Source organism: Notamacropus eugenii, chromosome 3 (assembly GCF_028372415.1).
Source record: "Notamacropus eugenii isolate mMacEug1 chromosome 3, mMacEug1.pri_v2, whole genome shotgun sequence".
NCBI classification, from domain to species: domain Eukaryota; kingdom Metazoa; phylum Chordata; class Mammalia; order Diprotodontia; family Macropodidae; genus Notamacropus; species Notamacropus eugenii.
The window spans coordinates 297,774,871-297,844,908 of record NC_092874.1 but is presented as its reverse complement, the minus strand read 5'-3'; the positions used below and the strand labels follow the sequence as shown (position 1 = coordinate 297,844,908).

Below are 70,038 nucleotides of genomic sequence, written 5' to 3'. Positions count from 1 at the left end.
CTGGGATGTGGTTAGGTTTGTATCCACAACAGTCTGACTACTAGCTGTACTGCTTTGTTTGAGGCCTCGGGCAAAGACTCCACCCAAGCATGGGGGAGGGAGGGTGAGAGCTGATGCTGATGCCCGAGTGGGTGGGCATTCAAAGACTCCAGTGGGGCAGACTTGATTACCATGTGGGGGTGGAAGCTAGCAAGGGACATCAGGCCAGCTGTCTGCCTTGGCTGCTGCCGATTTCCCTCTTCCTGTCCTTGCCAAGTGGGCACCCCATCTTCAGAGAAGCTCACGGGTCGACCAAATGGGCTTCCTTAGCCAGGGAGACATGTGGTTTCTTGCTTTTTAGGACAAGTCTAGTAGGAACTCTCCCTGCTAGCCAAACCAGGCCTTCTTGTTCTCCCAACTGGCAGAGACATCCATTGGGGTCTCTGTCCCACGACCCAAGCAAGCATCTTGGAAATGAAAGCAGTAACCCCCAGAATACAGCTTCTGGCAAAGGTCACAGGCCCTCCAAAATCAAGGTTGGGTATATTAGAGATGGTTTTATAGCATGGATAGACTAGGAAACCAAGCTGAGATCCCCTACAACCTGGTCTCGTCTGTAATCTGAGTTAGGGGTGGTCTAATTCATGTTCATGACATCCATGTCTCCTAAGGCTGGGACAGCCTCCCTTTTGTATCAGCCCTCTGTCACTGAAACTTTGCTTGTGCAATCCTTGACAATTCAGAAATCCCTGAGGAGGCAGTGAGGTTGGAGCTGAGGGAGCTGGGGGACAGGAAGGCCCAGGGCCTGCTTTGGAGGCTCTTCCTCCAAAGAGGTATGGGGACCCCTGGAGAATTTACCACTTGTCTGTTTACTCATTTGTAAAATGAGTTCAATAATCCAGTTGTCCATTGAGGGCTCTTACTAAAGAAACACATGACCTAAGGGGTGGGGTTAGTATCTGATGGTTAGCTTGGACCCCATCCACCCTCCAGAATGATCACAGAACTGGGTGCTGTTGGGGATGAGGGGAAACAAAGACATGGAAGGGAAAGCAGGCCTTTCCCTCAGAGTTAACAACTATGGCGAGAAGGAAATTGTGTGTGTGTGAAGGGACCTGAGAACAATCCCAAGGCAAGTGTCAAAACCCCAGATTCAGTAAAGACACCAAGGGAGACATTCCAAATGGAGGCTGGAGAGAGAGTGGGGGCAGCGCTTCACCAGGGAAGCCACCTGCAAGAAGATGTCACGGCCAGCTCAGGCACAAAGCTGGCAGGCTTGGCCCTGGTGAGCAGCCACCCTCAGCGTCTGGGAGACACTTCAGAAACTCTTTAGGAAAGCGCCTCTCTGTCCCAGTGCAGCCAGCTTTCCTTTTGGAGGAATCCATCCCTCCCCTTCAACGTCTCCCCCATCAGGCTCTTCTCAGGGGGTCCCAGAAAATCACACCTAGTCAGTCAGTAAGCACAGCTTCTCATTACTTTTTGCTTCTTCCAGGAATTTCTAGCACTTCTAGAGTGAGATTTTGATGATGTCTCGACGCAGTCAGCGCCTGAGCCATCGTTACCATGTTGATGATGATGGAGGCAGCAGCAGCAGCAGCAGTGGAGGAAGTTCCCTGGTGGCTGGTCAGCACACTGCCTTCAAGGACAGTCCCTTAAGGTAAGCCACTCCACAGCGGCCCTAGGTCATCTTCCAGATCACAACCACTCAGGGCAGCCAAGGGCCTGGCCAGCTTCCATGTGCACCTTTCTTTCCTGCCCCCATCTTTGGTGGAAACATCACTCTAGTGCTTTCTTTCCCCACAAATGCGAGAATTTCCTGTCCCCAGCACCGTCTCTTCCCCTTCTACCCCAACCTGGGCTGCTGCTGCCTTCACTCTCTGAGAACAGGAACTAGGGAGGGGTGACTTTGAGCATTGAGAGGGCCAGAAACTGAGGCTTAAAGCTGGGCAGGGAACAACCACCCTGTGGCCCAGTACCCACGGTTTCTGGGGTGAGCTGCAGGGCCTAGCAAGAGCATAGGAAGCCATGGGGGTGATGGACCTGTGGGGGAGGAGACAGGTTCAGGTGGCTTTAGCTCCTCTTGTACCTCATCATGGTGGTTCCATTTGGAAAGAGGCCCTGCCTGGCCCATGGGAGCTGGGGATTTGTTCCAGTGTTTTAAAGGATTCATCTGTTGAAGGAATAAGAACAGAAGAGGGCTTTAGGGATCATTTCTTTTCATCCTAGAAGCTCCTTGAAAGTCTCTTCCTCCTCCAGGCCTTTCTCCCCCTGTTTTTCTCCTGCTTCATCTCCTTCACCCTCTTTCCTTTGCTCCATGCTTGGCGCCCCCCAGGACTCTGAAGAGGAAATCTGGCAGTGTGAAACGCCTCACACCAGCCCCTCACCTGGGCCCTGCTTCCAATCCTCACACTACCTACTACAGTGAATCAGTGGTCAGCGAGTCCTACGTCAGGGGCCCCCGGGTCACCTCGGTGGACAAAAGCTCCATCCTACAAGATCAGCTGGACAGCGATGTCTACTGGAGTGAATGTGGTGAGCTCTGGCCAGAGCTTGACAAACCCGAGGGCTTGGGCTGGGGAGAAGGAAGGAAGCTCCTCCCTGTCTTCTAAAGATTCCTAAGGAGGCTAGTGTCTGTTGGGAGTTACCTTACTCCTCCAGGTTGGCTCATCTCCCTGGATCCTCCCAGGTGGGAGATCCTTCCATTCTCCTGAAGCCCCTCAGTCCCACAGATGGCACTTTTCCAGATCTGGGTGACAATAACCATGCCTCCTAAGGCAGAAGGCCACCTGGTTTTGTGCAGCCAATGAGCTAAAAATCATCTTTACATGTTTCAGTAAAGTTCCATTACACTTAAAAACATAAAAAGTGTTCTTACCTCATACAGAAATAGGAAGGGGGCCAGATTTTGCCCTTGTGCAGAACTCCATTCCTGCCCTAAACCACATGGTGGGGGGGCTTATGAGTTCAGACCCCCAAAGGGGTGGGAAGTCTGAATTCTGAAAAGTTCTGCCAGGTGTTCCACCTCTGGCAGCTGCTGTTGCTGGAAGCCTGAAGCTCCCTGCTTATCAGGCACCTCCATGCTCTGTGCAGGTGGGGACTTGGTGAGGAGGAGGAGAGGCCTGGGAGGTGCTGAGAAGAGTAAGATCAATGGACTGAATGAGGGCAAAGTCACCTATGATATCTATGGATCTTCCTCAGGATACTCCTCGGAGGATGACTCTGCAGGTAGGCAGCACTTCCTGCCTACTGGAACTCCATCCCCTGGACGCTGCCCCGTGTACTTTGAAGGGTGCCCCATCCAGGGGGGATGGGGAGAACATAGATTTCAGATAAAAGGAGAGAGAACTCTGCAGTCTGGCTCCAGGTGGGGGTTTGGAGGTTGGGAGGGCCTAAGCCTCAGCATGGTAATGGGGATGCCTGAGGCCCACTTGTGTCTCCTTCTGGGTGGCTCCTCATGTCTTCACTTTCCTGCAGGGCACACACTTATGGACCAGCCTGGCTCAGCATCCTCATTAAGGAATGCTGCCTCCCAAGTTGGCGCTTTCTTGTGGGTGGCCATCACTTTCCCAGGTGGGTTCTGGGAGTGGGTGGGCACACTGCCCAGGGCAGTCCCTGCTGTGGGCCCATAAGAGCTTCCTCATTCCTACGCTGGGGCACACCAGGCCTGGGTGCTAACCCTAGGACAGTGTGTGGAGACAGGCTTTTATGGCAGGATCCCCAGGCACAGCTAGAGAGCCTTGGGAGATTCAAGGAGCAGCTGCAGAGTGAGCAGGCTGGGAGCAAGCTAACTCTGGGATAGGAGGGCGAAGCCTTTGAACCCCTCTGCTGGGACTTTTACAGGTTGGCTCTTTGGCCTGTTCTACTGGTGGCTGGGCACTACCTGGTACCGCCTGACCACAGCTGCCTCCCTGCTGGACATCTTTGTCTTAACCAGGTCAGTGAGGCTTCCCTGGGCTCTGCCAGAACCAAAGAACCCATGCTTGAAAAAGCTTCACCACGCTTGAGCTCAGTTCAGCTTTTGAGACTTTTGTGCCATGAATCTTATGACAGAAGGTCAGGTCAGGGTCAGGGGTGTGCTGGAATCAGCTGGAACCAGCTTGAACCTGCTCCTGAGTGTCAGCTACCAGTCAGGGCTCCTCTGGGTATCTAGACTGAAGAAGAAGATGGGACAAGTTGTGTGTGCCTTCACCTCCTTCAGAACTGCTTGTTAACCCTTCCCCAGCACATGCCAATCCCCATGAGCACAGGTGCTGCTCTATTCCTGAGTATCTTGGAGGAGCTGTCCCCTCAGTAGTTCCTGCCTCTCATCTCCACTGACTCTGGTGGCTTCACCTTGGCCAGTTGGAAAGTCCTGAGCTCCCAGGGGTTGTAGTCTCTTCCCAGTCCTTCGGGTAGCCAGGCCATCCTTACAGTTTCTCTGTGGGGGGTCATGTCCAGGTTTCCAGGCAGCCTCCAGGGCTGTGTCCAGGAGCCTTTAGAGCAGGGGTAGGGAACCTGCGCTCTCCAGGCCACATGTAGCCTTCTAGGTCCTGGGGTGCAACCTTTGGACTGAGGCCAAGTTTTACAGAACAAATCCTTTTCTTAAGGAGATTTGTTCTTGGAAGTCTAGATTCAGTCAAAGGGCCACCCTTGAGGACCTCAAGTGCCACATGTGATCTCCAGGCTGCAGGTTCCCTATCTAGCTCTGGATTCTTGGGGCCACAGGCTAGGCCCAGGGAGACTAGCCAACCTTGTCAGGGCTTACTCCTTCCAAGTCCCAATTTGACAAGCACTGAAATGATTTAGCCAAAAGAAGCCTGCCCAATTCACTAGCATATAAGCACATTCCTGAGAGCCCTGGGAGGGAGATGCCTTCCACCAGCCCTGTCACCTTTCATAACAACATTCACACATTTGACCAAGGTCAAATTTTCTCCTTCCACTTGACCTCGAGGGCTGTCCATAAAAGCCCAGAGCTCCCCATCGTAGCTGTCCCAGGGTGGGGGCACACCCTTTGTTGGTTTCCTCAGCAGCTCAGGGAGGGTCGCACAGGAATCTGGTGGGGAAGACCAGGCACTAATGTCTCCTCCTTCATCCCCATGAAATCCAGGAGCTTTTCAACTCTGAAGAAGTTGTTTCTGCTTCTCTTGATGCTGTTGCTTCTGGCTTCGCTGGCTTACGGTGAGCCTTGCTGAGTCCCCAGGGCACCCTGCCAGCCCAGACAGACAAGGGCTTGGGGGCAGGGCTGCTGAACGCAAGTCTGGAAGACAGAGCTTTGAAGGGGAGCCTTTAGCCTTTAGGGGAAAAGGGACCCAGGCCTTGTATGGGAAAGTTCTTGTGCCTGAAATGGGATAGACGGCCTGTGTCTCCTCCTCTTGATCCAATCCCACAAGCCTTTCTTGTGCATCTTCTGTATGCAGGCCTCCCAGACTCATGCTGCATGCCTACTATGACAGTGCTGGCTTTACATGGGTGTTTGATCTGCCCCCTCAGTGGTCACTGTCAAGGCACTTGAGGGTGGGGGAACTGGTAGAAGAGCTGAGTCCACAATGAATGGGTTAGCTGGGCAGGACACAGCCAATGCCAGCTCTGGAGGCCTTTGCCCCTTCTCACTGGGGAGAATGGACAGGGTGGTCCTCCCTGGATGGTCCCAAAAGAGCTGTACTCTGTTCAGGAACCATGACATCACTTACCCCCTACTATGAGATGAAGCCCAGCTTGGGAATGGTGACACCACAAGCTGTCAGTTACCAGGACCTCTATTCAGCTGGCATCTCCTGAAAGCACTCTGATCCTCCAGAAGAGACAGGGCTGTATGTGGACCAGGCTTGGGACCAGGAGGCAGGACTTCTCCATGTCCTCTCCCCAGCTGCTTCTTGTCCCTCATTTTTCTCATAATCCAAAAGTGTGTAATGACTCCTGAAAGGATCATGAGAGATGCCTTTCCTGAAGGGTCTTGCCTTCCAGATCATGGGGCCCATAATGCATGCACCTTCCTTGGGCCAGGGTCTGAGCCCATGTGGATGTGACACTGCCAGACACAGTCCAGGTGTAGGTCCTCATCCTGGACATGTTTCCCTTCTGGTGCCTCAGCCTCTGCCTTCATTAGCCTTTCCTCCCATGTGCTAGGTGCTTGGTATTTTTACCCCTATGGACTACAGACATTCCACCCTGCTATGCTGTCCTGGTGGGCAGCAAAGGGCAGCAACAGGAGAGAGGAGGTGTGGGAAGCAGGAGAATCCACCCCATATTTCCAGGTGAGTGCCTGGGTGAGAGCCAGGAACACTTTGTGCAGGACAGGCAGACAGTCTGCTCACAACCAAGTCTGTTCCAATCAACCCCAGAATCACTCAGTCCACTACCATTTCTTAAGTGTGGCCTACTGTGTGTCAGGCACTGTGCTAAGGGATGGGAATTCAAAGAAAGAATTCAAACCCAAACAAACAAGCCCACAGTCCCTGCCCTGAAGGAGTCCCCGAGTCATGAGGAAACAACTAGGTACAATGGAGATCTACCAGGACAGATGGGAGTGAAGCAGTAGAGGGAGTTGGCTATGCTGTTTCTTCTGTGGCAGCCATACAGACTATTACCATACCATCTTTGAAGACAGTTCTGGCCTGGCAGGATCTTCCAGGTGGTGTCCTCTCCTAGCGCTGTCTTTGAAACAGCTCTGCAGCACTATGAGGCATCAGAGGAGGGGGAAGCAGGATTAGCCAGAGGAAGCTGCTTTTGTTTCCATTTTGTAATGAACAAAAGTCTGTTTTATTTCCCTTCTCCCTCTCCCACCCATTCAGAAAAATGAAAAGCAAACCACTTGTAACAAATGTGCAGAGTTAAGCAAACCAGTCCCTTTTTGGCCATGTCTAAAAGATCTATGTCTCCTTCTGCCTCCTGAGGCCATCTCTCCGTCAGAAGTTGGGTCATTTTCCAGAAAAGTACTTGGTCACTGCATCGATCAGAGTTCTAAAGTCTTTCAAAGTTGCTTCTTTGTGGTTCTTCTCACTCTGCTCTGCACCAGTTCATACAAAGTCTTCTCAGGTTTCTCTCAATACCACCTATTTCATTGTTTCTTAGAGCACGGTTGTATTCAATCCTTACACCATAATTTATTCAGCTCTTGCCCAGTTCGGGGGCAAGCCAGTAGTTTCCATTTCTTTGTCTTTGCTGTTTGGGTGCCAAGTGTGTGTCATGCAGAAGATAGGTCATTCATCTCAGTGGTGACAGTCTCTTCTTAATGGTCTGTGCTGTGGGGCAAGAGATGAGAATATAAATCCAGGCTATAATGAAGCCTTCATTTAGTAACCTCGATTTATCCATGGATTTCCATCTCCAAACTCATCAATCTTTGCACCAGGGCCACTCACAAGCAGCATTAGGAGACTCTCTCACCTTGGATATGCAGATCCCTGGGGAGCCAGGGTCAGAAAACCTGGGCTCAAGTTTGAGCTTTGCCACTTGCTAGCTTTGGGACCTGGGGCAGTTCAATGCCAACCTCTCAAGACTCAGCCTCCCGCGTTCCCCCGCTGCCTTCAACTGAAATCATAGTTGCCTCCCCCAAAAGGCCTTCCCTAACACCTTGTCACACAGTGAAGTGATTCTGGAGGGGGGGGGGTCTCCAGAAATTGGTAGCAGAGCCCAGACTATCAGAGTTGATCAAGCTGGGAAGACTTGAAGGCTGTGTGCAGATCCTGGTGTCTGCCCACCAGAAGCTTGGCCACCAGGTGATTGGATTTGGGGAGTCATGATGACTTGGGAAGCAGATAAAAAGACCAAACAACCTTTGCCTTCTGCAGCCACCTTCTGTTTGTGGACAGAGGTCAGGGGACCTCAGAGAAGGACAAAGAGTACTTGGTCTCCCTCAGTCCTCACACAGTCCAACCACAGTCTAAGTGGTTGACATTATTCCAGTGTAATCTGAGGGGTGACATGGAGTGGTGGGATAAAGGACATGGCTCTAGAAACAGCAACAGATGAGGTGCTGGATGTCAGATGCACAATGAGGTCCACGATTTTGGACACAGCCAGTGTCAGAATTTGATTTGTCTGACTTCTCATGTCAGCTGCAAGGAGTTTTTTTTTCAGATGTGGGGGGGAAACAATCAGTGGAATGATCACTCACAGGCAGAAGAATTTGGAGGAGGCAAATCAGCCTCAAGGATTAGATTTCATCACATTTTTAAAGGCAACTAAAAAACCCCATAGTTGCTATTCCAAATGAGCATAAGGCAACAGAGGGCAAAGGAAGTCCAGGAGGAAGCTGAGAAGATCATTTTGTCCTTGTGACCCCAACACTCGGCATAGCCTGTTACACTTAGTGGGAGTGTATGAGTGTTTGTTGGCTGTCATTGTACTAAGTCCACAAAACAACGTGCAAGGGAAGAAGACACAACTATTATTTGTCAGTAAGAAAGTCCCCAGGCACAGGATACATGATCAGCACCAAAAGATGTCACAACGAAACCAAAGGACCATCTTCACGGAATGAGAAATGCTGGTTACACGAATCATTTCAGCATCAAGGACCAGATCAGTGACTGGGCCCCACAAAGGTCAAAATCCAGCAAGTTAGAAGAAAGGGGGACAAAAGGGGAAAAAACATACCGTACAGCTCCAACAGCTCCAGTCCTTCCTCTTCAGATGTGTCAACCACTCAGGCACGGCAAAAGGAACACTGACTCATAGCATCGTTTCCTAAGGATGTTTGACTGCTGCCCCAAAACATCACATTCCAGTGAGAAGGCCAGCAATCCTAGAGGCTGCCTCCATCAGAGACCAGCGGCTCTTGGCAAGCAAAGAAACCAAAGGCAACACTGGATCTGAAAATAGGCCACTGGCGCAAGAGAAGAAGAGGGTGGTGACTAAAGGATACAAACAGTGGCCCCGTGAAACGGCAAACATCAGGAAGGGCCCTCAGCCTCCCTCTTCAGCTCAGTCCTGAGAGTGGAGGCCCCCAAATTCTTGAGTCAGCTCCTTCCCCTTTCAGTGACTCACCTTGTTAGGAAGCTGTTCCTGCCTCTGAAATGTGCCACAACTTCTACCTTGCCAGGACAAGCAAAGCAACTCTAACCCCGTCCATGTCCACAAAGTCTGAAAACCGTTTTCACGTCTCCTCATCGTGTTGTGTGTTTCCAAAAGTTTTCTTGATATCATTGGTTTTTACTTAACCTACCTTTCCCAGTGTGTCTTCTCAGAAAGAGAAGCAGGGAATTTGGAAAAACCCTGCAAAGCTTGTGTGATCTACTAGTGAAAATCATTTTGAATTAGGTACATCTTTACACACACACACACACACACACACACACACACACACACACACACACACACACACAAACGCACACATCCCACTGACTTTGAAGACTTGTCTCTAGCTTTTGCTTTCATGTGACCCACCTTGCTCAGTGTATCCTTCCCATTTTGCCCTCCCACAGAGCCAGCCCTTAAGCAAAAGAATAAACCAAAAAGGGGAAGAAAAGTTCAACAGAACACAGCAGGCGAGCCCAGCATTAGATGCAGGTTCCCTGCCAGTATTTCCCACCCTAGCCAGGACGGGAAGGGAAGAAGATCCTCATGTGTCATCTCTGTTCTTTCCATTTCCATGGTTGTCTGTGGTGCTTGTTTTCTTGTTCTCCTCATTCATTTATTCCACTTTTCCCCAGTTCATGTAAGTCTTCTAATTAAGCAGAGTTGTGGCTTCGTACAGCATAGTCATATTTCCTTGTATCCATAAGCCACTCCTCTGTCAATGAGTTCTTTGCTACCAAAGAACTTTCTTAGTGGTTCAGTTGGTATGGCACTGAATAAGTTAATTTAGGTAGTTTTATCATTTTTATGCTACTGGCTTGACCTACCCACGAGGAGTGAGTACATCTCCAACTGTTGAGATCTCTACGTATGAAGAATGTTTTGTAATTGTGTTCATATAGTTCCTGTGTGTGTCTTGGCAGGCAAACTCTCAGGTTGTATACAGTATACAATTGTATACAGTTATTTTCAATGGAATTTCTCTTTCTATCTCTTCCTGCTGGATTTTCTTGATTAATGTATAGAAATGCTGATGGTTTTGATGGGCTTCCAACTTTCTTTAAGTAATTGTTTGAACTGGTTTTGTTTTAAACTGGTTTTTTAGATGACTCTCTAGGGTTCTCTTGGTAAACCATTGTATCATCTACCAAAAGAGATAGTTTTGGTTCCTCATTGCAGTTTTTTCCCTTCAGTTTCTTTTCTGCCTTATTGCTATATCTAGCAGTTGCTGTAACTGGTACAACACTGAATAGCAATGGTTGGCAATGGACTTTCTTCCTTTACCGTGATCTTACTGGGAAGGCTTATCCCCATTACATATCATGCTTGCTCTTGGTTTTAGTTAGATAATACTTATTTTAAAGAAGACTCCATTTATTCCTGTGCTTTCTAGTGTTTTTCAACAGGGATGAGGCATTTTGTCAAAAGCTTTGTCTGCACCTGTTGAAATCATATAAATTTGTTGTTTATGTTATTGATATAATCAGTTACATTTATAGTTTTCCTAATAATTGACCCAGGCCCAACTTCTTGGTATCAATCCAGCTTGGTCACAGTGTCACAATATATCTTTGTGATATATTCCTGTAATCTCCTTTCTTAGCATTTAATATTTTTCATCAATATTCATTAATGAAATTGATCTATAGTTCCCTCTCTTGGGGAGACGTGACTCTCCTTGGTTTGGGTATCAAGATTATATTTTTGTCATAGAAAGAATTTGATAAGATTCTATCTTTACCTGTTTTTCAAATCGTTTATTTAGTGTTGGAATTGATTACTTTTTAATCATTTGGAAAAATTTGATTTAGTCCTGGGGTTTTTTCTTAGAGAGATCATTTATAGCTTGTTTCGTTCCTTTTTCTAAGATGGGGTTATTTAAGGGCTCTGTTAAACAGGACTATTTATATTTGTAAAATTCATTTCATTTAGATTTTCATTTTTATTATTGGCATGTAGTTGGGCAACAAAGCTCCTAGTAATTACTTTTATTTTCTCTTCATAGATTGTAAATTCACTGTTTTCATTTTCTGATGTAATAATTTGGTTTTCTTTTGTAAAAATTAAATTAGCCAAGGATTTATCTATTTAATTGTTTTTCTCAAAGCTTATAGTTTTATTTATTAGTTCATTGGGGTTTTGTTCTTTCAATTTCGTTCATCTTTCTATCGATTCAAGATTTTAATTTTGGTGTTTAATTGGGAAGGGATTAATCTGTTGGTTTTCTAAATATTTTAGTTGCATGTCTAATTCTTTAATCTGTTTCTTTGTCTCTTTGATTGATGTAAGCATTTGAAAATATACATTTCCCTCTAAGTCCTGCATTGACTGCATCCCCAAAATTTAGTTATGTCATTGTCACCATGAAATTGTTAACCATTTCTATGATTTGTTCTTTGACTCATCCATTCTTTAGGATCCATTCTGTAAGATCCATTCTTTTTCTCCAACTCCTCTATTTGTGTATCTTTCTGTTTCAAGCATATTTCTTGTAAATAACATATTGTTGGATTCTGGTTTCTAATCCATTCAACTGTATTCTTCCATTTTATGAGTGAGTTCATCCCATTCCCATTCACAGTTGTGTTCATTAAATGTATATTTTTTTCCATGCTATTCTTTTACACTCATCCTTTTGTTTTTTACTCTGTCCCTTCTTCAGTAGTCTTTTGTTTCTGACCTTTGCCTCCCTTAATCTATCCCGTCATTCTTCCCTCCCCCTCACCTTTCTCTTAGACGCTTTTCCTCCTACTTCTCCTTGGGTAAAATGAATCTCTCCATCTCATTGTGTGTGTATGTGTATTCTTCCCTCTTTCAACCAGTTCAGATGAGAATAAGGTTCGTGTTGCCTGTTCCCCTCTTCTGTCCCTCCCATTGTATAAACTCTTTCTAGTGCACCCCATTTATGAGATAACTTTCCCCATTCTTTCTCTCCTTCCCCACAACCTTCCAGTGCATTTCTCTTCTCCACCCTTCCATTCTTTTGAGATCCTCACAACATAATACAGTCATTCAGGTCGCTATCTATTTAGACTGCTTCTAGGACCCGTGGTGATCATAAAATTCTGAAGTGGTTACATGTATCATCTTGCCACACAAGGGATCTAAACAATTTGCCCTTTTTTAGTGACTTGTGATTTCTCACTCATGTTCACCTTATTATTCTTCTCCTGAGTTCTGTGTTTGAATGTCAAATTTTCTATTCTGTTCTGGTCTTTTCATCAGGAATGCTTGAAAGTTCTCTATTTCAGGAAGGGTCCTTATTCCCCTGTAGGACGATACACAGTTTTGCTGGGTAGTTTAATCTTATTGTGGGCTCTAATCCTAGATCTTTTCCACTCCAGAATATGATATCCCAAGCCCTGTACTCCTTTAATGTGGAAGCTTCTAAATCTCATGTGTCCTGACAGTACTGGATTATTTCTCTCTGGCTATTTGCAGAATTTTCTCCTTGACCTGGCAGTTCTGGATTTAGAACAGTTGCTGGGAGTTTTCATGTAGGGGTTTCTTTCAGGAAATGATTTGTGGTTTCAAGTTCTACTTTGCCCTCTGATTCTAACACATCTGGGCATTTTCCTTTGTAATATCTTAAAATATTATGTTGAGCTCCTTTTTTGTTCCTGGCTTTTGGATAGACAAATGACTCTCCAATTCTCTCTCCTCAATCCATTTCTAGGTCATTGGAGTTTTGTATGAGATCCTATACATTTTCTCTTGAATTGATTTTATTTTTTGTTGTTGTCTCCTAGAGTTATTAGCTTCTATTTGCTCAGTTCTAATTTTTAAGGAATTCAGTATTTTTGTGCCTCTTTTACTAATTATTCATTCTTTTCTCATATCTTTCTTGTACCGCTTTTTAAAAATTTTTCCTCTTCCACTCTTAAAATCACTTTTTGTTCATTTTTATCTCATTCTTTAACTCTTCTAGGAATTCTTGTTCAACTCTTATCCAATCTACCCTTTTTCTTGGAGGATTTGCTTAAAGATATCTTCAAGTCATTGGCTTCTTCTGTCTTTCTGTCTTGAGCCATAGTAGCCCTTTGTGGTCAGGTTCAGTTTTGTTTACTCATTCTTCCAGCCTATTTCTTGACTATGAACTTGATGTTGGCATTGGGCTCAGCTCACCTCTGGGCTTTCTTAGTTCAGTCCGCAAACTTTCAGTGCTTCCATAGTGGTGATATCTGTTCACTGCTATTCTTGTCTGAGTTGTGCAAGTTCCTGACTCAGGTTTAGGTCTTCTGGCTTGCGGGTGCTGGAGTTTCTGTAGAATGTTATTGGACTCAGTCATTGTTAGCACACTTTGAGGTTCTGCAGGTTCAGAGGGACCGAACTTATTGAGTCTTCTTGCGTCTGGGTCTCCTACCCGAGGTATCCCACTGCAGGACTAAAAGTGAACATTGAGTCCCCAGCTGTGCTCTGGGGCTCAGGTCCAGAACCTCTTTGCAGAACCCCTTTCTTGATCAGTGCTCAGCTAGGGCCTCGCTCACTCATAACTGCTCCTCTCAGCCCTACTTCTGTAGCCTAGAAGAGTCATTTGGCCCCCTTCATGCTCCCAGGATAGCCTGGGATCTGCTCCTGCTCAGGGATTCAGTTCTAGCCCTTTTACCATCCTTGGGCAATGAAATGCTTCCCACTGTCCTGGCTGCCATTATGTTGGGCTCCTGGCCAGCCCCCACCTCAGTGTCCACAGCTCTCTTATTTCTTAAGCTTCCCTGGGCTGGAGAAATGACGCACAGGGATGTTTTCTTGGCTTTCCTCATGAGAATGTGGTCTGGCACATTATCTAGATGGTTAGAGAGGAGGTGGGCTGGGCTCATCAAAAATGCCCATCCTCCCTCTGTTCTCTTGGTTCTGCCCCTGTGCTGTGTGGTTGGTGGGGAGGGGACCTTCTGCATGCTTAGCCTCCTTTGTACCTCTTGGGGAGGTCTCTGACCTGGCTTTTTGCCCTGAGCTCTCTCAGCTTCTTCGACATTTCGACCCTGGTGACCCTGGCCCTCCCTCATCACTCTCCTGGCTCACTGCCGCAGTGTCCTGAGTGGCCTCCCTGCCTCCAGTCTGTTCTGCACTCTGCTCTCAAAGGAACTTTCCTTAAGAACAGAGCAGACCAAGTGACTTCCCTCCTCAGTCAATGGCAGGGCCTCCCCTTTGCCCCCCAGAGGAAAACAGCCCCACCCTGTCTTTCCAGCCTTAGCCTCATTGGTCTTCTGTACTCCTTTCACACTCGGTGACCCTACCCAAATGGCTGCCCCCATGCTGAGAATTCATTCTGGTGCTCTTTCTTCCAGTCAGCCTGTCAACCCACATGTATTTATTAAGCACTTCCTCAGTGCCGGGTCCCGGCCTAGGGGACACAGGTACACAAAATGAAACCATTCCCATTGACCAGGAACTTCCATTCTCAGGCGGAGACCAACAATGCTTACGTTTTTGTAAATAGCGTAAGTGTGAAATGAAGAAATCTGCCGACAGCAGTTAAACGACCTGGTGGCTTTTAATGTCCTTGTCTCCTCCATTCAAATGGAAGTTCTTCGTACACAAGAAAGGTTTCCTTCTTGGTCCTTGTGTTCTCAGCACTCAGCCCCACCTCGGGCACACAGTGGTGCTTAACAAATGCCCAGTGCTCCTTGTTCCTCCTCCTAAGAGACTTTTCATCTTTGTGTGTTTTCCTCCTTGTTCCCAAGGCTGAACAGCATGTCCTGTCCAAGGTTCATGCCCTAGAAAGGCGGCTGGAAACTCTGGCTTCTGAATACTCTGCACGTTGGCAGAAGGAGGCCATCAGGCTGGAGTTGCTGGAGCTGCAGGGGGCCAGTGGGAATGGAGGTGGAAAAAGCCTGAGCCACGAGGATATTTCAACTGTCCTGGAGGGCCTGATGAGCCGATGGGAACCCACCCTGAAGAAGGACTTCCGTAGGGACACCACTGCCCACATCCAGGTGAGGAGAACGCTCTGCTAAGAAGACCAGGTCGGCAAGCCCAGCTAGTGGAAGGCATAGAGGTCTTGAGGTGAGGCAGCACTCTGGGCTTGGCAGGACCTGCCAAGTTCTCTGGGTCTTGTTGAACGCCTGTCTCCTTTTTTGTGGTCTCCAGGAAGCACTCACCACCCTCAGGGCAGAACATCGGCAAGATTTGGATAATGTTCTAAAGAAGATTTCTCAGGCATCCCAGGTAATCCAGAAGCTCTGACGCTTCTGGAGGCAGAGACACAGGGGATGGAGGGCGGGGGGGGGGGGGCGGGCGAAAGGGTGCGGGGAGGGGGGGAGAGGGGGCAGAGACGTCTTGGGGGAGGTCACTTGTAGCTGGAAATGTTGGTGCTGCTGTCAGTAGACCTAACACTTGCTTACAGGTTTCTGGCCAGATTCCATACTTGTATGGGAGCATATTCGATTGACTCATTGTCCCTGAGAGCTCCTGTCTGAGGACTCTGGATCCCCTTGTCCGAAGGATAAGCAGAGAGCTTACTGATCTAAAGCAACCTAAGCCTCCTCCTGTAGCTCCTTTCTGGAACCCCTTTCCTGTACTGAGCACATCCATGCATGAAGACTAGGGAGGGATAAGATTGTCAATGAGAAGACTGTAACTCAACAGCTGAGTTTGAAACTCTTTTCAGGGACTGAGAAGTGACCTCACCACTCTAGGGAAAGTGGTTCATGCCTAATCTCAGCTGAGTTGGGGTCTCTGTCAGATGCCTCCTCTTGGTGGGATGATAAGAGAGGAGTCCAGTCTTTGAAAGGTCTAGCCCAAACTCAAGGTCAAGATTTCTGGAGCCCAACAGTTTGCAGAGACTCAGATCCTCCTTAGCAGACAGAGGGTCCACCCAGAGGAGACAATGAGTCCCCAGAGTGTGGTTTGGTGTTTTCATCAGTCTCATTGTGCCATCATCTTCCTTACAGGAGCTGGAAAGCTGGGTGCTCCAGCTAAAATCTGAATGGCAGAGGTAAGGCCCCAAACTAACTGGCAAAGAGAAGAGGAGGGAAGGAAGGCTAGAAAACTAGACCAGAGAAAGCACCACTGAGATTCTCTGGGGGGGTGTCAGTAGAGCCAGAATACTTGGGTTAGCATGTCCATAGGATTAATCCCAGCTGGTAAGGACCTCAGAGAGCAGATGAGGGTCCTGAGGCCTGGGAGGGAAATGACTTGCCCAGGGTCACACAGGGAGTAAATGTCAGGGAAGACTTGCACCCAGATCTCTGGTTCTGTTCTTTCCCTTTGATAGTGGTTCTGCTTGACTCTATCCTGTGTCACTAGCCAGTGGCTGCCCTTCCCTTTTCCTTTTGTCACTGTCTAGTTTGGCCCAAGAAGCCCTCCAGGAAAACATATTAAAGGCTATGGGTCCACTGGAGGCCCAGCTGGCTGGCCTGAGACAGGAACTGGCAGCCCTGAGCCAGAGACAGGCTGCAGTGGCAGAGGAAGTAGACCTTTGGCCACAGAAGATGGCAGCCCTGCGCAGTGATGTGAGTCCTCCAGTCCACCACTTAGACCACATGTGCCCCTCTCTCCAAGGTGGGCTGCCTGAGCATCTGCCCAGGGAGACCCAACCCTCTAAGGTGTCCACTGGGGTCCAATGAGATCTTTTTTGGTAGACCTGAAAGCAGTGGGAAAATGCCAGTCACTTGGTTCACAACCGTCCCTTCCCTGGCACCAGGAAGACATGCATAGGCTCTGAGCTCTCAGAGTCTTTCTAGACACCCCCTCCCCAGGTCCCCTGTCCCGGCCCTCTTTCTTCCTTACCTCTACTGTTTTGTGGATGGTCTCTGGTGGTTTCTAGGTGGAGTCTCAGTTCCCAGCCTGGATCAGTCAGTACCTTCTTCGAGACAAGGGCGCTAAGGCTGGGCTTCTTCAGCTGGAGGAGGTACAGGCCCAACTTCGGGACCTGGAGCACAGAATCCTCACTCAGGTGGCAGAAGGGCAGGTCAAATCTGCCAGTGAAGCTGCTGCCAGCCTGAGGCTGACCCTTCACAAGGAAGGAGTGACTGGGGTCACAGAGGAGGTGAGGCCTGCCCCATTCCCTGTCTGCCTGTCGGAGGTCATGGGTTTGCCCTGAGAGGAGCCTCCAGGGAAGGAAGGGGAAGCCCTGGCAGAGCAGGTAGCACACGTGGCCCTCTGGTGAAAGGGCTGGGCCAGTTCTGCAGGCAGCTAGGCCCATGAGTCCATCCATGCCTGTCTTTTAGGATGTGCACCAGATTGTGAATGAGGCCCTGAAGAGATACAGTGAAGACCGCATTGGGCTAGTGGATTATGCCCTGGAGTCCTCAGGTAGGTAGCCTGTAGAAAGCCAGAGGGCTGGGGACATGATGGTTGCCCATTAAGGGACAGCAGGAATTAAAAACTCATGATGCCCCTTATGGGACGGGGCAGTTGAAGGGCTGATGCCCTGGCAGTGACCCCTCATCTTCAGGACTACCTCTGTGTCCTGCCAGCCCTCAGCTGCCCCCACCTCACTTCTCTCCCTCTTGTTCTTTCAGGGGCCAGCATCATCAGTAGCCGCTGCTCAGAGACCTATGATACCAAGACGGCCCTTCTCAGTCTGTTTGGCATCCCCTTGTGGTACTATTTCCAGTCCCCAAGAGCCATCCTCCAGGTATGACAGAACAAAGGGCCCCCAGCTTGGCTCTCTGCCATCTCCCACCTTCTGTGGGGGCTGGGCTCTCAAGGTGGGAGGATTACACAATGGAAATCTATTCCATTGGCTGCCCACCTGACTTGTCACCTGACTTGTCTTCTGCCCACAGCCAGATGTTTACCCTGGCAACTGCTGGGCATTCCGGGGCCCCCAGGGCTTTGCTGTGGTTCGATTATCTGCCCGCATCCACCTCAGTGCTGTCACCTTGGAGCATGTACCCAAAGCCCTGTCTCCCATCAGCAACATCCCTAGCGCCCCCAAGGATTTTGTCATCTTGGTGAGTATCTGAGCCTTGCAGCTCTCCATTCCCGTATGCCTGACAGCCATTTCTTAACAGCAGCATTGTGAGGTGAGGAATGGAAGGATGTGCCCATTTTACAGCTGGGATATTGAGGCTGGTCTCTGGACTCCACAACCAGCCCTTTCCCTGCTCCCCCTCTTCTTAGAGAGAAGCCAGAAGAGGACAGCTGACAGCAGTCAAGATTTCAATGCTGTCTCAGGGTCCTTTTATACAACTCCTTTATACATGGGTGCCTCCATGGCCAGGTGTCCCATGGGGGAGCTGAGTGGGGATGATGAGCACCATTCCCTACAGTCACCTCCTTAGGGCAGAGTTGGAATGTCCTCATAAGGAGGATGTGGGTGAAAAAAGTGGAGCCAGAGGAGAAGAAGAAACGTGTAGGGGAACAGGATGCTTCAGGACCTAAATCCTGATAGATGAAGAAACTGAGGCACCTACAATTAAATTGTGTGTCCCAAGCCATTCAGCAGCTTAGGGGAAGAGGCAGAGAAGGAGGCCAGGGGCTTGGAGGGAAAAGGATCTGTCTACTGAGTTAGTGAGAGATGCTGGAAGGTGAGGGGACCAAAGAAGGAAACATCATGGTGGCTTTTCCTTTCTCCCCTTTACTCTCCCCAATGTATCCCCCCCTACACCCCCTTCCTCCTCCTCTTCCACCTCCTCCTCCACAACCTCCCCTTCCTTTGCCTCCCTGGATAGATCTGGATTCATGTCCTAACAGCATGACCTTTCCTCTAACCCCCTCCCATCCATCCATCCATCCATCCATCCCTTCCCTTTGCTTTTCCTTCTCTGTAGGGGCTAAATGAAGATTCACAGTCGGAAGGGGTGGCCCTCGGGCACTTTACCTATGATAATGCTGGGGAGTCCATTCAGACCTTCCACTTTCAGGTATGGAGGGCTGGCCCCACAGTGTCCCAGGGAGGCTGGTGCTCTTGAAGGCTAGATCACCAGCCATGGGGATGCTGTGGCTTTGCTAGGAGCTGCAGTTTGAGCCAGGACCCCATGGTTCTGATAGCAACCTGAGGGATAACATTCAGCCACTGAAGAAGGCCTGCGGGGGACGGGCTCTGGGGTCAGGATGTCCACCAAGGGATCACGAGCCTTCCTGACCCCAGTCTCCTCTTCCCACAGGGCAATGACACAGCCCCATACCAGGTGGTCGAACTTCGGATCTTAAGCAACTGGGGTCACCCTGAGTACACCTGCATTTACCGCTTCCGGGTCCATGGGAAGCCTGCCAATTAGCCTCTCCCCCCCAGGGCCTTTCCCCTCTTTCCCCCTTCAGCCCCTCCCCTCCCCCAGCAAGCACTTCATCCCACTTTCTCGCCCTCTCCCACACTTCATCCCTTATGGCCACTGTGGCTTCTGGGAGAGATACAAGGTGGGAGCCTACCACCATGGAGCAGTTTGGCCCCACCCTGCCCTCTCTGATGGAGAGGAGATCACCAGCTCAGCTATTTGTTTCACTCCCCATCCTCTTGAGGGTCAGGTGGCCCAGCTCCCTACCAGGCCCTGCCTGCCCTCAGGAGGTGTATACACAGCTATGTATGATATCTTGAAGGTGTGAGTCAAGACATCATGAGGGCCTTATTATGCTCAGCAGCACTCAGAACCACAGCTTAGGCCACCTTAGCTTACCTTGCCCAAGAGTCTAGGTCAAAGAACTTGGTTTATTGAGGGCATGACAACTTGGGCAGTTCCAAAGGGCAGACTGGTAGACAGTCTGTCTTGGGCATGCCCCAGCAGGTGGCTAAAGCTCCCGTCCATGGTAGCATGCATAGTTCTCTTTACCATGGGGCATGATGGGGGCAGTCTTTGAAATCTGAAGTATCTGGGACTGGCCACAATTCCCTGGTGTTAAGTTTATTGGGATAGAGTTGGGGTTAGTTTTTTGGAGTTAAGGCTGGGATGGGAGGGGAAGGGCAAATTCTTTGGCCCTGCGGGCCCATTGTATTATGTATATAGATAGATATTTATATTTATACATAGACCTCTTTGTTCTTTGTTATCAGACAGAAAAGCTACGGGCTTCATTTCTGGCTTCCTCCCCCTGGGGCCCAGGGTGATATTCACTCCAGCTCCAGCTTGGGGTGGGGGGCAGGCTGTCAGGCACGGATCCTCACAGTGACATTGCCATCCTTCCTGCCTTTTACTGTAGGAGGGAAGGCAGGCCTTCACACCACAGGGCTGGCCACTGGTCCCTGAAGCAAGCAGGGGCACTCACTCATCTGCAGGCTTTGGGGGTCACCAGCAGACAGTGGCAGGCTGACCCTAGCTGGCCCTCAACCCAGTTTGCTCCCTCTGCTTCTGTTCGCTTACCAGGAAGCTGGCGTCTGAGCAGCCCTGCATAGGAACCTACAGATGGGGTCTTAGTTCTTCCCCATCACAAAGGCTACTGTTTAATTCTTTACTTTGATTTTTTAATCAACAAATTCTAATTTATGCCTATGCAAATATAAATTTTCCCTGGGATCTGTGGCTTCTCCTTGTCCACCTGTTGCTCTTGAGGCCAACTTGGAGTAGTGGGGAAAAGAAGGTGGTATTCTGGTAGAAACTCCCTGGTTAAAGGGCGGCTTCCTTGCTGCTGAGTGAGGCCTGGGAGGGATTGTCCTGGGCATCGAGAGGGAGCTAAGCCCAGGCCTGGGCTGGGAGAAGCAAAGCTGGGTAAGGGAACCAGAGGAGGCTTTCTCATTTCTGCCTGCTCCTTTAAAGCTCACCCAAGGCCTCTCCTGGTCTTAATCCTCCCTCAGTGCGCCCAAATTGATGTTTTATACTTCCTTGTGTGTGTCTGCATATCCATACATAAACACACACCTATCCAGACAGACATTCCTCTGTGTGCCTGCTCCATCTTTCAGGAGCAGGACAGCTTTCTAAGGAAAAGAGCTTTGTGTCTGCCTTGGTCTCCCCCATAGCTAGCACAAGGCCTGCCACCCAGCAGACACTTTATCTGAGCATTGCTATTCACTTCAACTCAGGTGTAAAGAAAGAATATACTCTACAGCCTTCTCAACAAGGGGTCACCAGCATGCCTTTGACAGCCTCCAGCAAGGGTTAAACACGTCACAAACTGCCAGCCGTCCTCTTCCACTTTCAGACAGCTCAAGTTGTTGGGAAATTTGTCCTGAAATCAGGCTGAAATCTATCTTTGGGCATCTTCCACCCACTATTCCTCGTTCTTTCATCCTGGGTCAAGCAGAACACGCTAATCCCCCTTCCACATCACTTTTCAAATAAGTAGCATTAGAGAGTGGCTACTGCGTGCCAGCCACTGTGCCGAGCACTTTACAAATATCTCCTTTGATCCACACAACAACCCTGTGAGGTAGGCACCATTTCTAGACCCATTTTGCAGATGAGGAAATGTAGGCACAGAGGTGAAATGACTTGTCCAGGGTCACACAGCTGGTAAGTATCTGAGGGAGAATTTGAACTTGGATCTTCCTGCTTCCAGGTGCAGAGTTCCATCTCCTGTGCCACCTGAAGACAGTTCTCATGGTCCTCTGACAGCTTCTCAAGGGCCTTACACCATGTTCTTGGAGCCCTTCATCCTTCTGTTCACCCTTCTCTGAATGCACCTCACCTTGGTCATTTCTTTCCCACACTGTGATGCTCAGGCCTGAACACTGCCCTCTGGCTGTGGTCTCCTCAGGACAGACTTGGGCTGACCTATTACTGACCCCCCTTCCTAGATCGTAGGCCTCTCCATGCCCCTCAGGAAGGCACTGGTCATTCCAACCATCAAGTTTAACTAGTGATTCACACAGACACTGCTATCCCCTAAAATCCCCAAATCCTTTAACAGGAGCCATGGCTGCATCACCCTCCCCCACTCATTGGTTTTTCTTTTCTAATTCTTGTTGAGGACTCTGCTTTTACCTCCACTGGATATTTTCATTTGGATAGAATCCTAAATTTTAGCTAGCTGAAACCTCCTCCATCCTATCAGTCATGTGACATCTCCACCCCTCCCTCCCAGCTCTAGCATTGGCACATTTGGACAAGCACACCTTGTGCTATTTCACTGAAGTCGTTGATAAAAATGCTGAACAAGCACGGAGAAAAGGGGAGATCCCTGGGGCAATCAGGACAATTCCCCTGAGACCTCCCAGGGAGCTGGCATCAGCTCATTAGCCAGCACTCGACAGGTAGGGCAATGTAACCCGTTAACCCTTTCCAAATCCACCTGTCATCTGAGATTCAGACTGTGCTAAAATCTGACTGCACTTTGCAGAATTGCTCTGATCCAAGCAAAGACTAGCAGCTCATCAGACACCATTTTACAAGGGATCTGGGATCTTGGCAGCGTAGGCAGGAAATGCACATTTTTATCCTGTGCAGTTCTGCCCTCCTGTCACGAAAACAAACTGCTTCGTGGACCAAAGGAGAGATAGTGCTCAGAGTCTGAAAAAGTTCTTGTTCAACTGAGGTTGGAAATGGCTTTCTTGATGGAGCAGTTCCCACCTGCTTGATGAACTCATGCACCTTATATAAAGCAGTGAACAGGAAGGGAGAGTTCAGGATTCTCTGTCCAGAGTCACTTGCCCATAATGTCTCATTGAGGCACAAAGCACAAATGGGGCAAGAACATAAAATCAGGGTTACCTAAGGGACATTTAGAATAGGCTGGAGCTCACCTTGAGATGGGAGAGAAGGGAGAGTGAGGTTAATAAACCTTTGCCTCTATGCTTCTAACTTAAGGGGGGAGTGGTGGGGGGGAAGAGTTTAAAAAGGAAAGTAAGTTAATCTGGGTCCTACAATTACCTAAAGGTAACCTGTCCAATCCAGTAGGCAGAGATGCAGAGATTTTACAGAGCTCTAGGGAGCCCAGCCTCTTAACAGGCATGACCTGGATGAAGATCCCGACCAGGAGACTGAGAAAGGGCAGTCAAACATGAAGGAAGAAAAACAGGTGAGGTTGGACTCATGAAAACCTGGAGAGAAAAGAGTGGGAAGGAGAAGAAGACCCTGGATTCAATCCTGGGTCCGTTACTCTTCTCTCTTCATTCTACTTCACTCAGTGATCTCATCAGCTGTCATGGATTGAATCACCCTCTCCATGCTCATGATTTCTCAAATCTACCTATTCTGCCTAAAACCCTGTGCTGACCTCCAGTCTTTCATCTCTCGTTGCTTTGTTGATGCCACAAATTGGATGTCGTGTAGATATTTTCAGCTCAACATGTCCAAAACAGAACTCTTCATCTTCCCCCTATTCTTTCCCCTCCTACCTTCCCTATTACTGTAGAGGGCACCACCATCTTCCAGGCTCCTAACCTTGGCATCATCTTCAAATCCTAACTTCTGTCCAAGGGATTGCCAAAGATTGTCCAATTTACCTCTGCAACATCTCTTGTGGATTTCAGCTTTGCAGCACCTCTCATCAGTTTCACCTCTCCAACATCCCTTGCAGATTTCACCCTTCAACATCTCTCAGATTTCATCTTTGCAGCATCTCTGATCAGTTTTACCTCTCCAACATCTCTTGTCCATTTCAGCTTTGCAACATTTGTCATCAATTTCACCTCTCCAACATCTCTTGTCCATTTCAGCTTTGCAGCACCTCTCATCAATTTCACCTCTCCAATATCTCTCACAGATTTCATCTTTACAGCATCTCTCATCGGTTTCACCTCTCCAATATGTCATGCAGATTTCACCCTTCAACGTCTCTTGCAGATTTCACCTTGGCACCATCTCTCCTCAGGCTCACCTCTGCAGCATCTTTCAAAAACAGAACTTTCTTCTCTGATGCTGCCCCTACCCTAGTCCAGGCCTCATCTCCTGTGCACTGTTGTTTTCTTATGACTCACCATTTATTTTATTTGTACAAAGTAGTGAAGAATCATACCATGGCTGGGGGAAAATGATGTTTTAGGATTTAAACAAGTTCTTTCATTTTGAAACATCTCTTTTGAAGGCTTGGGACTAGCAATTTTAGCTCCAGCATCTTTGGGTTTGGACTCAGCAGGCTTCCCAGCCTTGGAATCACTGGGCTCTGTGTCCTTAGAATCAGACTTGGCTGCCGTGGGATCAGACTTGGTGACCTTGATGGCAGACTTGGTGACCTTAAGGTCAGTGCGCTTTGGAGCCTTAGAGTCAGGCTTCATGATCCTGAAGCCTGGACGTTTGGTGGCAACCCTAGGGCCTGGATGCTTAGTGGCCATCTTGTGGCCAGCATGCTGGGCACTCGCCTCAGGGATCTTAGCCCTAAGAAGTTTGACCTCGAAGGCCTTGGTGGCTTCATGGCTTCTGCTTGGACCTTGGGAATTGTTTGGTTTTTTTGGTTTACATCTTCTTCAGCTCCTTCTTGTGTTTCTTGGCAAAGCATGTGTTTCTCAGAAACTTGGAGTTGACCCATCTCAGAGACATGTATCACCGTGACTTAGGTTTCCTGATGCCATTTCTGTGCCATTTTTGTGATTGGTTGTGGCTGGTATGGTTCTTAGACTTAGCCATCTTTACACAACAACCTTCACTAACAGGCATTCCACCCACTAGAAGAAGTCAAAGCTAGAGACAGGAAAGGTCATGCCTGCACTACTGCAGTATTTCCTGGTGGATGTGCCTCCCTCAAGTCTCTCCCTCCTCCTTCCAGTTGTCAAACTGATTTTCCTGAGGTGCAGGTCTATGCCACTCAACTCCTCAATAAACCTGTGACTCTCTATTGCCTCCAGGATCAAATACAGAATCCTCTCTGAACGAGAGTTCAAAACCCTCCCTAACCTAGCCCTCTCCTGCCTTTCCACTCGTCTCGCACTTCACTCCCCACTTCTTCAATCCAGTGACACTGGCCTCCTGACTCTTCCTTGCACATGACCGTCCATCTTCCATGCTGGGAATGTTGTCCCTCCTTTTCTCTGCTTCCCTAGCTCCCTTCAAGCACCAGTTAAAATCTTACCTTCTACAAGAAACCTCCCCCAACTCGCCTTCATTCCGTCTTCTGCTGACTTTTTCCTCTTTTTCAGTACATTCTTTGTACTCATTTTTTGCACGTTGTCTCTCTCATCAGATTGTGAGGCCCTTGAGGGCAGGCACCCTGTTTTTGTCTTTCTTTCTATTCCTACCTTTTAACACACCTGGTGCATGATAAGTATTTAATAAATATTTATTGACTGAATGATCCTATTAAAAGCTGCAGAGCGATGGATGGAGGATGAGGACTGAGAGGGGACTGAGAGAGGATCGGACAGTCAAGAAGTCACCAGTTTGGGTGGAATAATGAGGTTGGAGGCCAGACTACAGAGGGTAAAGAGAGTGAAAGAAAGGAAGTGAATGTGCCTCTTGTAGACAATGTACCCAATCAATAAACATTCCTCAATCCAGCAGAGGACATGAGGGACAGAAACATCCAAATGTGGTCAATGGTAACCTCATTTCTTACAGAAACACCAACACATCTGTTGCATTTTTAGTATTTTTGTTGTCTCCTTGGCAGTTTCGTTTTTGATATATACTCTCGGGGTGGTTCAATCTCACACCTAGATTGCTGGAAATTTAGCTTTTCCTTCCACAATTTTTCTCCGTTTTTATAAAGGCAGAGGGGATCTTTCTTCATGATCTTCCATCGCCCTAATTCAGGTTTTGGGAATGAGGTCATGTTCTAAACCTGTGTTGCCCTTGGTTGCCACATTTCTCTATTTGATAATGGGATCAGGTGGTGCTTGGCTAAATATTTTCTAGGATATTTTGACCTCCTCTAGGTGGCAATTGCTTTATGTTGATTCAATTTCTGCCCTTTCCTTCCTCTGTTTCCTACTTTTCACCACTTTTCACTTACTTGAGTGGGTCAAGTTGAAGCTATTTGGATTGCATGCCATCTTATCTTTCTCTCTAATTTGGGGGTTTTGTCCTCTGCTTTAACAAGATGATTTGACTGCAAAGATTATTCAGAAATGATTCCCACATCGATAACCAATCATTTCTTATCCATTAAGATACATTTTAGGCTGAGATTGTTTGGCATTTGCCACATCCAGGGATTTCCTACACTCATGTTTTTTGTTTTTGTGTTTTAAATTAATTTATTTATTTAACTTTTAACATTCATTTTCACAAAATTTTGGGTTCCAAATTTTCTCCCCATTTCTCCCCTTCCCCCTAAAACGCCAAGCATTCTAATTGCCCCAATCACCAGTCTGCCCTCTCTTCTTGCCCTTCCCTTGTCCCCATCTTCTCTTTTGTCCTGTAGGGCCAGATAACTTTCTATACCCCATTACCTGTATTTCTTATTTCCTAGTAGCAAGAAAAATACTTGACAGTTGTTCCTAAAACTTTGAATTCCAACTTCTCTTCATCCCTCCCTCCCCAACCATTCCCTTTGGGAAGGCAAGCAATTCAATATAGGCCATATCTGTGTAGTTTTGCAAGTGACTTCCATAATAGTCGTGTTGTGTAAGACTAACTATATTTCCCTCCATCCTATCCTGCCCCGCATTGCTTCTATTCTCTCTTTTGATCCTGTCCCTCCCTAAGTGTTGACTTCAAATTGCTCCCTCCTTCCACTGCCCTCCCTTCTATCATCCCTCCCACCCTGCTGATCCCATTCTCCCCCACTTTCCTGTATTGTAGGATAGGTTTTCATACCAAAACGAGTGTGCATTTTATTCCTTCCTTTAGTCGAATGTGATGAGAGTAAGCTTCATGTTTTTCTCTCTCCTCCCCTCTTTTTCCCTCCACTGAAAAGTCTTTTGCTTGCCTCTTTTATGAGAAATAATTTGCCCCATTCCATTTCTCCCTTTCTCCTCCCAATATATTTCTCTCTTGCTGCTTAATTTCATTTCTTTAAGATATGATCCCATCCTATTTAATTCACTCTGTGCTCTGTGTGTGTGTGCGTGCGTGTGTCTGTGTGTGTGTGTCTGTGTGTGTGTGTGTGTGTGTGTGTGTGTGTAATCCTACCAACTCCCCAAATACTGAAAAGTTTCAAGAGTTACAAATATTGTCTTTCCATGTAGGAATGTAAACAGTTCAACTTTAGTAAGTCCCTTTGACTTCTCTTTGCTGTTTACCTTTTCATGCTTCTCTTCATTCTTGTGTTTGAAAGTCAGATTTTCTTTTCAGCTCTGGTCTTTTCATCAAGAATGCTTGAAAGTCCTCTATTTTGTTGAAAGACCATTGTTTCCCCTGAAGTATTATACTCAGTTTTGCTGGGTAGGTGATTCTTGGTTATTTTCCTACTTCCTTTGACTTTGGGAATATCATATTCCACGCCCTTTGATCCCTTAATGTAGAGGCTGCTAGATCTTGTGTTATCCTGATTGTATTGCCACAATATTTGAATTGTTTCTTTCCAGCTGCTTGCAATATTTTCTCCTTGACCTGGGAACTCTGGAATTTGGCCACAATGTTCCTAGGAGTTTCTCTTTTTGGATGTCTTTCAGGTGGTGATGGGTGGATTCTTTCAATATTTATTTTGCCCTCTCATTCGAGAATATCAGGGCAGTTTTCCTTGATAATTTCATGAAAGATGATGTCCAGGCTCTTGTTTTGATCACGGCTTTCAGGTAGTCCCATAATTTTTAAATTGTCTCTCCTGGATCTATTTTCTAGGTCAGTGTTTTTCCAATGAGGTATTTCATGTTATCTTCCATTTGTTCATTCTTTTGGTTTTGTTTTGTGATTTCTTGGTTTCTCATAAAGTCATTAGCCTCCATCTCTTCCATTCTAATTTTGAAAGAACTATTTTCTTCAGTGAGCTTTTGGACATCCTTTTCCATTTGACTGATTCTGCTTTTTCAAGCATTCTTCTCCTCATTGGCTTTTTGAACCTCTTTTGCCAATTGAGTTAGGCTATTTTTAAAGGTGTTATTTTCTTCAGCATCTTTTTGGGTCTCTTTTAGCAAGGTGTTGACCTGCTTTTCCTGTTTTTCTTGCATCTCTCTCATTTCTCTTCCCAGTTTTCCCTCCACCTCTCTAACTTGATTTTCAAAATCCTTTTTGAGCTCTTCCATGGCCTCAGCCCATTGAATGTTGATTTTGGATGTTTGGGATACAGAAGCCTTGACTTCTATGTCTTTCCCTGATGGTAAGCCTCGTTCTTCCTCATCTGAAAGGATGGGAAGAGATATCTGTTCACCAAGAAAGTAACCTTCTCTGGTCTTATTTTTTTTCCATTTTTTGAGCATTTTCCCAACCAGTTACTTGACTCTTGGGTCCTTTGTCAAGAGTAGGGTATACTTTGAGAATCTGTGAGATCTCAGTTGCTCCAAGGTGGCATGATCAAGCATGTGCTGCTCTGGACGCAGAAAGGGATTTTTATGTCCAGAATCTTAGCAATTACCTCTCCACAGCCACCTAGCCTCCAGTTCCATCAAGTCAGCACTGGGGGCTGATTTTCAGATAAGCTGTATGGGCAGGTGTAACGGGACGAGTTAGAGCCAACCCCTATCCATTTCAGGACGCCACACTGAGAGCCTGCCTAGATAACCTAGGGGCTTGTCAGTAGGGGTGGAACTAGATGGATTTCAGGAGGAAGGGTCTCGTCTTTGTTTGCAACGTGGCAGTTCTTTGTCCTGGCTCCGGATGTCCAGTGGAGAAGACACCCATATAAGGAAAGGTGATAGGTGATAGGTTCAATGTGAAAGGTGATAGCTGATAGGTTCAACTTAAGGCTTAGGAATGTTTTACATAAAGACTACATATGCATGTGAATGAGATGAAATACACGGAGTCTTCACCACCTTTGTCTCCCGCCCCATTTCATTACTCACGAGATCAAGGCCTCTTGCTGGACAAGAGCCTTGGGTCGCGGTCAGGGGTTCCCGTAAATGGTCTAGGGGACCCCAACAGGCAGGGCCGCCATTCAGTGTGAGACAAAGACCAGCTAGGCCAGGTCCTCCACCCAGGGCTGAGGTAAGACTCAGCTCTTCAGTGCCCCCAGGGGTTTTTACGCTGTATGGGCTGCTGTGCACCCTCTGTGGCTGCTGCCTGCTGCTGGAGCTATAGGAAGGCCCTGCTCCCTTCCTGGCCAACTGAATAAACCACATCACAGATCTTTGGCGCCTGTGGGTTGAGGGATCTGAGAACCTGCTGCTGCAACTGGAGATTCCACAACTGGAAATTCCACTCCTGAGGTGTCCTCCTTCCAGAGTCTCATCATGTTGCTCCACGCCACATCAGGCGGGCAAGGCCAGGCTGGGCTCCACGCTCCGCTCAGCGTCCAGCACAAACGATGTTTCTGTGGGCCTTTCAGGTCACCGTCGGCTGAAAATCTCCTCCACTCTGTTGTTCTCCACTTCTGCTGCTCCATGATTTGTTGAGAGTCCCTCTCTACAGGTATTTTGTGGGCTGTGTGGGGAGACCCTACATAAGTGTGTTTTTCTAGTCCCCCATCTTGGCTCCGCCACCCCACTCATGTTTTTTCATTTTAACGAAAATCCACCTCTGGTCTCCCTTATTTATGGGAAAAAAAACCCTTATAATAAATATATACGATTCAAATTCCTGCAATTAAATTTTTTTCAATTCTTCTAACTCTTCCTGAAAGAAGTATTTCTGCTACATAGATGACTGAACTCTTTCCTTTCCTAATCCTAGGTTACACTTTGTAATGTCTTTTTTGCCATTTTCTCTGCCCACCTTTGCACTGAAATCACCAAATATCAAGGTGTATATTGACTTCATCTGGAGAAATCGACCGTTTATTTTCATAGAATTTCTTGACCTCATCTTTTGCTCTGATGTTGACTACAAAGCTCCAAGGAGGTTTTGGGAGCTGCTGTATTTGTGTTTGGCTAATGAGATCTGTAAAGTAAGTAGGCTGAATCACCTGAGTCACTTCTTGTTTGTTAGATCCAATGATATCAATCCTTTTCTTGATTTCTCAAAGAGCCTGTGAGCCATCCTTCCATTTCCTGATTTCTGTGGCTTCATTTATAGCAAAAATGTCAATATTGATACACATGCTATCCTCCAATGGAATGCTGAATAGGAATCAATGGAGAAGGATCTCACATTTAAGGAAGTGCAGTTCAACTGAAGTTCAAACTATACCCAAAGGACTATACAACTGTGTTATATGTACCCTTTGACCCAGCAATACCACTACTAGGTCTGTATTCCAAAGAGATCATAAAGAAGGGAAAGGACCCACATGCACAAAAATGTTTATAGCAGCTTTTTGTGAGAGCAAAGTATTGGAAATTGAAGGGATGCTCATCGATTGGGAAATGGCTGAACAAGCTGGGGTGTATGAATGGAGTGGAATACTACTGTGCTATGAGAGTGATGAGTAGGCTGATTTCAGAAAAACCTGGAAAGGCTCACATGAACTCATGCTGAGTGAAGTGAGCAGAACTACGAGAACATTGTACACAGTAACAGCCACTTTGTGTGATAAGTAACTTTGATAGACTTCGTTCTTCTGAGAAGTACAAGGCTCTAAGACAATTCCAAAAGACTCGTTGGAAGAAATGACATCGACCTCCAGACAAAGAACTGTGAAGTCTGACTGCAGATTTAAGAGCACTATTTTTCTCTGTTTTTCTTTCTCGTTTTTCCCTTTTCTTCTGATTCTTCTTTCACAACATGACTAATGTGGAAACGCGCGTAATATGATTGTCCACATATAGCCTATATCAGAGCGTTTTCTGTCTTGGGGAAAGGGAAGGGGAGACGAAAGGAGAAAATGATTCTGGAACTCAAAACCTTATAAAAGTGAATGCTGAAAAGAAGTATTTTTTTAAATAGAAAAGAAAATGAGGTTCAAAGCTGCAATTTCATAGCCACCTTCTGCTTCCTTTTCTGACACTGTCTGTTATCACTGGAGTCCTACAAGAGGGATGCCCACAAATTTTGTCTTTTTGTTTTAGGAATTGCCATGGCCAAAAGTCACCACCTGGTGGCGAGCCCATAGCTAAGACTGCTCAGGATCCTCATGCTCCTATCTCAGCAGCCTCCTCTTGTCCGATGCCTTCCCTGCCCCAGTTGTCAGGGTTCTCGCCATCCTCATACTGACTCATTCATGTACACGGAACAGAAGAGACGCTCTCTGAGGACAGAGGCCACTTCACTGCTCTTTCTGTATCTCAGTCCCTACAATGTAGCAAGAACTTCTCAGATTATACAGAGCTGAATGGACTTACCACCTCCACACTGATCTGGGGCTTCCATTCCCCATTATCCATTGTGGTGTCCGATCCTTCCTATCCCAGAGATCATTCTCCTCAAAAGAGAAAATAGAAGTAAAGGAGAAGATTGTATCAGCTCATTTATGCCAATCCCTTCCTTGTACTTTCTCTTACCTGCAACATAGCTTGCTTGCAATGCACTCGCACGCACGCACACACACACACACACACACACACACACACACACACACACGCAGAAATTTACACTTGAATCTAAAATATTGAAGCGAGTTAGACCTAATTATGGGAAATCGAATGATTCCAACCATTCTCAAGTTATTTCCATTTTTTTAAGAGCTGGAGTGGGAGGATAAGAAGGTAGTCTAATCGGCACCCAAATAAAGGATGTTGAGAAATAAAACAGATATTAAGGTATTTGTGGAATTCACACACGAGGTTTACGTGGACCCACTCCCCGCGCGCGTCCCCGCCCCAGCTCGCCACCGCTTTGCCCCCGCGCCCCATTGTCCGCCCGCCCCACGTTCGCCCCGCGTTCCCCCAATGTTCCTCCCGCGTGTCCACGGTAGCGGCCGACGCGGACGCGATCGCGGCTGGCGGGCGGGGGAGGGTCGGAGCCGTTTCTGCAGGTACCTTCTCTGCATGTACCCGGGCGGGTCAGGGCCGGGAGAGGAGGGGGCGGGGGAGGGGCCAGGGCTCGGGCACGGTGCCCTCCTCTGTGCCAGGACACGGCCGCCCCCCCAAACCTTGGCACAGAGGCGGCCCCTCCCCTTGTCTGCCCCCCAAACCTGGGCACAGCTCTCCCGCCAGAGTTGCCCCTGGTGCAGCTGCCTCTGGTTCATCCCCTAACCTCTCCCCCAAATCCCCAGCATCCAGGGATGTCGGTAACTGAGTTGGGTCCCTCGGTGCCAGGCCTGCTTGCCCCCTTGCTTCCTCTCCCCACAAACAACCCCAAAATGGAGTTGCCCAGGCCCGGACTCACTTCCCAGTGCCAAGGCCTGGCATGCCTTTCCACCTCCCTCTGGGCCAAAGTTGTGTTGATTTTCCCAGTGAGTGTGTGCATACACGTGTCTGTGTGACTTGTGTGTATTTGGAGAGGGTGGGAGAGCTGGCAACAGTCCCGTGCCCAGACCTGATGCACACTGTCCCCTGGCCCCAGATGCCCCCCTTGGCTGGCCAGACTGGGACTCATCACCCACTCTTTGCCTGGTCTTGGCCAGGCTCATCCTCCCAGTGCCAGAGGCCAGCTGCCCTCCAGCTTACCCTCTAACGTGGGGCAACCCCAGCCCGGGGATGATCCTCCCAGGATGAAGGCCCTGCTGCCCCTGGCTCACTGGGTGACCCTGCCGGAGCATCATGGCCCCCTTCCTAGTTCCTCCCTGAAGGAAATCCTCTCAGGCCACTGGCCACTTCCCTCCACTTCCCCTGAACTTTGCAGAGCTGAACCAAACTCAGACTCCCGGCACGTGCAAGTGATCCCTTTTCGTTGGGTTAGCAGATCCTGAAAAGGACTGTGGAGGGTGTTGTGGGTCATCGCTGGGCAGATGAGAGAAGGCCAGGCTGCTCCACGCTGGAGCTATTGAAAAGTGTCAATGTTTGTGGTTGAAACCTTACCAATCCCCCAGGCCCTTTCTGGGCAGCCTGGAAGAGTCTGTCCATCTCTGGCCCTGCAAATTCTGTTCACAGTCTGGGCAGATCCTGTGTGCTCACCAGCCTGAGCCAACAGGAGTCCATCCCTGTGGGTCAGTGACTGCCAGAGCAAGACAGTAGGTGGCCTTCAGATGAAAGTCACTTGGCTGGGGAGGCATGTGAAGGTTCAAGGCAGGGGGATGGTAGCATCTTGGCCTGACAGTCCCCAGGAGACTGTGGGAGACTAGTGAGATTCTGGGTAAAATCAGCTCTCATTTGCACATAACAGGATGGAGTGGGGTGAGTCAGGATAAAGCAGAGGGATGTAGGGGGCAGGTGCCCCAGGTTCTAACACCACCCTGGCCCTGCTGGTGACCATGTGATGGCAGATGAGGCAGTATCTTTCTAAACTGGGCTTTTATCCTCTCACATGAAAACAAAGGACTCTTCTTGATGAGCGCCACCTTATTGGGGGCCAGTACTGTGACTGCCTCTGAAATCTCCAAGGGCCCTTTCAATACTCATATTCTATGGTTGTAGGTCAGCATAGGAAGTAGTAGCAGAGAGAGAGTTCTGCCTTTACTGGGCCTGCAACCATGCCTTGTGCTGTTCAAAACATGGGGGTTTTTTGAGGGGGGGAGGGCAGAGCAGGGATTAGATTATGATGACAGAGGGTAGGGTTGGCTTTTCCCTTTGACTGTAGAATTCAGAATAGTCAAGAGCTTAGATTCTCTGTCTTTATGATACTGGAATGCTGAAGATAAGGCTACCTGGCAGACCGGGGGCTTTCCTTGGCAATTTGGGGGGTGCCCATACAGCCTTTTCAGGCCTCCCCTGGGATGTGGTTAGGTTTGTATCCACAACAGCCTGACTACTAGCTGTACTGCTTTGTTTGAGGCCTCGGGCAAAGACTCCACCCAAGCATGGGGGAGGGAGGGTGAGAGCTGATGCTGATGCCCGAGTGGGTGGGCATTCAAAGACTCCAGTGGGGCAGACTTGATTACCATGTGGGGGTGGAAGCTAGCAAGGGACATCAGGCCAGCTGTCTGCCTTGGCTGCTGCCGATTTCCCTCTTCCTGTCCTTGCCAAGTGGGCACCCTATCTTCAGAGAAGCTCACGGGTCGACCAAATGGGCTTCCTTAGCCAGGGAGACATGTGGTTTCTTGCTTTTTAGGACAAGTCTAGTAGGAACTCTCCCTGCTAGCCAAACCAGGCCTTCTTGTTCTCCCAACTGGCAGAGACATCCACTGGGGTCTCTGTCCCACGACCCAAGCAAGCATCTTGGAAATGAAAGCAGTAACCCCCAGAATACAGCTTCTGGCAAAGGTCACAGGCCCTCCAAAATCAAGGCTGGCTATATTAGAGATGGTTTTATAGCATGGATAGACTAGGAAACCAAGCTGAGATCCCCTACAACCTGGTCTCGTCTGTAATCTGAGTTAGGGGTGGTCTAATTCATGTTCATGACATCCATGTCTCCTAAGGCTGGGACAGCCTCCCTTTTGTATCAGCCCTCTGTCACTGAAACTTTGCTTGTGCAATCCTTGACAATTCAGAAATCCCTGAGGAGGCAGTGAGGTTGGAGCTGAGGGAGCTGGGGGACAGGAAGGCCCAGGGCCTGCTTTGGAGGCTCTTCCTGGTGGTATGGGGACCCCTCGAGAATTTACCACTTGTCTGTTTACTCATTTGTAAAATGAGTTCAATAATCCAGTTGTCCATTGAAGGCTCTTACTAAAGAAACTCATGACCTAAGGGGTGGGGTTAGTATCTGATGGTTAGCTTGGACCCCATCCACCCTCCAGAATGATCACAGAACTGGGTGCTGTTGGGGATGAGGGGAAACAAAGACATGGAAGGGAAAGCAGGCCTTTCCCTCAGAGTTAACAACTATGGCGAGAAGGAAATTGTGTGTGTGCGAAGCGACCTGAGAACAATCCCAAGGCAAGTGTCAAAACCCCAGATTCAGTAAAGACACCAAGGGAGACATTCCAAATGGAGGCTGGAGAGAGAGTGGGGGCAGCGCTTCACCAGGGAAGCCACCTGCAAGAAGATGTCACGGCCAGCTCAGGCACAAAGCTGGCAGGCTTGGCCCTGGTGAGCAGCCACCCTCAGCGTCTGGGAGACACTTCAGAAACTCTTTAGGAAAGCGCCTCTCTGTCCCAGTGCAGCCAGCTTTCCTTTTGGAGGAATCCATCCCTCCCCTTCAACGTCTCCCCCATCAGGCTCTTCTCAGGGGGTCCCAGAAAATCACACCTAGTCAGTCAGTAAGCACAGCTTCTCATTACTTTTTGCTTCTTCCAGGAATTTCTAGCACTTCTAGAGTGAGATTTTGATGATGTCTCGACGCAGTCAGCGCCTGAGCCATCGTTACCATGTTGATGATGATGGAGGCAGCAGCAGCAGCAGCAGTGGAGGAAGTTCCCTGGTGGCTGGTCAGCACACTGCCTTCAAGGACAGTCCCTTAAGGTAAGCCACTCCACAGCGACCCTAGGTCATCTTCCAGATCACAACCACTCAGGGCAGCCAAGGGCCTGGCCAGCTTCCATGTGCACCTTTCTTTCCTGCCCCCATCTTTGGTGGAAACATCACTCTAGTGCTTTCTTTCCCCACAAATGCGAGAATTTCCTGTCCCCAGCACCGTCTCTTCCCCTTCTACCCCAACCTGGGCTGCTGCTGCCTTCACTCTCTGAGAACAGGAACTAGGGAGGGGTGACTTTGAGCATTGAGAGGGCCAGAAACTGAGGCTTAAAGCTGGGCAGGGAACAACCATCATGTGGCCCAGTACCCACGGTTTCTGGGGTGAGCTGCAGGGCCTAGCAAGAGCATAGGAAGCCATGGGGGTGATGGACCTGTGGGGGAGGAGACAGGTTCAGGTGGCTTTAGCTCCTCTTGTACCTCATCATGGTGGTTCCATTTGGAAAGAGGCCCTGCCTGGCCCATGGGAGCTGGGGATTTGTTCCAATGTTATAAAGGATTCATCTGTTGAAGGAATAAGAACAGAAGAGGGCTTTGGGGATCATTTCTTTTCATCCTAGAAGCTCCTTGAAAGTCTCTTCCTCCTCCAGGCCTTTCTCCCCCTGTTTTTCTCCTGCTTCATCTCCTTCACCCTCTTTCCTTTGCTCTTCATGCTTGGCGCCCCCCAGGACTCTGAAGAGGAAATCTGGCAGTGTGAAACGCCTCTCACCAGCCCCTCACCTGGGCCCTGCTTCCAATCCTCACACTACCTACTACAGTGAATCAGTGGTCAGCGAGTCCTACGTCAGGGGCCCCCGGGTCGCCTCGGTGGACAAAAGCTCCATCCTACAAGATCAGCTGGACAGCGATGTCTACTGGAGTGAACGTGGTGAGCTCTGGCCAGAGCTTGACAAACCCGAGGGCTTGGGCTGGGGAGAAGGAAGGGAGCTCCTCCCTGTCTTCTAAAGATTCCTAAGGAGGCTAGTGTCTGTTGGGAGTTACCTTACTCCTCCAGGTTGGCTCATCTCCCTGGATCCTCCCAGGTGGGAGATCCTTCCATTCTCCTGAAGCCCCTCAGTCCCATAGATGGCACTTTTCCAGATCTGGGTGACAATAACCATGCCTCCTAAGGCAGAAGGCCACCTGGTTTTGTGCAGCCAATGAGCTAAAAATCATCTTTACATGTTTCAGTAAAGTTCCATTACACTTAAAAACATAAAAAGTGTTCTTACCTCATACAGAAATAGGAAGGGGGCCGGATTTTGCCCTTGTGCAGAACTCCATTCCTGCCCTAAACCACATGGGGGGTGCTTCTGGGTTCAGACCCCCAAAGGGGTGGGAAGTCTGAATTCTGAAAAGTTCTGCCAGGTGTTCCACCTCTGGCAGCTGCTGTTGCTGGAAGCCTGAAGCTCCCTGCTTATCAGGCACCTCCATGCTCTGTGCAGGTGGGGACTTGGTGAGGAGGAGGAGAGGCCTGGGAGGTGCTGAGAAGAGTAAGATCAATGGACTGAATGAGGGCAAAGTCACCTATGATATCTATGGATCTTCCTCAGGATACTCCTCGGAGGATGACTCTGCAGGTAGGCAGCACTTCCTGCCTACTGGAACTCCATCCCCTGGACGCTGCCCCGTGTACTTTGAAGGGTGCCCCATCCAGGGGGGATGGGGAGAACATAGATTTCAGATAAAAGGATAGAGAACTCTGCAGTCTGGCTCCAGGTGGGGGTTTGGAGGTTGGGAGGGCCCAAGCCTCAGCATGGTAATGGGGATGCCTGAGGCCCACTTGTGTCTCCTTCTGGGTGGCTCCTCATGTCTTCACTTTCCTGCAGGGCACACACTTATGGACCAGCCTGGCTCAGCATCCTCATTAAGGAATGCTGCCTCCCAAGTTGGCGCTTTCTTGTGGGTGGCCATCACTTTTCCAGGTGGGTTCTGGGAGTGGGTGGGCACACTGCCCAGGGCAGTCCCTGCTGTGGGCCCATAAGAGCTTCCTCATTCCTATGCTGGGGCACACCAGGCCTGGGTGCTAACCCTAGGACAGTGTGTGGAGACAGGCTTTTATGGCAGGATCCCCAGGCACAGCTAGAAAGCCTTGGGAGATTCAAGGAGCAGCTGCAGAGTGGGCAGGCTGGGAGCAAGCTAACTCTGGGATAGGAGGGCGAAGCCTTTGAACCCCTCTGCTGGGACTTTTACAGGTTGGCTCTTTGGCCTGTTCTACTGGTGGCTGGGCACTACCTGCTACCGCCTGACCACAGCTGCCTCCCTGCTGGACGTCTTTGTCTTAACCAGGTCAGTGAGGCCTCCCTGGGCTCTGCCAGAACCAAAGAACCCATGCTTGAAAAAGCTTCACCACGCTTGAGCTCAGTTCAGCTTTTGAGACTTTTGTGCCATGAATCTTATGACAGAAGGTCAGGTCAGGGTCAGGGGTGTGCTGGAATCAGCTGGAACCAGCTTGAACCTGCTCCTGAGTGTCAGCTACCAGTCAGGGCTCCTCTGGGTATCTAGACTGAAGAAGAAGATGGGACAAGTTGTGTGTGCCTTCACCTCCTTCAGAACTGCTTGTTAACCCTTCCCCAGCACATGCCAATCCCCATGAGCACAGGTGCTGCTCTATTCCTGAGTATCTTGGAGGAGCTGTCCCCTCAGTAGTTCTTGCCTCTCATCTCCACTGACTCTGGTGGCTTCACCTTGGCCAGTTGGAAAGTCCTGAGCTCCCAGGGGTTGTAGTCTCTTCCCAGTCCTTCGGGTAGCCAGGCCATCCTTACAGTTTCTCTGTGGGGGGTCATGTCCAGGTTTCCAGGCAGCCTCCAGGGCTGTGTCCAGGAGCCTGTAGAGCAGGGGTAGGGAACCTGCGCTCTCCAGGCCACATGTAGCCTTCTAGGTCCTGGGGTGCAACCTTTGGACTGAGGCCAAGTTTTACAGAACAAATCCTTTTCTTAAGGAGATTTGTTCTTGGAAGTCTAGATTCAGTCAAAGGGCCACCCTTGAGGACCTCAAGTGCCACATGTGATCTCCAGGCTGCAGGTTCCCTATCTAGCTCTGGATTCTTGGGGCCACAGGCTAGGCCCAGGGAGACTAGCCAACCTTGTCAGGGCTTACTCCTTCCAAGTCCCAATTTGACAAGCACTGAAATGATTTAGCCAAAAGAAGCCTGCCCAATTCACTAGCATATAAGCACATTCCTGAGAGCCCTGGGAGGGAGATGCCTTCCACCAGCCCTGTCACCTTTCATAACAACATTCACACATTTGACCAAGGTCAAATTTTCTCCTTCCACTTGACCTCGAGGGCTGTCCATAAAAGCCCAGAGCTCCCCATCGTAGCTCTCCCAGGGGAGGGTCGCACAGGAATCTGGTGGGGAAGACCAGGCACTAATGTCTCCTCCTTCATCCCCATGAAATCCAGGAGCTTTTCAACTCTGAAGAAGTTGTTTCTGCTTCTCTTGATGCTGTTGCTTCTGGCTTCGCTGGCTTACGGTGAGCCTTGCTGAGTCCCCAGGGCACCCTGCCAGCCCAGACAGACAAGGGCTTGGGGGCAGGGCTGCTGAACGCAAGTCTGGAAGACAGAGCTTTGAAGGGGAGCCTTTAGCCTTTAGGGGAAAAGGGACCCAGGCCTTGTATGGGAAAGTTCTTGTGCCTGAAATGGGATAGACGGCCTGTGTCTCCTCCTCTTGATCCAATCCCACAAGCCTTTCTTGTGCATCTTCTGTATGCAGGCCTCCCAGACTCATGCTGCATGCCTACTATGACAGTGCTGGCTTTACATGGGTGTTTGATCTGCCCCCTCAGTGGTCACTGTCAAGGCACTTGAGGGTGGGGGAACTGGTAGAAGAGCTGAGTCCACAATGAATGGGTTAGCTGGGCAGGACACAGCCAATGCCAGCTCTGGAGGCCTTTGCCCCTTCTCACTGGGGAGAATGGACAGGGTGGTCCTCCCTGGATGGTCCCAAAAGAGCTGTACTCTGTTCAGGAACCATGACATCACTTACCCCCTACTATGAGATGAAGCCCAGCTTGGGAATGGTGACACCACAAGCTGTCAGTTACCAGGACCTCTATTCAGCTGGCATCTCCTGAAAGCACTCTGATCCTCCAGAAGAGACAGGGCTGTATGTGGACCAGGCTTGGGACCAGGAGGCAGGACTTCTCCATGTCCTCTCCCCAGCTGCTTCTTGTCCCTCATTTTTCTCATAATCCAAAAGTGTGTAATGACTCCTGAAAGGATCATGAGAGATGCCTTTCCTGAAGGGTCTTGCCTTCCAGATCATGGGGCCCATAATGCATGCACCTTCCTTGGGCCAGGGTCTGAGCCCATGTGGATGTGACACTGCCAGACACAGTCCAGGTGTAGGTCCTCATCCTGGACATGTTTCCCTTCTGGTGCCTCAGCCTCTGCCTTCATTAGCCTTTCCTCCCATGTGCTAGGTGCTTGGTATTTTTACCCCTATGGACTACAGACATTCCACCCTGCTATGCTGTCCTGGTGGGCAGCAAAGGGCAGCAACAGGAGAGAGGAGGTGTGGGAAGCAGGAGAATCCACCCCATATTTCCAGGTGAGTGCCTGGGTGAGTGCCAGGAACACTTTGTGCAGGACAGGCAGACAGTCTGCTCACAACCAAGTCTGTTCCAATCAACCCCAGAATCACTCAGTCCACTACCATTTCTTAAGTGTGGCCTACTGTGTGTCAGGCACTGTGCTAAGGGATGGGAATTCAAAGAAAGAATTCAAACCCAAACAAACAAGCCCACAGTCCCTGCCCTGAAGGAGTCCCCGAGTCATGAGGAAACAACTAGGTACAATGGAGATCTACCAGGACAGATGGGAGTGAAGCAGTAGAGGGAGTTGGCTATGCTGTTTCTTCTATGGCAGCCATACAGACTATTACCATACCATCTTTGAAGACAGTTCTGGCCTGGCAGGATCTTCCAGGTGGTGTCCTCTCCTAGCGCTGTCTTTGAAACAGCTCTGCAGCACTATGAGGCATCAGAGGAGGGGGAAGCAGGATTAGCCAGAGGAAGCTGCTTTTGTTTCCATTTTGTAATGAACAAAAGTCTGTTTTATTTCCCTTCTCCCTCTCCCACCCATTCAGAAAAATGAAAAGCAAACCACTTGTAACAAATGTGCAGAGTTAAGCAAACCAGTCCCTTTTTGGCCATGTCTAAAAGATCTATGTCTCCTTCTGCCTCCTGAGGCCATCTCTCCGTCAGAAGTTGGGTCATTTTCCAGAAAAGTACTTGGTCACTGCATCGATCAGAGTTCTAAAGTCTTTCAAAGTTGCTTCTTTGTGGTTCTTCTCACTCTGCTCTGCACCAGTTCATACAAAGTCTTCTCAGGTTTCTCTCAATACCACCTATTTCATTGTTTCTTAGAGCACGGTTGTATTCAATCCTTACACCATAATTTATTCAGCTCTTGCCCAGTTCGGGGGCAAGCCAGTAGTTTCCATTTCTTTGTCTTTGCTGTTTGGGTGCCAAGTGTGTGTCATGCAGAAGATAGGTCATTCATCTCAGTGGTGACAGTCTCTTCTTAATGGTCTGTGCTGTGGGGCAAGAGATGAGAATATAAATCCAGGCTATAATGAAGCCTTCATTTAGTAACCTCGATTTATCCATGGATTTCCATCTCCAAACTCATCAATCTTTGCACCAGGGCCACTCACAAGCAGCATTAGGAGACTCTCTCACCTTGGATATGCAGATCCCTGGGGAGCCAGGGTCAGAAAACCTGGGCTCAAGTTTGAGCTTTGCCACTTGCTAGCTTTGGGACCTGGGGCAGTTCAATGCCAACCTCTCAAGACTCAGCCTCCCGCGTTCCCCCGCTGCCTTCAACTGAAATCATAGTTGCCTCCCCCAAAAGGCCTTCCCTAACACCTTGTCACACAGTGAAGTGATTCTGGAGGGGGGGGGTCTCCAGAAATTGGTAGCAGAGCCCAGACTATCAGAGTTGATCAAGCTGGGAAGACTTGAAGGCTGTGTGCAGATCCTGGTGTCTGCCCACCAGAAGCTTGGCCACCAGGTGATTGGATTTGGGGAGTCATGATGACTTGGGAAGCAGATAAAAAGACCAAACAACCTTTGCCTTCTGCAGCCACCTTCTGTTTGTGGACAGAGGTCAGGGGACCTCAGAGAAGGACAAAGAGTACTTGGTCTCCCTCAGTCCTCACACAGTCCAACCACAGTCTAAGTGGTTGACATTATTCCAGTGTAATCTGAGGGGTGACATGGAGTGGTGGGATAAAGGACATGGCTCTAGAAACAGCAACAGATGAGGTGCTGGATGTCAGATGCACAATGAGGTCCACGATTTTGGACACAGCCAGTGTCAGAATTTGATTTGTCTGACTTCTCATGTCAGCTGCAAGGAGTTTTTTTTTCAGATGTGGGGGGGAAAACAATCAGTGGAATGATCACTCACAGGCAGAAGAATTTGGAGGAGGCAAATCAGCCTCAAGGATTAGATTTCATCACATTTTTAAAGGCAACTAAAAAACCCCATAGTTGCTATTCCAAATGAGCATAAGGCAACAGAGGGCAAAGGAAGTCCAGGAGGAAGCTGAGAAGATCATTTTGTCCTTGTGACCCCAACACTCGGCATAGCCTGTTACACTTAGTGGGAGTGTATCAGTGTTTGTTGGCTGTCCTTGTACTAAGTCCACAAAACAACGTGCAAGGGAAGAAGACACAACTATTATTTGTCAGTAAGAAAGTCCCCAGGCACAGGATACATGATCAGCACCAAAAGATGTCACAACGAAACCAAAGGACCATCTTCACGGAATGAGAAATGCTGGTTACACGAATCATTTCAGCATCAAGGACCAGATCAGTGACTGGGCCCCACAAAGGTCAAAATCCAGCAAGTTAGAAGAAAGGGGGACAAAAGGGGAAAAAACATACCGTACAGCTCCAACAGCTCCAGTCCTTCCTCTTCAGATGTGTCAACCACTCAGGCACGGCAAAAGGAACACTGACTCATAGCATCGTTTCCTAAGGATGTTTGACTGCTGCCCCAAAACATCACATTCCAGTGAGAAGGCCAGCAATCCTAGAGGCTGCCTCCCTCAGAGACCAGCGGCTCTTGGCAAGCAAAGAAACCAAAGGCAACACTGGATCTGAAAATAGGCCACTGGCGCAAGAGAAGAAGAGGGTGGTGACTAAAGGATACAAACAGTGGCCCCGTGAAACGGCAAACATCAGGAAGGGCCCTCAGCCTCCCTCTTCAGCTCAGTCCTGAGAGTGGAGGCCCCCAAATTCTTGAGTCAGCTCCTTCCCCGCTCAGTGACTCACCTTGTTAGGAAGCTGTTCCTGCCTCTGAAATGTGCCACAACTTCTACCTTGCCAGGACAAGCAAAGCAACTCTAACCCTGTCCATGTCCACAAAGTCTGAAAACCATTTTCATGTCTCCTCATCGTGTTGTGTGTTTCCAAAAGTTTTCTTGATATCATTGGTTTTTACTTAACCTACCTTTCCCAGTGTGTCTTCTCAGAAAGAGAAGCAGGGAATTTGGAAAAACCCTGCAAAGCTTGTGTGATCTACTAGTGAAAATCATTTTGAATTAGGTACATCTTTACACACACACACACACACACACACACACACACACACACACGCACACATCCCACTGACTTTGAAGACTTGTCTCTAGCTTTTGCTTTCATGTGACCCACCTTGCTCAGTGTATCCTTCCCATTTTGCCCTCCCACAGAGCCAGCCCTTAAGCAAAAGAATAAACCAAAAAGGGGAAGAAAAGTTCAGCAGAACACAGCAGGCGAGCCCAGCATTAGATGCAGGTTCCCTGCCAGTATTTCCCACCCTAGCCAGGACGGGAAGGGAAGAAGATCCTCATGTGTCATCTCTGTTCTTTCCATTTCCATGGTTGTCTGTGGTGCTTGTTTTCTTGTTCTCCTCATTCATTTATTCCACTTTTCCCCAGTTCATGTAAGTCTTCTAATTAAGCAGAGTTGTGGCTTCGTACAGCATAGTCATATTTCCTTGTATCCATAAGCCACTCCTCTGTCAATGAGTTCTTTGCTACCAAAGAACTTTCTTAGTGGTTCAGTTGGTATGGCACTGAATAAGTTAATTTAGGTAGTTTTATCATTTTTATGCTACTGGCTTGACCTACCCACGAGGAGTGAGTACATCTCCAACTGTTGAGATCTCTACGTATGAAGAATGTTTTGTAATTGTGTTCATATAGTTCCTGTGTGTGTCTTGGCAGGCAAACTCTCAGGTTGTATACAGTATACAATTGTATACAGTTATTTTCAATGGAATTTCTCTTTCTATCTCTTCCTGCTGGATTTTCTTGATTAATGTATAGAAATGCTGATGGTTTTGATGGGCTTCCAACTTTCTTTAAGTAATTGTTTGAACTGGTTTTGTTTTAAACTGGTTTTTTAGATGACTCTCTAGGGTTCTCTTGGTAAACCATTGTATCATCTACCAAAAGAGATAGTTTTGGTTCCTCATTGCAGTTTTTTCCCTTCAGTTTCTTTTCTGCCTTATTGCTATATCTAGCAGTTGCTGTAACTGGTACAACACTGAATAGCAATGGTTGGCAATGGACTTTCTTCCTTTACCGTGATCTTACTGGGAAGGCTTATCCCCATTACATATCATGCTTGCTCTTGGTTTTAGTTAGATAATACTTATTTTAAAGAAGACTCCATTTATTCCTGTGCTTTCTAGTGTTTTTCAACAGGGATGAGGCATTTTGTCAAAAGCTTTGTCTGCACCTGTTGAAATCATATAAATTTGTTGTTTATGTTATTGATATAATCAGTTACATTTATAGTTTTCCTAATAATTGACCCAGGCCCAACTTCTTGGTATCAATCCAGCTTGGTCACAGTGTCACAATATATCTTTGTGATATATTCCTGTAATCTCCTTTCTTAGCATTTAATATTTTTCATCAATATTCATTAATGAAATTGATCTATAGTTCCCTTTCTTGGGGAGACGTGACTCTCCTTGGTTTGGGTATCAAGATTATATTTTTGTCATAGAAAGAATTTGATAAGATTCTATCTTTACCTGTTTTTCAAATCGTTTATTCAGTGTTGGAATTGATTACTTTTTAATCATTTGGAAAAATTTGATTTAGTCCTGGGGTTTTTTCTTAGAGAGATCATTTATAGCTTGTTTCGTTCCTTTTTCTAAGATGGGGTTATTTAAGGGCTCTGTTAAACAGGACTATTTATATTTGTAAAATTCATTTCATTTAGATTTTCATTTTTATTATTGGCATGTAGTTGGGCAACAAAGCTCCTAGTAATTACTTTTATTTTCTCTTCATAGATTGTAAATTCACTGTTTTCATTTTCTGATGTAATAATTTGGTTTTCTTTTGTAAAAATTAAATTAGCCAAGGATTTATCTATTTAATTGTTTTTCTCAAAGCTTATAGTTTTATTTATTAGTTCATTGGGGTTTTGTTCTTTCAATTTCGTTCATCTTTCTATCGATTCAAGATTTTAATTTTGGTGTTTAATTGGGAAGGGATTAATCTGTTGGTTTTCTAAATATTTTAGTTGCATGTCTAATTCTTTAATCTGTTTCTTTGTCTCTTTGATTGATGTAAGCATTTGAAAATATACATTTCCCTCTAAGTCCTGCATTGACTGCATCCCCAAAATTTAGTTATGTCATTGTCACCATGAAATTGTTAACCATTTCTATGATTTGTTCTTTGACTCATCCATTCTTTAGGATCCATTCTGTAAGATCCATTCTTTTTCTCCAACTCCTCTATTTGTGTATCTTTCTGTTTCAAGCATATTTCTTGTAAATAACATATTGTTGGATTCTGGTTTCTAATCCATTCAACTGTATTCTTCCATTTTATGAGTGAGTTCATCCCATTCCCATTCACAGTTGTGTTCATTAAATGTATATTTTTTTCCATGCTATTCTTTTACACTCATCCTTTTGTTTTTTACTCTGTCCCTTCTTCAGTAGTCTTTTGTTTCTGACCTTTGCCTCCCTTAATCTATCCCGTCATTCTTCCCTCCCCCTCACCTTTCTCTTAGACGCTTTTCCTCCTACTTCTCCTTGGGTAAAATGAATCTCTCCATCTCATTGTGTGTGTATGTGTATTCTTCCCTCTTTCAACCAGTTCAGATGAGAATAAGGTTCGTGTTGCCTGTTCCCCTCTTCTGTCCCTCCCATTGTATAAACTCTTTCTAGTGCACCCCATTTATGAGATAACTTTCCCCATTCTTTCTCTCCTTCCCCACAACCTTCCAGTGCATTTCTCTTCTCCACCCTTCCATTCTTTTGAGATCCTCACAACATAATACAGTCATTCAGGTCGCTATCTATTTAGACTGCTTCTAGGACCCGTGGTGATCATAAAATTCTGAAGTGGTTACATGTATCATCTTGCCACACAAGGGATCTAAACAATTTGCCCTTTTTTAGTGACTTGTGATTTCTCACTCATGTTCACCTTATTATTCTTCTCCTGAGTTCTGTGTTTGAATGTCAAATTTTCTATTCTGTTCTGGTCTTTTCATCAGGAATGCTTGAAAGTTCTCTATTTCAGGAAGGGTCCTTATTCCCCTGTAGGACAATACACAGTTTTGCTGGGTAGTTTAATCTTATTGTGGGCTCTAATCCTAGATCTTTTCCACTCCAGAATATGATATCCCAAGCCCTGTACTCCTTTAATGTGGAAGCTTCTAAATCTCATGTGTCCTGACAGTACTGGATTATTTCTCTCTGGCTATTTGCAGAATTTTCTCCTTGACCTGGCAGTTCTGGATTTAGAACAGTTGCTGGGAGTTTTCATGTAGGGGTTTCTTTCAGGAAATGATTTGTGGTTTCAAGTTCTACTTTGCCCTCTGATTCTAACACATCTGGGCATTTTCCTTTGTAATATCTTAAAATATTATGTTGAGCTCCTTTTTTGTTCCTGGCTTTTGGATAGACAAATGACTCTCCAATTCTCTCTCCTCAATCCATTTCTAGGTCATTGGAGTTTTGTATGAGATCCTATACATTTTCTCTTGAATTGATTTTATTTTTTGTTGTTGTCTCCTAGAGTTATTAGCTTCTATTTGCTCAGTTCTAATTTTTAAGGAATTCAGTATTTTTGTGCCTCTTTTACTAATTATTCATTCTTTTCTCATATCTTTCTTGTACCGCTTTTTAAAAATTTTTCCTCTTCCACTCTTAAAATCACTTTTTGTTCATTTTTATCTCATTCTTTAACTCTTCTAGGAATTCTTGTTCAACTCTTATCCAATCTACCCTTTTTCTTGGAGGATTTGCTTAAAGATATCTTCAAGTCATTGGCTTCTTCTGTCTTTCTGTCTTGAGCCATAGTAGCCCTTTGTGGTCAGGTTCAGTTTTGTTTACTCATTCTTCCAGCCTATTTCTTGACTATGAACTTGATGTTGGCATTGGGCTCAGCTCACCTCTGGGCTTTCTTAGTTCAGTCCGCAAACTTTCAGTGCTTCCATAGTGGTGATATCTGTTCACTGCTATTCTTGTCTGAGTTGTGCATGTTCCTGACTCAGGTTTAGGTCTTCTGGCTTGCGGGTGCTGGAGTTTCTGTAGAATGTTATTGGACTCAGTCATTGTTAGCACACTTTGAGGTTCTGCAGGTTCAGAGGGACCGAACTTATTGACTCTTCTTGCGTCTGGGTCTCCTACCCGAGGTATCCCACTGCAGGACTAAAAGTGAACATTGAGCCCCCAGCTGTGCTCTGGGGCTCAGGTCCAGAACCTCTTTGCAGAACCCCTTTCTTGATCAGTGCTCAGCTAGGGCCTCGCTCACTCATAACTGCTCCTCTCAGCCCTACGTCTGTAGCCTAGAAGAGTCATTTGGCCCCCTTCATGCTCCCAGGATAGCCTGGGATCTGCTCCTGCTCAGGGATTCAGTTCTAGCCCTTTTACCATCCTTGGGCAATGAAATGCTTCCCACTGTCCTGGCTGCCATTATGTTGGGCTCCTGGCCAGCCCCCACCTCAGTGTCCACAGCTCTCTTATTTCTTAAGCTTCCCTGGGCTGGAGAAATGACGCACAGGGATGTTTTCTTGGCTTTCCTCATGAGAATGTGGTCTGGCACATTATCTAGATGGTTAGAGAGGAGGTGGGCTGGGCTCATCAAAAATGCCCACCCTCCCTCTGTTCTCTTGGTTCTGCCCCTGTGCTGTGTGGTTGGTGGGGAGGGGACCTTCTGCATGCTTAGCCTCCTTTGTACCTCTTGGGGAGGTCTCTGACCTGGCTTTTTGCCCTGAGCTCTCTCAGCTTCTTCGACATTTCGACCCTGGTGACCCTGGCCCTCCCTCATCACTCTCCTGGCTCACTGCCGCAGTGTCCTGAGTGGCCTCCCTGCCTCCAGTCTGTTCTGCACTCTGCTCTCAAAGGAACTTTCCTTAAGAACAGAGCAGACCAAGTGACTTCCCTCCTCAGTCAATGGCAGGGCCTCCCCTTTGCCCCCCAGAGGAAAACAGCCCCACCCTGTCTTTCCAGCCTTAGCCTCATTGGTCTTCTGTACTCCTTTCACACTCGGTGACCCTACCCAAATGGCTGCCCCCATGCTGAGAATTCATTCTGGTGCTCTTTCTTCCAGTCAGCCTGTCAACCCACATGTATTTATTAAGCACTTCCTCAGTGCCGGGTCCCGGCCTAGGGGACACAGGTACCCAAAATGAAACCATTCCCATTGACCAGGAACTTCCATTCTCAGGCGGAGACCAACAATGCTTACGTTTTTGTAAATAGCGTAAGTGTGAAATGAAGAAATCTGCCGACAGCAGTTAAACGACCTGGTGGCTTTTAATGTCCTTGTCTCCTCCATTCAAATGGAAGTTCTTCGTACACAAGAAAGGTTTCCTTCTTGGTCCTTGTGTTCTCAGCACTCAGCCCCACCTCGGGCACACAGTGGTGCTTAACAAATGCCCAGTGCTCCTTGTTCCTCCTCCTAAGAGACTTTTCATCTTTGTGTGTTTTCCTCCTTGTTCCCAAGGCTGAACAGCATGTCCTGTCCAAGGTTCATGCCCTAGAAAGGCGGCTGGAAACTCTGGCTTCTGAATACTCTGCACGTTGGCAGAAGGAGGCCATCAGGCTGGAGTTGCTGGAGCTGCAGGGGGCCAGTGGGAATGGAGGTGGAAAAAGCCTGAGCCACGAGGATATTTCAACTCTCCTGGAGGGCCTGTTGAGCCGATGGGAACCCACCCTGAAGAAGGACTTCCGTAGGGACACCACTGCCCACATCCAGGTGAGGAGAACGCTCTGCTAAGAAGACCAGGTCGGCAAGCCCAGCTAGTGGAAGGCATAGAGGTCTTGAGGTGAGGCAGCACTCTGGGCTTGGCAGGACCTGCCAAGTTCTCTGGGTCTTGTTGAACGCCTGTCTCCTTTTTTGTGGTCTCCAGGAAGCACTCACCACCCTCAGGGCAGAACATCAGCAAGATTTGGATAATGTTCTAAAGAAGATTTCTCAGGCATCCCAGGTAATCCAGAAGCTCTGACGCTTCTGGAGGCAGAGACACAGGGGATGGAGGGCGGGGGGGGGGGGGATGAAGGGGGGCGGGGGGGGGAGAGGGGGCAGAGACGTCTTGGGGGAGGTCACTTGTAGCTGGAAATGTTGGTGCTGCTGTCAGTAGACCTAACACTTGCTTACAGGTTTCTGGCCAGATTCCATACTTGTATGGGAGCATATTCGATTGACTCATTGTCCCTGAGAGCTCCTGTCTGAGGACTCTGGATCCCCTTGTCCGAAGGATAAGCAGAGAGCTTACTGATCTAAAGCAACCTAAGCCTCCTCCTGTAGCTCCTTTCTGGAACCCCTTTCCTGTACTGAGCACATCCATGCATGAAGACTAGGGAGGGATAAGATTGTCAATGAGAAGACTGTAACTCAACAGCTGAGTTTGAAACTCTTTTCAGGGACTGAGAAGTGACCTCACCACTCTAGGGAAAGTGGTTCATGCCTAATCTCAGCTGAGTTGGGGTCTCTGTCAGATGCCTCCTCTTGGTGGGATGATAAGAGAGGAGTCCAGTCTTTGAAAGGTCTAGCCCAAACTCAAGGTCAAGATTTCTGGAGCCCAACAGTTTGCAGAGACTCAGATCCTCCTTAGCAGACAGAGGGTCCACCCAGAGGAGACAATGAGTCCCCAGAGTGTGGTTTGGTGTTTTCATCAGTCTCATTGTGCCATCATCTTCCTTACAGGAGCTGGAAAGCTGGGTGCTCCAGCTAAAATCTGAATGGCAGAGGTAAGGCCCCAAACTAACTGGCAAAGAGAAGAGGAGGGAAGGAAGGCTAGAAAACTAGACCAGAGAAAGCACCACTGAGATTCTCTGGGGGGGTGTCAGTAGAGCCAGAATACTTGGGTTAGCATGTCCATAGGATTAATCCCAGCTGGTAAGGACCTCAGAGAGCAGATGAGGGTCCTGAGGCCTGGGAGGGAAATGACTTGCCCAGGGTCACACAGGGAGTAAATGTCAGGGAAGACTTGCACCCAGATCTCTGGTTCTGTTCTTTCCCTTTGATAGTGGTTCTGCTTGACTCTATCCTGTGTCACTAGCCAGTGGCTGCCCTTCCCTTTTCCTTTTGTCACTGTCTAGTTTGGCCCAAGAAGCCCTCCAGGAAAACATATTAAAGGCTATGGGTCCACTGGAGGCCCAGCTGGCTGGCCTGAGACAGGAACTGGCAGCCCTGAGCCAGAGACAGGCTGCAGTGGCAGAGGAAGTAGACCTTTGGCCACAGAAGATGGCAGCCCTGCGCAGTGATGTGAGTCCTCCAGTCCACCACTTAGACCACATGTGCCCCTCTCTCCAAGGTGGGCTGCCTGAGCATCTGCCCAGGGAGACCCAACCCTCTAAGGTGTCCACTGGGGTCCAATGAGATCTTTTTTGGTAGACCTGAAAGCAGTGGAAAAATGCCAGTCACTTGGTTCACAACCGTCCCTTCCCTGGCACCAGGAAGACATGCATAGGCTCTGAGCTCTCAGAGTCTTTCTAGACACCCCCTCCCCAGGTCCCCTGTCCCGGCCCTCTTTCTTCCTTACCTCTACTGTTTTGTGGATGGTCTCTGGTGGTTTCTAGGTGGAGTCTCAGTTCCCAGCCTGGATCAGTCAGTACCTTCTTCGAGACAAGGGCGCTAAGGCTGGGCTTCTTCAGCTGGAGGAGGTACAGGCCCAACTTCGGGACCTGGAGCACAGAATCCTCACTCAGGTGGCAGAAGGGCAGGTCAAATCTGCCAGTGAAGCTGCTGCCAGCCTGAGGCTGACCCTTCACAAGGAAGGAGTGACTGGGGTCACAGAGGAGGTGAGGCCTGCCCCATTCCCTGTCTGCCTGTCGGAGGTCATGGGTTTGCCCTGAGAGGAGCCTCCAGGGAAGGAAGGGGAAGCCCTGGCAGAGCAGGTAGCACACGTGGCCCTCTGGTGAAAGGGCTGGGCCAGTTCTGCAGGCAGCTAGGCCCATGAGTCCATCCATGCCTGTCTTTTAGGATGTGCACCAGATTGTGAATGAGGCCCTGAAGAGATACAGTGAAGACCGCATTGGGCTAGTGGATTATGCCCTGGAGTCCTCAGGTAGGTAGCCTGTAGAAAGCCAGAGGGCTGGGGACATGATGGTTGCCCATTAAGGGACAGCAGGAATTAAAAACTCATGATGCCCCTTATGGGACGGGGCAGTTGAAGGGCTGATGCCCTGGCAGTGACCCCTCATCTTCAGGACTACCTCTGTGTCCTGCCAGCCCTCAGCTGCCCCCACCTCACTTCTCTCCCTCTTGTTCTTTCAGGGGCCAGCATCATCAGTAGCCGCTGCTCAGAGACCTATGATACCAAGACGGCCCTTCTCAGTCTGTTTGGCATCCCCTTGTGGTACTATTTCCAGTCCCCAAGAGCCATCCTCCAGGTATGACAGAACAAAGGGCCCCCAGCTTGGCTCTCTGCCATCTCCCACCTTCTGTGGGGGCTGGGCTCTCAAGGTGGGAGGATTACACAATGGAAATCTATTCCATTGGCTGCCCACCTGACTTGTCACCTGACTTGTCTTCTGCCCACAGCCAGATGTTTACCCTGGCAACTGCTGGGCATTCCGGGGCCCCCAGGGCTTTGCTGTGGTTCGATTATCTGCCCGCATCCACCTCACTGCTGTCACCTTGGAGCATGTACCCAAAGCCCTGTCTCCCATCAGCAACATCCCTAGCGCCCCCAAGGATTTTGTCATCTTGGTGAGTATCTGAGCCTTGCAGCTCTCCATTCCCGTATGCCTGACAGCCATTTCTTAACAGCAGCATTGTGAGGTGAGGAATGGAAGGATGTGCCCATTTTACAGCTGGGATATTGAGGCTGGTCTCTGGACTCCACAACCAGCCCTTTCCCTGCTCCCCCTCTTCTTAGAGAGAAGCCAGAAGAGGACAGCTGACAGCAGTCAAGATTTCAATGCTGTCTCAGGGTCCTTTTATACAACTCCTTTATACATGGGTGCCTCCATGGCCAGGTGTCCCATGGGGGAGCTGAGTGGGGATGATGAGCACCATTCCCTACAGTCACCTCCTTAGGGCAGAGTTGGAATGTCCTCATAAGGAGGATGTGGGTGAAAAAAGTGGAGCCAGAGGAGAAGAAGAAACGTGTAGGGGAACAGGATGCTTCAGGACCTAAATCCTGATAGATGAAGAAACTGAGGCACCTACAATTAAATTGTGTGTCCCAAGCCATTCAGCAGCTTAGGGGAAGAGGCAGAGAAGGAGGCCAGGGGCTTGGAGGGAAAAGGATCTGTCTACTGAGTTAGTGAGAGATGCTGGAAGGTGAGGGGACCAAAGAAGGAAACATCATGGTGGCTTTTGCTTTCTCCCCTTTACTCTCCCCAATGTATCCCCCCCTACACCCCCTTCCTCCTCCTCTTCCACCTCCTCCTCCACAACCTCCCCTTCCTTTGCCTCCCTGGATTGATCTGGATTCATGTCCTAACAGCATGACCTTTCCTCTAACCCCCTCCCATCCATCCATCCATCCATCCATCCATCCATCCATCCATCCATCCATCCCTTCCCTTTGCTTTTCCTTCTCTGTAGGGGCTAAATGAAGATTCACAGTCGGAAGGGGTGGCCCTCGGGCACTTTACCTATGATAATGCTGGGGAGTCCATTCAGACCTTCCACTTTCAGGTATGGAGGGCTGGCCCCACAGTGTCCCAGGGAGGCTGGTGCTCTTGAAGGCTAGTTCACCAGCCATGGGGATGCTGTGGCTTTGCTAGGAGCTGCAGTTTGAGCCAGGACCCCATGGTTCTGATAGCAACCTGAGGGATAACATTCAGCCACTGAAGAAGGCCTGGGGGGGACGGGCTCTGGGGTCAGGATGTCCACCAAGGGATCACGAGCCTTCCTGACCCCAGTCTCCTCTTCCCACAGGGCAATGACACAGCCCCATACCAGGTGGTCGAACTTCGGATCTTAAGCAACTGGGGTCACCCTGAGTACACCTGCATTTACCGCTTCCGGGTCCATGGGAAGCCTGCCAATTAGCCTCTCCCCCCCAGGGCCTTTCCCCTCTTTCCCCCTTCAGCCCCTCCCCTCCCCCAGCAAGCACTTCATCCCACTTTCTCGCCCTCTCCCACACTTCATCCCTTATGGCCACTGTGGCTTCTGGGAGAGATACAAGGTGGGAGCCTACCACCATGGAGCAGTTTGGCCCCACCCTGCCCTCTCTGATGGAGAGGAGATCACCAGCTCAGCTATTTGTTTCACTCCCCATCCTCTTGAGGGTCAGGTGGCCCAGCTCCCTACCAGGCCCTGCCTGCCCTCAGGAGGTGTATACACAGCTATGTATGATATGTTGAAGGTGTGAGTCAAGACATCATGAGGGCCTTATTATGCTCAGCAGCACTCAGAACCACAGCTTAGGCCACCTTAGCTTACCTTGCCCAAGAGTCTAGGTCAAAGAACTTGGTTTATTGAGGGCATGACAACTTGGGCAGTTCCAAAGGGCAGACTGGTAGACAGTCTGTCTTGGGCATGCCCCAGCAGGTGGCTAAAGCTCCCGTCCATGGTAGCATGCATAGTTCTCTTTACCATGGGGCATGATGGGGGCAGTCTTTGAAATCTGAAGTATCTGGGACTGGCCACAATTCCCTGGTGTTAAGTTTATTGGGATAGAGTTGGGGTTAGTTTTTTGGAGTTAAGGCTGGGATGGGAGGGGAAGGGCAAATTCTTTGGCCCTGCGGGCCGATTGTATTATGTATATAGATAGATATTTATATTTATACATAGATCTCTTTGTTCTTTGTTATCAGACAGAAAAGCTACGGGCTTCATTTCCGGCTTCCTCCCCCTGGGGCCCAGGGTGATATTCACTCCAGCTCCAGCTTGGGGTGGGGGGCAGGCTGTCAGGCACGGATCCTCACAGTGACATTGCCATCCTTCCTGCCTTTTACTGTAGGAGGGAAGGCAGGCCTTCACACCACAGGGCTGGCCACTGGTCCCTGAAGCAAGCAGGGGCACTCACTCATCTGCAGGCTTTGGGGGTCACCAGCAGACAGTGGCAGGCTGACCCTAGCTGGCCCTCAACCCAGTTTGCTCCCTCTGCTTCTGTTCGCTTACCAGGAAGCTGGCGTCTGAGCAGCCCTGCATAGGAACCTACAGATGGGGTCTTAGTTCTTCCCCATCACAAAGGCTACTGTTTAATTCTTTACTTTGATTTTTTAATCAACAAATTCTAATTTATGCCTATGCAAATATAAATTTTCCCTGGGATCTGTGGCTTCTCCTTGTCCACCTGTTGCTCTTGAGGCCAACTTGGAGTAGTGGGGAAAAGAAGGTGGTATTCTGGTAGAAACTCCCTGGTTAAAGGGCGGCTTCCTAGCTGCTGAGTGAGGCCTGGGAGGGATTGTCCTGGGCATCGAGAGGGAGCTAAGCCCAGGCCTGGGCTGGGAGAAGCAAAGCTGGGTAAGGGAACCAGAGGAGGCTTTCTCATTTCTGCCTGCTCCTTTAAAGCTCACCCAAGGCCTCTCCTGGTCTTAATCCTCCCTCAGTGCGCCCAAATTGATGTTTTATACTTCCTTGTGTGTGTCTGCATATCCATACATAAACACACACCTATCCAGACAGACATTCCTCTGTGTGCCTGCTCCATCTTTCAGGAGCAGGACAGCTTTCTAAGGAAAAGAGCTTTGTGTCTGCCTTGGTCTCCCCCATAGCTAGCACAAGGCCTGCCACCCAGCAGACACTTTATCTGAGCATTGCTATTCACTTCAACTCAGGTGTAAAGAAAGAATATACTCTACAGCCTTCTCAACAAGGGGTCACCAGCATGCCTTTGACAGCTCCAGCAAGGGTTAAACACATCACAAACTGCCAGCCGTCCTCTTCCACTTTCAGACAGCTCAAGTTGTTGGGAAATTTGTCCTGAAATCAGGCTGAAATCTATCTTTGGGCATCTTCCACCCACTATTCCTCGTTCTTTCATCCTGGGTCAAGCAGAACACGCTAATCCCCCTTCCACATCACTTTTCAAATAGTAGCATTAGAGAGTGGCTACTGCGTGCCAGCCACTGTGCCGAGCACTTTACAAATATCTCCTTTGATCCACACAACAACCCTGTGAGGTAGGCACCATTTCTAGACCCATTTTGCAGATGAGGAAATGTAGGCACAGAGGTGAAATGACTTGTCCAGGGTCACACAGCTGGTAAGTATCTGAGGGAGAATTTGAACTTGGATCTTCCTGCTTCCAGGTGCAGAGTTCCATCTCCTGTGCCACCTGAAGACAGTTCTCATGGTCCTCTGACAGCTTCTCAAGGGCCTTACACCATGTTCTTGGAGCCCTTCATCCTTCTGTTCACCCTTCTCTGAATGCACCTCACCTTGGTCATTTCTTTCCCACACTGTGATGCTCAGGCCTGAACACTGCCCTCTGGCTGTGGTCTCCTCAGGACAGACTTGGGCTGACCTATTACTGACCCCCCTTCCTAGATCGTAGGCCTCTCCATGCCCCTCAGGAAGGCACTGGTCATTCCAACCATCAAGTTTAACTAGTGATTCACACAGACACTGCTATCCCCTAAAATCCCCAAATCCTTTAACAGGAGCCATGGCTGCATCACCCTCCCCCACTCATTGGTTTTTCTTTTCTAATTCTTGTTGAGGACTCTGCTTTTACCTCCACTGGATATTTTCATTTGGATAGAATCCTAAATTTTAGCTAGCTGAAACCTCCTCCATCCTATCAGTCATGTGACATCTCCACCCCTCCCTCCCAGCTCTAGCATTGGCACATTTGGACAAGCACACCTTGTGCTATTTCACTGAAGTCGTTGATAAAAATGCTGAACAAGCACGGAGAAAAGGGGAGATCCCTGGGGCAATCAGGACAATTCCCCTGAGACCTCCCAGGGAGCTGGCATCAGCTCATTAGCCAGCACTCGACAGGTAGGGCAATGTAACCCGTTAACCCTTTCCAAATCCACCTGTCATCTGAGATTCAGACTTTGCTAAAATCTGACTGCACTTTGCAGAATTGCTCTGATCCAAGCAAAGACTAGCAGCTCATCAGACACCATTTTACAAGGGATCTGGGATCTTGGCAGCGTAGGCAGGAAATGCACATTTTTATCCTGTGCAGTTCTGCCCTCCTGTCACGAAAACAAACTGCTTCGTGGACCAAAGGAGAGATAGTGCTCAGAGTCTGAAAAAGTGCTTGTTCAACTGAGGTTGGAAATGGCTTTCTTGATGGAGCAGTTCCCACCTGCTTGATGAACTCATGCACCTTATATAAAGCAGTGAACAGGAAGGGAGAGTTCAGGATTCTCTGTCCAGAGTCACTTGCCCATAATGTCTCATTGAGGCACAAAGCACAAATGGGGCAAGAACATAAAATCAGGGTTACCTAAGGGACATTTAGAATAGGCTGGAGCTCACCTTGAGATGGGAGAGAAGGGAGAGTGAGGTTAATAAACCTTTGCCTCTATGCTTCTAACTTAAGGGGGGAGTGGTGGGGGGGAAGAGTTTAAAAAGGAAAGTAAGTTAATCTGGGTCCTACAATTACCTAAAGGTAACCTGTCCAATCCAGTAGGCAGAGATGCAGAGATTTTACAGAGCTCTAGGGAGCCCAGCCTCTTAACAGGCATGACCTGGATGAAGATCCCGACCAGGAGACTGAGAAAGGGCAGTCAAACATGAAGGAAGAAAAACAGGCGAGGTTGGACCCATGAAAACCTGGAGAGAAAAGAGTGGGAAGGAGAAGAAGACCCTGGATTCAATCCTGGGTCCGTTACTCTTCTCTCTTCATTCTACTTCACTCAGTGATCTCATCAGCTGCCATGGATTGAATCACCCTCTCCATGCTCATGATTTCTCAAATCTACCTATTCTGCCTAAAACCCTGTGCTGACCTCCAGTCTTTCATCTCTCGTTGCTTTGTTGATGCCACAAATTGGATGTCGTGTAGATATTTTCAGCTCAACATGTCCAAAACAGAACTCTTCATCTTCCCCCTATTCTTTCCCCTCCTACCTTCCCTATTACTGTAGAGGGCACCACCATCTTCCAGGCTCCTAACCTTGGCATCATCTTCAAATCCTAACTTCTGTCCAAGGGATTGCCAAAGATTGTCCAATTTACCTCTGCAACATCTCTTGTGGATTTCAGCTTTGCAGCACCTCTCATCAGTTTCACCTCTCCAACATCCCTTGCAGATTTCACCCTTCAACATCTCTCAGATTTCATCTTTGCAGCATCTCTGATCAGTTTTACCTCTCCAACATCTCTTGTCCATTTCAGCTTTGCAACATTTGTCATCAATTTCACCTCTCCAACATCTCTTGTCCATTTCAGCTTTGCAGCACCTCTCATCAATTTCACCTCTCCAATATCTCTCACAGATTTCATCTTTACAGCATCTCTCATCGGTTTCACCTCTCCAATATGTCATGCAGATTTCACCCTTCAACGTCTCTTGCAGATTTCACCTTGGCACCATCTCTCCTCAGGCTCACCTCTGCAGCATCTTTCAAAAACAGAACTTTCTTCTCTGATGCTGCCCCTACCCTAGTCCAGGCCTCATCTCCTGTGCACTGTTGTTTTCTTATGACTCACCATTTATTTTATTTGTACAAAGTAGTGAAGAATCATACCATGGCTGGGGGAAAATGATGTTTTAGGATTTAAACAAGTTCTTTCATTTTGAAACATCTCTTTTGAAGGCTTGGGACTAGCAATTTTAGCTCCAGCATCTTTGGGTTTGGACTCAGCAGGCTTCCCAGCCTTGGAATCACTGGGCTCTGTGTCCTTAGAATCAGACTTGGCTGCCGTGGGATCAGACTTGGTGACCTTGATGGCAGACTTGGTGACCTTAAGGTCAGTGCGCTTTGGAGCCTTAGAGTCAGGCTTCATGATCCTGAAGCCTGGACGTTTGGTGGCAACCCTAGGGCCTGGATGCTTAGTGGCCACCTTGTGGCCAGCATGCTGGGCACTCGCCTCAGGGATCTTAGCCCTAAGAAGTTTGACCTCGAAGGCCTTGGTGGCTTCATGGCTTCTGCTTGGACCTTGGGAATTGTTTGGTTTTTTTGATTTACATCTTCTTCAGCTCCTTCTTGTGTTTCTTGGCAAAGCATGTGTTTCTCAGAAACTTGGAGTTGACCCATCTCAGAGACATGTATCACCGTGACTTAGGTTTCCTGATGCCATTTCTGTGCCATTTTTGTGATTGGTTGTGGCTGGTATGGTTCTTAGACTTAGCCATCTTTACACAACAACCTTCACTAACAGGCATTCCACCCACTAGAAGAAGTCAAAGCTAGAGACAGGATAGGTCATGCCTGCACTACTGCAGTATTTCCTGGTGGATGTGCCTCCCTCAAGTCTCTCCCTCCTCCTTCCAGTTGTCAAACTGATTTTCCTGAGGTGCAGGTCTATGCCACTCAACTCCTCAATAAACCTGTGACTCTCTATTGCCTCCAGGATCAAATACAGAATCCTCTCTGAACGAGAGTTCAAAACCCTCCCTAACCTAGCCCTCTCCTGCCTTTCCACTCATCTCCCACTTCACTCCCCACTTCTTCAATCCAGTGACACTGGCCTCCTGACTCTTCCTTGCACATGACCGTCCATCTTCCATGCTGGGAATGTTGTCCCTCCTTTTCTCTGCTTCCCTAGCTCCCTTCAAGCACCAGTTAAAATCTTACCTTCTACAAGAAGCCTCCCCCAACTCGCCTTAATTCTATCTTCTGCTGTCTTTTTCCTCTTTTTCAGTACATTCTTTGTACTCATTTTTTGCACATTGTCTCTCTCATCAGATTGTGAGGCCCTTGAGGGCAGGCACCCTGTTTTTGTCTTTCTTTCTATTCCTACCTTTTAACACACCTGGTGCATGATAAGTATTTAATAAATATTTATTGACTGAATGATCCTATTAAAAGCTGCAGAGTGATGGATGGAGGATGAGGACTGAGAGGGGACTGAGAGAGGATCGGACAGTCAAGAAGTCACCAGTTTGGGTGGAATAATGAGGTTGGAGGCCAGACTACAGAGGGTAAAGAGAGTGAAAGAAAGGAAGTGAATGTGCCTCTTGTAGACAATGTACCCAATCAATAAACATTCCTCAATCCAGCAGAGGACATGAGGGACAGAAACATCCAAATGTGGTCAATGGTAACCTCATTTCTTACACAAACACCAACACATCTGTTGCATTTTTCGTATTTTTGTTATCTCCTTGGCAGTTTCGTTTTTGATATATACTCTCGGGGTGGTTCAATCTCACACCTAGATTGCTGGAAATTTAGCTTTTCCTTCCACAATTTTTCTCCGTTTTTATAAAGGCAGAGGGGATCTTTCTTCATGATCTTCCATCGCCCTAATTCAGGTTTTGGGAACGAGGTCATGTTCTAAACCTGTGTTGCCCTTGGTTGCCACATTTCTCTATTTGATAATGGGATCAGGTGGTGCTTGGCTAAATATTTTCTAGGATATTTTGACCTCCTCTAGGTGGCAATTGCTTTATGTTGATTCAATTTCTGCCCTTTCCTTCCTCTGTTTCCTACTTTTCACCACTTTTCACTTACTTGAGTGGGTCAAGTTGAAGCTATTTGGATTGCATGCCATCTTATCTTTCTCTCTAATTTGGGGGTTTTGTCCTCTGCTTTAACAAGATGATTTGACTGCAAAGATTATTCAGAAATGATTCCCACATCGATAACCAATCATTTCTTATCCATTAAGATACATTTTAGGCTGAGATTGTTTGGCATTTGCCACATCCAGGGATTTCCTACACTCATGTTTTTTGTTTTTGTGTTTTAAATTAATTTATTTATTTAACTTTTAACATTCATTTTCACAAAATTTTGGGTTCCAAATTTTCTCCCCATTTCTCCCCTTCCCCCTAAAACGCCAAGCATTCTAATTGCCCCAATCACCAGTCTGCCCTCTCTTCTTGCCCTTCCCTTGTCCCCATCTTCTCTTTTGTCCTGTAGGGCCAGATAACTTTCTATACCCCATTACCTGTATTTCTTATTTCCTAGTAGCAAGAAAAATACTTGACAGTTGTTCCTAAAACTTTGAATTCCAACTTCTCTTCATCCCTCCCTCCCCAACCATTCCCTTTGGGAAGGCAAGCAATTCAATATAGGCCATATCTGTGTAGTTTTGCAAGTGACTTCCATAATAGTCGTGTTGTGTAAGACTAACTATATTTCCCTCCATCCTATCCTGCCCCGCATTGCTTCTATTCTCTCTTTTGATCCTGTCCCTCCCTAAGTGTTGACTTCAAATTGCTCCCTCCTTCCACTGCCCTCCCTTCTATCATCCCTCCCACCCTGCTGATCCCATTCTCCCCCACTTTCCTGTATTGTAGGATAGGTTTTCATACCAAAACGAGTGTGCATTTTATTCCTTCCTTTAGTCGAATGTGATGAGAGTAAGCTTCATGTTTTTCTCTCTCCTCCCCTCTTTTTCCCTCCACTGAAAAGTCTTTTGCTTGCCTCTTTTATGAGAAATAATTTGCCCCATTCCATTTCTCCCTTTCTCCTCCCAATACATTTTTCTCTTGCTGCTTAATTTCATTTCTTTAAGATATGATCCCATCCTATTTAATTCACTCTGTGCTCTGTGTGTGTGCGTGTGTGTGTGTGTGTGTGCAATCCTACCAACTCCCCAAATACTGAAAAGTTTCAAGAGTTACAAATATTGTCTTTCCATGTAGGAATGTAAACAGTTCAACTTTAGTAAGTCCCTTTGACTTCTCTTTGCTGTTTACCTTTTCATGCTTCTCTTCATTCTTGTGTTTGAAAGTCAGATTTTCTTTTCAGCTCTGGTCTTTCCATCAAGAATGCTTTAAAGTCCTCTATTTTGTTGAAAGACCATTGTTTCCCCTGAAGTATTATACTCAGTTTTGCTGGGTAGGTGATTCTTGGTTATTTTCCTACTTCCTTTGACTTTGGGAATATCATATTCCACGCCCTTTGATCCCTTAATGTAGAAGCTGCTAGATCTTGTGTTATCCTGATTGTATTGCCACAATATTTGAATTGTTTCTTTCCAGCTGCTTGCAATATTTTCTCCTTGACCTGGGAACTCTGGAATTTGGCCACAATGTTCCTAGGAGTTTCTCTTTTTGGATGTCTTTCAGGTGGTGATGGGTAGATTCTTTCAATATTTATTTTGCCCTCTCATTCGAGAATATCAGGGCAGTTTTCCTTGATAATTTCATGAAAGATGATGTCCAGGCTCTTGTTTTGATCACGGCTTTCAGGTAGTCCCATAATTTTTAAATTGTCTCTCCTGGATCTATTTTCTAGGTCAGTGTTTTTCCAATGAGGTATTTCATGTTATCTTCCATTTGTTCATTCTTTTGGTTTTGTTTTGTGATTTCTTGGTTTCTCATAAAGTCATTAGCCTCCATCTGTTCCATTCTAATTTTGAAAGAACTATTTTCTTCAGTGAGCTTTTGGACATCCTTTTCCATTTGACTGATTCTGCTTTTTCAAGCATTCTTCTCCTCATTGGCTTTTTGAACCTCTTTTGCCAATTGAGTTAGCCTATTTTTAAAGGTGTTATTTTCTTCAGCATCTTTTTGGGTCTCTTTTAGCAAGGTGTTGACCTGCTTTTCCTGTTTTTCTTGCATCTCTCTCATTTCTCTTCCCAGTTTTCCCTCCACCTCTCTAACTTGATTTTCAAAATCCTTTTTGAGCTCTTCCATGGCCTCAGCCCCTTGAATATTGATTTTGGACGTTTGGGATACAGAAGCCTTGACTTCTATGTCTTTCCCTGATGGTAAGCCTCGTTCTTCCTCATCTGAAAGGATGGGAAGAGATGTCTGTTCACCACGAAAGTAACCTTCTCTGGTCTTATTTTTTTTTCCATTTTTTGGGCATTTTCCCAACCAGTTACTTGACTCTTGGGTCCTTTGTCAAGAGTAGGGTATACTTTGAGAATCTGTGAGATCTCAGTTGCTCCAAGGTGGCACGATCAAGCATGTGCTGCTCTGGACGCAGAAAGGGATTTTTATGTCCAGAATCTTAGCAATTACCTCTCCACAGCCACCTAGCCTCCAGTTCCATCAAGTCAGCACTGGGGGCTGATTTTCAGATAAGCTGTATGGGCAGGTGTAACGGGACGAGTTAGAGCCAACCCCTATCCATTTCAGGACGCCATACTGAGAGCCTGCCTAGATAACCTAGGGGCTTGTCAGTAGGGGTGGAACTAGATGGATTTCAGGAGGAAGGGTCTCGTCTTTGTTTGCAACGTGGCAGTTCTTTGTCCTGGCTCCGGATGTCCAGTGGAGAAGACACCCATATAAGGAAAGGTGATAGGTGATAGGTTCAATGTGAAAGGTGATAGCTGATAGGTTCAACGTAAGGCTTAGGAATGTTTTACATAAAGACTACATATGCATGTGAATGAGATGAAATAAACGGAGTCTTCACCACCTTCGTCTCCCGCCCCATTTCATTACTCACGAGATCAAGGCCTCTTGCTGGACAAGAGCCTTGGGTCGCGGTCAGGGGTTCCCGTAAATGGTCTAGGGGACCCCAACAGGCAGGGCCGCCATTCAGTGTGAGACAAAGACCAGCTAGGCCAGGTCCTCCACCCAGGGCTGAGGTAAGACTCAGCTCTTCAGTGCCCCCAGGGGTTTTTACGCTGTATGGGCTGCTGTGCACTCTCTGTGGCTGCTGCCTGCTGCTGGAGCTATAGGAAGGCCCTTCTCCCTTCCTGGCCAACTGAATAAACCACATCACAGATCTTTGGCGCCTGTGGGTTGAGGGATCTGAGAACCTGCTGCTGCAACTGGAGACTCCACAACTGGAAATTCCACTCCTGAGGTGTCCTCCTTCCAGAGTCTCATCGCGTTGCTCCACGCCACATCAGGCGGGCAAGGCCAGGCTGGGCTCCACGCTCCGCTCAGCGTCTAGCACAAACGAAGTTTCTGTGGGCCTTTCAGGTCACCGTAGGCTGAAAATCTCCTCCAGTCTGTTGTTCTCCACTTCTGCTGCTCCACGATTTGTTGAGAGTCCCTCTCTACAGGTATTTTGTGGGCTGTGTGGGGAGACCCTACATAAGTGTGTTTTTCTAGTCCCCCATCTTGGCTCCGCCACCCCACTCATGTTTTTTCATTTTAACGAAAATCCACCTCTGGTCTCCCTTATCTATGGGAAAAAAAACCCTTATAATAAATATATACAATTCAAATTCCTGCAATTAAATTTTTTTCTATTCTTCTAACTCTTCCTGAAACAAGTATTTCTGCTACATAGATGACTGAACTCTTTCCTTTCCTAATCCTAGGTTACACTTTGCAATGTCTTTTTTGCCATTTTCTCTGCCCACCTTTGCACTGAAATCACCAAATATCAAGGTGTATATTGACTTCATCTGGAGAAATCTACCATTTTTTTCATAGAATTTCTTGACCTCATCTTTTGCTTTGATGTTGACTCCAAAGTTCCAAGGAGGTTTCGGGAGCTGCTATATTTGCGTTTGGCTAATGAGATCTGTAAAGTAAGTAGGCTGAATCACCTGAGTCACTTCTTGTTTGTTAGATCCAATGATATCAATCCTTTTCTTGATTTCTCAAAGAGCCTGTGAGCCATCCTTCCATTTCCTGATTTCTGTGGCTTCATTTATAGCAAAAATGTCAATATTGATACACATGCTATCCTCCAATGGAATGCTGAATAGGAATCAATGGAGAAGGATCTCACATTTAAGGAAGTGCAGTTCAACTGAAGTTCAAACTATACCCAAAGGACTATACAACTGTGTTATATGTACCCTTTGACCCAGCAATACCACTACTAGGTCTGTATTCCAAAGAGATCATAAAGAAGGGAAAGGACCCACATGCACAAAAATGTTTATAGCAGCTTTTTGTGAGAGCAAAGTATTGGAAATTGAAGGGATGCTCATCGATTGGGAAATGGCTGAACAAGCTGGGGTGTATGAATGGAGTGGAATACTACTGTGCTATGAGAGTGATGAGTAGGCTGATTTCAGAAAAACCTGGAAAGGCTCACATGAACTCATGCTGAATGAAGTGAGCAGAACTACGAGAACATTGTACACAGTAACAGCCACTTTGTGTGATAAGTAACTTTGATAGACTTCGTTCTTCTGAGAAGTACAAGGCTCTAAGACAATTCCAAAAGACTCGTTGGAAGAAATGACATCGACCTCCAGACAAAGAACTGTGAAGTCTGACTGCAGATTTAAGAGCACTATTTTTCTCTGTTTTTCTTTCTCGTTTTTCCCTTTTCTTCTGATTCTTCTTTCACAACATGACTAATGTGGAAACGCGCGTAATATGATTGTCCACATATAGCCTATATCAGAGCGTTTTCTGTCTTGGGGAAAGGGAAGGGGAGACGAAAGGAGAAAATAATTGTGGAACTCAAAACCTTATAAAAGTGAATGCTGAAAAGAAGTATTTTTTTAAATAGAAAAGAAAATGAGGTTCAAAGCTGCAATTTCATAGCCACCTTCTGCTTCCTTTTCTGACACTGTCTGTTATCACTGGAGTCCTGCAAGAGGGATGCCCACAAATTTTGTCTTTTTGTTTTAGGAATTGCCATGGCCAAAAGTCACCACCTGGTGGCGAGCCCATAGCTAAGACTGCTCAGGATCCTCATGCTCCTATCTCAGCAGCCTCCTCTTGTCCGATGCCTTCCCTGCCCCAGTTGTCAGGGTTCTCGCCATCCTCATACTGACTCATTCATGTACACGGAACAGAAGAGACGCTCTCTGAGGACAGAGGCCACTTCACTGCTCTTTCTGTATCTCAGTCCCTACAATGTAGCAAGAACTTCTCAGATTATACAGAGCTGAATGGACTTACCACCTCCACACTGATCTGGGGCTTCCATTCCCCATTATCCATTGTGGTGTCCGATCCTTCCTATCCCAGAGATCATTCTCCTCAAAAGAGAAAATAGAAGTAAAGGAGAAGATTGTATCAGCTCATTTATGCCAATCCCTTCCTTGTACTTTCTCTTACCTGCAACATAGCTTGCTTGCAATGCACTCGCACGCACGCACACACACAGACACACACACACACACACACACACACACGCAGAAATTTACACTTGAATCTAAAATATTGAAGCGAGTTAGACCTAATTATGGGAAATCGAATGATTCCAACCATTCTCAAGTTATTTCCATTTTTTTAAGAGCTGGAGCGGGAGGATAAGAAGGTAGTCTAATCGGCACCCAAATAAAGGATGTTGAGAAATAAAACAGGTATTAAGGTATTTGTGGAATTCACACACGAGGTTTACGTGGACCCACTCCCCGCGCGCGCCCCCGCCCCAGCTCGCCCCCGCTTTGCCCCCGCGCCCCATTGTCCGCCCGCCCCACGTTCGCCCCGCGTTCCCCCAATGTTCCTCCCGCGTGTCCACGGTAGCGGCCGACGCGGACGCGATCGCGGCTGGCGGGCGGGGGAGGGTCGGAGCCGTTTCTGCAGGTACCTTCTCTGCATGTACCCGGGCGGGTCAGGGCCGGGAGAGGAGGGGCGGGGGAGGGGCCAGGGCTCGGGCACGGTGCCCTCCTCTGTGCCAGGACACGGCCGCACCCCCAAACCTGGGCACAGAGGCGGCCCCTCCCCTTGTCTGCCCCCCAAACCTGGGCACAGCTCTCCCGCCAGAGTTGCCCCTGGTGCAGCTGCCTCTGGTTCATCCCCTAACCTCTCCCCCAAATCCCCAGCATCCAGGGATGTCGGTAACCGAGTTGGGTCCCTCGGTGCCAGGCCTGCTTGCCCCCTTGCTTCCTCTCCCCACAAACAACCCCAAAATGGAGTTGCCCAGGCCCGGACTCACTTCCCAGTGCCAAGGCCTGGCATGCCTTTCCACCTCCCTCTGGGCCAAAGTTGTGTTGATTTTCCCAGTGAGTGTGTGCATACACGTGTCTGTGTGACTTGTGTGTATTTGGAGAGGGTGGGAGAGCTGGCAACAGTCCCGTGCCCAGACCTGATGCACCCTGTCCCCTGGCCCCAGATGCCCCCCTTGGCTGGCCAGACTGGGACTCATCACCCACTCTTTGCCTGGTCTTGGCCAGGCTCATCCTCCCAGTGCCAGAGGCCAGCTGCCCTCCAGCTTACCCTCTAACGTGGGGCAACCCCAGCCCGGGGATCATCCTCCCAGGATGAAGGCCCTGCTGCCCCTGGCTCACTGGGTGACCCTGCCGGAGCATCATGGCCCCCTTCCTAGTTCCTCCCTGAAGGAAATCCTCTCAGGCCACTGGCCACTTCCCTCCACTTCCCCTGAACTTTGCAGAGCTGAACCAAACTCAGACTCCCGGCACGTGCAAGTGATCCCTTTTCGTTGGGTTAGCAGCTCCTGAAAAGGACTGTGGAGGGTGTTGTGGGTCATTGCTGGGCAGATGAGAGAAGGCCAGGCTGCTCCACACTGGAGCTATTGAAAAGTGTCAATGTTTGTGGTTGAAACCTTACCAATACCCCAGGCCCTTTCTGGGCAGCCTGGAAGAGTCTGTCCATCTCTGGCCCTGCAAATTCTGTTCACAGTCTGGGCAGATCCTGTGTGCTCACCAGCCTGAGCCAACAGGAGTCCATCCCTGTGGGTCAGTGACTGCCAGAGCAAGACAGTAGGTGGCCTTCAGATGAAAGTCACTTGGCTGGGGAGGCATGTGAAGGTTCAAGGCAGGGGGATGGTAGCATCTTGGCCTGACAGTCCCCAGGAGACTGTGGGAGACTAGTGAGATTCTGGGTAAAATCAGCTCTCATTTGCACATAACAGGATGGAGTGGGGTGAGTCAGGATAAAGCAGAGGGATGTAGGGGGCAGGTGCCCCAGGTTCTAACACCACCCTGGCCCTGCTGGTGACCATGTGATGGCAGATGAGGCAGTATCTTTCTAAACTGGGCTTTTATCCTCTCACATGAAAACAAAGGACTCTTCTTGATGAGCGCCACCTTATTGGGGGCCAGTACTGTGACTGCCTCTGAAATCTCCAAGGGCCCTTTCAATACTCATATTCTATGGTTGTAGGTCAGCATAGGAAGTAGTAGCAGAGAGAGAGTTCTGCCTTTACTGGGCCTGCAACCATGCCTTGTGCTGTTCAAAACATGGGGGTTTTTTGAGGGGGGGAGGGCAGAGCAGGGATTAGATTATGATGACAGAGGGTAGGGTTGGCTTTTCCCTTTGACTGTAGAATTCAGAATAGTCAAGAGCTTAGATTCTCTGTCTTTATGATACTGGAATGCTGAAGATAAGGCTACCTGGCAGACCGGGGGCTTTCCTTGGCAATTTAGGGGGTGCCCATACAGCCTTTTCAGGCCTCCCCTGGGATGTGGTTAGGTTTGTATCCACAACAGCCTGACTACTAGCTGTACTGCTTTGTTTGAGGCCTCGGGCAAAGACTCCACCCAAGCATGGGGGAGGGAGGGTGAGAGCTGATGCTGATGCCCGAGTGGGTGGGCATTCAAAGACTCCAGTGGGGCAGACTTGATTACCATGTGGGGGTGGAAGCTAGCAAGGGACATCAGGCCAGCTGTCTGCCTTGGCTGCTGCCGATTTCCCTCTTCCTGTCCTTGCCAAGTGGGCACCCCATCTTCAGAGAAGCTCACGGGTCGACCAAATGGGCTTCCTTAGCCAGGGAGACATGTGGTTTCTTGCTTTTTAGGACAAGTCTAGTAGGAACTCTCCCTGCTAGCCAAACCAGGCCTTCTTGTTCTCCCAACTGGCAGAGACATCCATTGGGGTCTCTGTCCCACGACCCAAGCAAGCATCTTGGAAATGAAAGCAGTAACCCCCAGAATACAGCTTCTGGCAAAAGTCACAGGCCCTCCAAAATCAAGGTTGGGTATATTAGAGATGGTTTTATAGCATGGATAGACTAGGAAACCAAGCTGAGATCCCCTACAACCTGGTCTCGTCTGTAATCTGAGTTAGGGGTGGTCTAATTCATGTTCATGACATCCATGTCTCCTAAGGCTGGGACAGCCTCCCTTTTGTATCAGCCCTCTGTCACTGAAACTTTGCTTGTGCAATCCTTGACAATTCAGAAATCCCTGAGGAGGCAGTGAGGTTGGAGCTGAGGGAGCTGGGGGACAGGAAGGCCCAGGGCCTGCTTTGGAGGCTCTTCCTCCAAAGAGGTATGGGGACCCCTGGAGAATTTACCACTTGTCTGTTTACTCATTTGTAAAATGAGTTCAATAATCCAGTTGTCCATTGAGGGCTCTTACTAAAGAAACACATGACCTAAGGGGTGGGGTTAGTATCTGATGGTTAGCTTGGACCCCATCCACCCTCCAGAATGATCACAGAACTGGGTGCTGTTGGGGATGAGGGGAAACAAAGACATGGAAGGGAAAGCAGGCCTTTCCCTCAGAGTTAACAACTATGGCGAGAAGGAAATTGTGTGTGTGTGTGAAGCGACCTGAGAACAATCCCAAGGCAAGTGTCAAAACCCCAGATTCAGTAAAGACACCAAGGGAGACATTCCAAATGGAGGCTGGAGAGAGAGTGAGGGCAGCGCTTCACCAGGGAAGCCACCTGCAAGAAGATGTCACGGCCAGCTCAGGCACAAAGCTGGCAGGCTTGGCCCTGGTGAGCAGCCACCCTCAGCGTCTGGGAGACACTTCAGAAACTCTTTAGGAAAGCGCCTCTCTGTCCCAGTGCAGCCAGCTTTCCTTTTGGAGGAATCCATCCCTCCCCTTCAACGTCTCCCCCATCAGGCTCTTCTCAGGGGGTCCCAGAAAATCACACCTAGTCAGTCAGTAAGCACAGCTTCTCATTACTTTTTGCTTCTTCCAGGAATTTCTAGCACTTCTAGAGTGAGATTTTGATGATGTCTCGACGCAGTCAGCGCCTGAGCCATCGTTACCATGTTGATGATGATGGAGGCAGCAGCAGCAGCAGCAGTGGAGGAAGTTCCCTGGTGGCTGGTCAGCACACTGCCTTCAAGGACAGTCCCTTAAGGTAAGCCACTCCACAGCGACCCTAGGTCATCTTCCAGATCACAACCACTCAGGGCAGCCAAGGGCCTGGCCAGCTTCCATGTGCACCTTTCTTTCCTGCCCCCATCTTTGGTGGAAACATCACTCTAGTGCTTTCTTTCCCCACAAATGCGAGAATTTCCTGTCCCCAGCACCGTCTCTTCCCCTTCTACCCCAACCTGGGCTGCTGCTGCCTTCACTCTCTGAGAACAGGAACTAGGGAGGGGTGACTTTGAGCATTGAGAGGGCCAGAAACTGAGGCTTAAAGCTGGGCAGGGAACAACCATCATGTGGCCCAGTACCCACGGTTTCTGGGGTGAGCTGCAGGGCCTAGCAAGAGCATAGGAAGCCATGGGGGTGATGGACCTGTGGGGGAGGAGACAGGTTCAGGTGGCTTTAGCTCCTCTTGTACCTCATCATGGTGGTTCCATTTGGAAAGAGGCCCTGCCTGGCCCATGGGAGCTGGGGTTTTGTTCCAATGTTATAAAGGATTCATCTGTTGAAGGAATAAGAACAGAAGAGGGCTTTGGGGATCATTTCTTTTCATCCTAGAAGCTCCTTGAAAGTCTCTTCCTCCTCCAGGCCTTTCTCCCCCTGTTTTTCTCCTGCTTCATCTCCTTCACCCTCTTTCCTTTGCTCTTCATGCTTGGCGCCCCCCAGGACTCTGAAGAGGAAATCTGGCAGTGTGAAACGCCTCTCACCAGCCCCTCACCTGGGCCCTGCTTCCAATCCTCACACTACCTACTACAGTGAATCAGTGGTCAGCGAGTCCTACGTCAGGGGCCCCCGGGTCGCCTCGGTGGACAAAAGCTCCATCCTACAAGATCAGCTGGACAGCGATGTCTACTGGAGTGAACGTGGTGAGCTCTGGCCAGAGCTTGACAAACCCGAGGGCTTGGGCTGGGGAGAAGGAAGGAAGCTCCTCCCTGTCTTCTAAAGATTCCTAAGGAGGCTAGTGTCTGTTGGGAGTTACCTTACTCCTCCAGGTTGGCTCATCTCCCTGGATCCTCCCAGGTGGGAGATCCTTCCATTCTCCTGAAGCCCCTCAGTCCCATAGATGGCACTTTTCCAGATCTGGGTGACAATAACCATGCCTCCTAAGGCAGAAGGCCACCTGGTTTTGTGCAGCCAATGAGCTAAAAATCATCTTTACATGTTTCAGTAAAGTTCCATTACACTTAAAAACATAAAAAGTGTTCTTACCTCATACAGAAATAGGAAGGGGGCCAGATTTTGCCCTTGTGCAGAACTCCATTCCTGCCCTAAACCACATGGGGGGTGCTTCTGGGTTCAGACCCCCAAAGGGGTGGGAAGTCTGAATTCTGAAAAGTTCTGCCAGGTGTTCCACCTCTGGCAGCTGCTGTTGCTGGAAGCCTGAAGCTCCCTGCTTATCAGGCACCTCCATGCTCTGTGCAGGTGGGGACTTGGTGAGGAGGAGGAGAGGCCTGGGAGGTGCTGAGAAGAGTAAGATCAATGGACTGAATGAGGGCAAAGTCACCTATGATATCTATGGATCTTCCTCAGGATACTCCTCGGAGGATGACTCTGCAGGTAGGCAGCACTTCCT

At 48.2% G+C, this 70,038-nt stretch overlaps 3 protein-coding genes across 3 annotated transcripts in view; all 3 read left to right on the top strand.

The window, feature by feature from the left end:
• The first annotated feature begins 14,342 nt into the window (after window positions 1-14,342).
• LOC140532103 (SUN domain-containing protein 2-like) lies at window positions 14,343-20,372 on the top strand. The gene is made up of 11 exons (XM_072650648.1): window positions 14,343-14,417; window positions 14,661-14,912; window positions 15,067-15,144; window positions 15,870-15,913; window positions 16,265-16,430; window positions 16,745-16,966; window positions 17,148-17,232; window positions 17,442-17,557; window positions 17,703-17,876; window positions 18,696-18,788; window positions 19,032-20,372. The coding sequence occupies exons 1-11, from the start codon at window positions 14,343-14,345 to the stop codon at window positions 19,143-19,145; spliced, it is 1,419 nt and encodes a 472-aa protein (XP_072506749.1). The 3' UTR covers window positions 19,146-20,372.
• Window positions 20,373-47,732: 27,360 nt separating this feature from the next.
• Window positions 47,733-48,565, top strand: LOC140532102 (SUN domain-containing protein 2-like). The gene is made up of 3 exons (XM_072650647.1): window positions 47,733-47,807; window positions 48,051-48,302; window positions 48,457-48,565. The coding sequence occupies exons 1-3, from the start codon at window positions 47,733-47,735 to the stop codon at window positions 48,550-48,552; spliced, it is 423 nt and encodes a 140-aa protein (XP_072506748.1). The 3' UTR covers window positions 48,553-48,565.
• A 19,758-nt stretch (window positions 48,566-68,323) lies between these two features.
• LOC140532101 (SUN domain-containing protein 2-like) overlaps window positions 68,324-70,038 on the top strand; it is a 17,618-nt gene continuing 15,903 nt past the window's right edge. Inside the window, exons 1-3 of the mRNA XM_072650646.1 lie at window positions 68,324-68,454; window positions 69,132-69,331; window positions 69,888-70,022. Of these exons, the coding sequence (XP_072506747.1) occupies window positions 68,324-68,454; window positions 69,132-69,331; window positions 69,888-70,022 (466 nt within the window). The remainder of the gene's footprint in view (window positions 68,455-69,131; window positions 69,332-69,887; window positions 70,023-70,038) is intronic.

Coding starts and splice junctions, on each gene's coding strand:
- LOC140532103 (XM_072650648.1), top strand. CDS start 14,343: ATGAAACCATTCCCATTGACCAGGAACTTCCATTCTCAGGCGGAGACC. Junction 16,431..16,744: donor TGGCAGCCCTGCGCAGTGAT/GTGAGTCCTCCA, acceptor GGTGGTTTCTAG/GTGGAGTCTCAGTTCCCAGC. Junction 17,877..18,695: donor CCAAGGATTTTGTCATCTTG/GTGAGTATCTGA, acceptor CCTTCTCTGTAG/GGGCTAAATGAAGATTCACA.
- LOC140532102 (XM_072650647.1), top strand. CDS start 47,733: ATGAAACCATTCCCATTGACCAGGAACTTCCATTCTCAGGCGGAGACC. Junction 47,808..48,050: donor CTTACGTTTTTGTAAATAGC/GTAAGTGTGAAA, acceptor CTTGTTCCCAAG/GCTGAACAGCATGTCCTGTC. Junction 48,303..48,456: donor ACACCACTGCCCACATCCAG/GTGAGGAGAACG, acceptor TGTGGTCTCCAG/GAAGCACTCACCACCCTCAG.